This window comes from Macaca thibetana, chromosome 3 (genome assembly GCF_024542745.1).
Source record: "Macaca thibetana thibetana isolate TM-01 chromosome 3, ASM2454274v1, whole genome shotgun sequence".
Taxonomy (NCBI): domain Eukaryota; kingdom Metazoa; phylum Chordata; class Mammalia; order Primates; family Cercopithecidae; genus Macaca; species Macaca thibetana.
The window spans coordinates 13,058,530-13,130,618 of NC_065580.1; the positions used below are offsets into that span (position 1 = coordinate 13,058,530).

Sequence of the window (72,089 nt, forward strand, 5' to 3'; positions counted from 1 at the left end):
TCCTAACAAACTAGGTATTAAAGAAACATACCTCAACAAAATAAAGGTGACAAACCCTCATCACCCTTTCCCCCCAAAAATGGACTAAGACAAGGATGCCGGCTGCCACCACTTTTATTCAACACTCTATTTAGAAGTCCCAGCCAGAGCAAGGAGTTAACAGAAAGAAAGAAATAGCATCTAAACTGTTATAAAGGAAGGCAAAATATCCCTCTTTGCAGGAGACATGATTTTAAATCTAGAAAAATGAAAGGACTTCAAAATGTTTAGGTACAATAACTACTTTCAGATATAGAATATCCATTAAACATACGGAAGATAAAATCAACATGCAAAAAGCAGTAGTTTTTCTAAACACCAACAATGAATGAGTTGATAAAGATGTAAAAAAAAAACTATTTATAAAAACTATAAAAAAGATACCTAGAAATAGATTAGACAAAAGAAGTAAAAGACCTCTCTACAGGGAAAACAACAAAACAATGGTGAGAAAAATTGAAGGGGACATAAGCAAATGGAAAGACATCCCATGCACATGGATCAGAAGAATTAATGTTAGAATGATGATAGTGGTTAAAGTACTTAAAAGATTCATTGCAACCCCTATCAAAATAGCAAGACCATTTTCATTGATATAGAAAAAATGACCCAAAATGTATATGGAACTAACAAGAATCTTAGAGAACTAAAACAACCCTGAGCAAGAAAATACAAAGTTGGTTGCATCATACTACAGGACTTCAAAATATATTCTAAGGCCATAGTAATGAAAATAGCATGGTTTTGATATAGAAACAGACACATAGACCAATGGATCACCATAGAGAACACAGAAATAAATTCATGTATTTACAGCCAACTGATTTTGACAAAGGCACCAGCAACATACATTGGGAAAGGACAGTCTCCTCAATAAATGGTGCTAAAAATTTGATATCCACTTGCAGAATAATGAAACTGGAACCCTAGCTCTCATCATATTATAAAATCTCAAGATAGGCTGGGCACGGTGGCTCATACCTGTAATCCCAGCACTTTGGGAGGCCAAGGCAGGCAGATCATGAGGTCAGGAGTTCAAGACCAGCCTCAGCAACATGGTGAAACCCTGTCTCTATTAAAAATACAAAAAAAATTATCTGGACATGGTGGCACCTGCCCATAGTCCCAGCTTCTTGGGAGGCTGAGGCAGAAGAATCGCTTGAACCTGGGAGGTGGAGGTTGCAGTGAGCTGAGACTGCACCACTGCACTCAAGCCTGGGCAATCAAACAAGACTCTGTCTCAATAAACAACAACAACAACAACAACAAACTCAAGATATATAAAATACTTAACTTCAGACTTAAAAATATGAAACAACTAGAAGAAAACACAGAAGAAACACTTCATGACATTGGGGTAGGCAAGGATTTTATAGTTAAGAAATCAAAAGCATACACTACCAAAACAGAAAGTGACAAATGGGATTATATTAAACTAAAACAAATTCTGCACAGCAAAGGAAACCATAAACAGAGGGAGTAGACAACCTGTTGAATGAAATAAATATTTGCAAACTATTCAGTCAGCAAGGGTCTAATTTCCAGAATATACAAAGAACTTAAACAACTCAACAGTAAACAAACAAATTTAAAAAGTGGGTGAAGGACATGAATAGACATTTCTTAAAAGAAAACATACGAACGGCCCACAGACATATGAAAACATATATAACATCATTACTCATTGAAGAAATGCAAATTAAAATGACAGTAACATTTATAATTTTACCTTAGAATATCTGTTATTAAAAAGACAAAAAAAAAAAAAAAAAAAAAAACAGATGCTGGCAAGGGTCTTAATTTACTCTTGGTGGAAATGTAAATTAGTACAACCACTATGAAAAACATTATAGAGATTTCTCAAAAACAAAAAATAGAAGTATCGTATGATCCAGCAATCCCATTACTGAGTATTTATTTAAAGGAAAAGTAAGTATGTCAGAGGAGTAGCTGCATTCCTGTTTGTTTGTTTGTTTGTTTGTTTGTTTGAGGCAGAGTCTTGCTCTGTCACCCAGGCTGGGGTGCAGTGGCGCCATCTTGGCTCACCACAACCTCTGCCTCCGAGGTTCAAGTTATTCTCCTGCTTCAGTCTCCCCTGGTAGCTGGGACAATAAGCATGCGCCACCACACCTAGGCCTTCCAAATTGCTGGGATTACAGATGTGAGCCACCGCGCCCAGTGAGACTAGAGTTTTTTAGGGATATTTTGGTAAGCAAGGGGTTTGAGAACGAGGAATGCTGATGGCTTGCGTCAGAGATAAAACCATAGAGAGTCAAAGCTGTCTTTTTGCACTGAGTTCTTGAATGGGGCCTGTAAGACCAGATGAACCAGTTTACCAACCTGGGTGGAACCAACTAGTCCATCAGAGTACAGGGTCTTCAAACACCACTCTTAGGTTTACAATGGTATTGTTATTTATAGGAAATATTGGGGTGGTTAGGAGCCTTGTAGCCTTTGCCTGCATGACTCCTGAGTCATACATTCTAATCTTATGGGTAATGTGTTAGTTTTACAAAGGAGGTCTGATCCCTTAGCAAGGAGGGGGTTTGTTTCAGGAAGGGGTTGTTACCATCTTTGTTTCTAAGTTAAACAATAAACTAAATTTCCCCAGAGTTAGCTTGGCCAATGCCCAGGAATGAGCAAGGGCAGCTTGGAGGTTAGAAGCTTGGATGGTTAGGTCAGATTTTTTTACTGTCATAATCTTTGTCAAGGCAGTTTCAACATTGCTTCACAATTAGGCAAGTATCTTGAAAAATCAGAGGGAATTTTGTGATCAGTTCTGAGGGCTGCTCAATTCCCTGATCTTATTATTTGATCAAAGCCAAAATCTATGCTGGTTTGCCTGTCTTATAGTAGCTACCTTCCCCTAGGGACTTACAGTGGATTTAGCAGCCTCCTTCTGAGCCCTGATTCAGTACCCATGCATAACAATTGGAGACTCAATGTGATTTCCTCACTCGTTCTAGTATCTTCAGCACTTGTCTATTTTGTTTCCATTTATATCCAACTTATTTTTGGTGAAAGCAGGTCTTTAACTCCCAAGCAGTGAAAGTTTGTGAGAGATTTTACTTTCCTTTTCAGAACTTTCTCCGTAAATCCATAGACGAGTATACTGAATCTGACAATTCAGCCACGGTCATGCAAGGGAAACCAGTATTATATGTGAGTTTTCAAATATTTTCAAATTTTGTCATTCCATTTCCTCACATTAATTAAAAGCTTTGGTGATTTCCTTTTCTCTAGCAGCAGTTCATTCTCTGATTCTAAACTTATGCCCCAAATTGGTAAGTTTCTTCACTCTTAAAAGCAGCTGCTTATCCATCAGCTCACTTCTAAATTCTTCTCCCTGTTGAAATTTTAGTGATCTAATGTTAGCTTCTACAGATTTCTGATGTCTTTAAAAGTATCATTTGTAATATGTCTGTCATTTTTATTTTCATCAGTATCTTAAAAAATGTAAAACTTGCGGAAAAGTAACTGTACAACACACAAGAAATGCAAATAGCATACTCAAATGAGAAAATGATGAATCTCACTATAAAAAGGAAATGCAAATAAATCTAGAAGGCATCATCTTTCATGTATTAAACTAGCAGAATAAAATAAAAGGGAAAGATTGTTTCCTTATGTTATGTGAGAAAATTGGTATTTTTTAAAAAAAATAAAGCAATATATTTAAAAGGCTAAATAGATTCATATTCTTTAAGTCACTTATTCTCTCTAAAATTCTTGGAGAGTAATGAGATAAGTATAAAATATTTCTTTATGGGGATTATAATTTTATAGCTATGTTAAATAAAAAAATTAACAAGAACTGTACAAAATAACTATAAAAATAAAGGAATGTTTAAGTAAATTATGGGCATTTATAAAAGGATTATTCTACTATCATATGGTGTTTTCAAGACATTTATAATGTCATAGGAAAACATATGTTGCATGTTCATTTTAAAATGGGGAGTCTATTTCTATAATAATTTCATTAATAAAATAAGAGCATATTAAATATAAAATCTGTCTATAAAATATAATGAGCTGAAAATATGCTAATATATTAATACATTTTCTTCCTCATCATGACATTATGCATTATTCTGTGTACTTTTCTATTTTCTGAGTGTTCTACAGTCAGAATGCATTATTATCAAAATTACAAAGACAGTGAGATATTACATTAAAATAATTTGGAAGACTTCAATAAACTCACGTTTAGGATGTAAAGAAAAGGTCAATTACATTTACTTAAGTCTAACACCTTTTGTGGGGACCTTAGGGCTAAAAAATATGCCAATGATAGGCAGGGAAATGAGGTAGAGCTGATGTATTTTTAACTAGTATACAGTTTTTCATGGCTATAAAGCTATTAAATTGAATCTGGTCAAATTTACTATGAAAACTTCCTTTCAAAAGAAACCATATATTCTAGTACAGTATATAAAATATATAAATAATTAATGCTGTTCTGTTTATGAACTTTGAATCATACCAACTTAGTTCTCTCTTACCTGCTTCAGGCAGTTTCTGAGGAACCTCCAAGGCAAGTGTATGATCTGTGAGGATAAAAATAATAAAACAATTAGAGTAACATTTTTACAGAGAAAAGTTTATCAAACTTTTTATTATTTATAATCTAGGTCTACTAATTTATATTACTCTGACTTTTCAAAATAATATTGTATGGAGATAGAAAGCCAGAAATTACAGGTTACATTTAGATAATTTAAAAGTCAATGATTTTTAATCCAATAAATCAGAGCATATTGTATTTTATAAAGGAGTTATAACTTGAAATTATTTGTAAATACACACACTTAGTTTTTTTTCCCATAGGGTTTACCAATATGATGGTAATAAAAAACTAATTTAAGTGTTGCAATTAGATACATGTTTAATTATTAGAAATTAATGTTTGCAATATATCAGATTCAGGTTATAAAAGTAGAAGCTACTCTTCATTGAAAGTTCCCACAATGCCACTCACTGTGTCAAACGATTTATGTATTTTTAAAAAATATATGATCCCAACTTCAATAACATGTGATAGATTTAATGTACCTTCTACCATTAACCAATGGTGAGGAAATTGAATTTTAGATAAATAAAGTAAACAACAAGCAATAAGTCACCAAATCAGAATTTAGCTATAAATAGTCTGTCTGTATTTTTAACACCATTTTTCCTGTGTCCCTATAAAACTTAAAAGTACAATTTTTCATTTTTGTTAAAAAAGTTTGTTTTAATCAAAATGATGCTTTAAAAAAACCCTAATTATTTGCTTTATTCTTTATATCACCTATTTTTATTGTAATTTTAGCATGAAATAGATGGTTTATAGTAAGATAATTTAAAGAGAATTTTAAAATAATATTTTCTTCGTGCATTCCAGATGCTAAAACAAAAACATTTTCTCTCACAGTTCTGCAGGCTGAGAAGTCTAAGATCAAGGCAATTGTAGACCTGATGTCTGATGAAAGCTGGTTCTCTGATTCATAGATGGCCTCACATGGTGGAAGGGCCAAGGCAGCTGTCTATAGCTTCTTTATAAGGGAACTAATTCTATTCATGAGGGTTTCACCCTCATGTCATAATAACCTCTGAAAGGACTTGCCTGCTAATATGATCACATTGGAAGTTAGGATGTCAACATATGAATTTTGGGAAGACACAAATATTCAGTTTACTTGTGGGCAGATAAAGATTGTTTCTGAAGTATGGGCAGAATTTAGTGAGACCTCAGCAGGCAGTGCAGTATCACAGAACTAACAGCAAAGGTGCTCTTACCATCTAAGAAATGAAGGAATGGGGAAAGAGAGTCCTTGGTTACCCATAGTTGCTAGGAGATAGTGACGGAAATACAGTCAGATTGAGAGGAGGGGTGACTTTTAACCCAGAAACACACCACATTGAGGCAACCTTTCAAAGAAGGAGTCAGGGACTAAAAACCATCCTGATCTTCTTCTCAGAGTCTCCATTGGCTGAATACAAGCTGAAGCTGGCAGCCAGAGTCTACTGATGAAGTCTAATATGGAGAATAATGGAGATCAGATTGAAGAGACTAGCAGAAGATATGTGGCACAATCACACAACAAAATTTAAACTAGGTCTTTAGTACATTCTAACTTGTGAAATATAGTATATAACATATAACATTACAAATGCTAAGGACACCAAAAATAAATATTGCCCTGTACAGTTTTTTCAATTAACACTTTATAATTTTAACACCTTAAAATTACTTTAAGTTACTTTATTTCAAGTGAAATTTTATGTTCATATAGAGCTAAATTTATTATAGAAAATCGTAAGATGATAATCTAGCTACAATTTATTAATATGAAACTAAATTAGTGTATACAGTATTTTCTGATGATAGTTTGTATTTCTGTGGAGTCAATGGTGATATCCCCTTTATCATTTTTTATTGTGTGTATTTGATTCTTCTCTCTTTTCTTCTTTATTAGTCTAGCTAGTGGTCTATTTTGTTAATTTTTTCAAAAAATCAGCTCCTGGATTCATTGATTTTTTAAGGCTTTTTGGGTCTCTTAGTTATTTCTTGCCTTCTGCTAGCTTTTGGATTAGTTTGCTCTTGCCTCTCTAGCTCTTTTAATTGTGATATTAGGGTGTCAATTTGAGATATTTCTAGCTTTCTGATATGGGCATTTAGTGCTATAAATTCCCCTGTTACCACTGCTTTAGCTGTGTCCCAGAGATTCTGGTACATTGTCTCTTTGTTCTCATTGGTTTCAAAAAAAATTCTTGATTTCCTTCTTAATTTCATTACTTACCCAGTCATTCAGGAGCATGTTGTTCAGTTTCCATGTAATTGTTTGGTTTTGAGAGAGCTTCTAAATCCTGAGTTCTAAATTGATTGCACTGTGGTCTGAGAGACTGTTATGGTTTCCATTCTTTTGCATTTGCTGAGGAGTGTTTTATTTCCAATTATTTGGTCAATTTTAGAATAAGTGCCATGTGGCACTGAGAAGAATGAATATTCTGCTGATTTGGGGTGGAGAGTTCTGTAGATGACTCCAGAGCTCAATTCCAGCCCTGAATATCCTTGTCAATGTTGTCTCAATGATCTTGACAGCGGGGTGTTAAATGTTTCCTACTATTATTGTGTGGGAGTCTAAGTCTCTAAGAACTTGGAAGTCTCTAAGGACTTGTTTTATGAGTCTGGGTGCTCCTGTATTTGGTGCTTATATATTTAGAATAGTTAGTTCTTCTTACTGAATTGTTCCCTTTACCATTATGCAATGTCCTTCTTTGTCCTTTTTGATCTTTGTTGGTTTAAAGTCTGTTTTGTCAGATACCAGGATTGAAGACCCTGCTTTTTTTTTTTTTTTTTTTTTTTTTTTTGCTTTTCATTTGCTTCGTGAATTTTCCTCCATCTTTTTATCGTGAGCCTACGTGTGTCTTTGTATGTGAGATGGGTCTCCTGAAGACAGCACACTGATGGGTCTTGACTCTATGCAATTTGCCAGTCTGTGTCTTTTAACTAGGGGCATTTAACCCATTTACATTTAAGGTTAGTATTGTTATGTGGGAATTTGATCCTGCCATCATGATGCTATTTGGTTATTTTGCACACTACTTGATATAATTTCCTCATGAAGTCATTGGTCTTTATATTTTGGTGCATTTTTGTGGTGGCTGATACCAGTTTTTCCTTTCCATATTTAGTGCTTCTTTTAGGAGCTCTTGCAAGACAGGCCTGGTGTAACAAAATCCCTCAGCATTTGCTTGTCCGGAAAGAATTTTATTTCTCCTTAGCTTATGAAGCTTAGTTTGGCTGGATATGAAATTATGGGCTGAAAATTCTTTTTTTAAAGAATGTTGAATATTGGCCCCCAATCTCTTCTGGCTTGTAGAGTTTCTGCTGAGAGATCCGCTGTTAGTCTGATGTGCTTCCCTTTGTAGGTGATGTGACCTTTCTCTCTGGCTACTCTTAATATTTTTTCTTTCATTTCAACCTTGGAGAATTTGATGATTATGTGTCTTGGGATTGATCTTCTCATGAAATATCTTAGTGGTGTTCTCTATGTTTCCTGAATTTGCATGTTGGCCTATCTTGCTAGGTTGGGGAAGTTCTCCTGGATAATATCCTGAAGTGTGTTTTCCAGCTTTTTTCCATTCTCCCTGTCTCCTTCAGTTACTCCAATCAATCGTAGGTTTGGTCTTTTTATGAAGTCCCATATTTCTTGGAGGGTTTGTTCATACCTTTTCATTATTTTTTATCTAGTCTTATCTGCATGCCTTATTTCAGCAAGTTGGTGTTCAGACTCTGATAGCCTTTCTTCCACTTGGTTGATTCAGCTATTGATATTTGTGTATGCTTCACAGAGTTCTCGTGCTGTGTTTTTCAGCTCCATCAGGTCACTTATGTTCCCTCTAAACTGATTATTCTAGTTAGCATCTCCTGTAATACCTTATCAAGATTCTTAACTTCTTTGCATTGGGTTAGAACATGCTCTTTTAGCTCAGTGTAGTTTTTAGTACCCGTCTTCTGAAACCTACTTCCATCAATTCCTGTGTCTCATCCTCTCTCCAGTTCTGTGCCCTTGCTGGAGAGATGGAGAAGAGGCGTTCTGGCCTTTGGGGTTTTCAGCGTTGTTTTAGTTGATTCTTTCTCATGTTTGTGAGTTTGTCTAGTTTTGACTTTGAGGATGCTAACCCTTGGATGGGGTTTTTGTGGGGGCTTTATTGTTGTTGATGATGCTGTTATTGTTTTCTGTTTGTTTTTCTTTCAATGGTCAGGACCCTCTTCTGTAGGGCTGCTGCTGTTTGCTAGTCCACTTCAGGCCCTGTTCATCTGGTTCACTCCCGCGCCTGGAGATGTCACTCAGGGAGGCTGGAGAACAGCAAAGATGGGTGCTTGCTCCTTCTTCTGGGATCTCTGACCTCAAGGGGAACAAACCTGATGCCAGTAGGATTGCTCCTGTATAGGTGTCTGACCACCCCTGTTAGAGGGTCTCACCCAGTTGGGTGGCACGGGGAACAGGACCCGTTTAATGAAGCACTTTGTCTGTTCCTTGGTGGAGGGGGTGTGCTTTCACTTGTCTGAGCTGCCCAGATTCCTCAGAACTACCGGGGGAAAGGCTAAGTCTGCTGGTCTGCAGAGGCTGTGACCACGCTTCCCCCTAGAGGTTCAGAATTTAGGTAAAATAGACCATTTTTTTGGCCTAGATATTGTGGCCCGGCTACATTACTTTACATATGCATATTTTGAAAATCAGACTCCAAAATAATATACATTAAAATGTCATTTTAAAACTTTGTAATTGTCACTATTTTCATTATATAAAAAATTAAAGTAAATTAAGAGTGTGCTACTTGTTAAATAGAACAAAATATAATTATGTACTAGAACTGTCTGGAACATTTATATTCATCAAGCAAATGCATAATTATTATAAAGATTGTCTGAATTTAAAAAGAGATATTTATTGAGTTACACACACTGTAAGTGATGCTAGGCCTACATTGGTGAGCAAAATAGGTATCTCCTTTGTCCTCATGAAGCATCTACTATCATGGAGAACATAGAAATTATTATATAATAACAGAAATGATTTCCTAATTAAACACTATTATAAATGACATGAATAAAAATAACAGGATTCCGTGAAGGGGCATATCAGGATTTATTTAAACTGCAAGATACAAGACAATATCTACAAGAAGGTGACGTTTACCATACTTCCTAGGACTAAGCAGACCTTAACCAGGAAACAGTGAGTGAAAGAATAATCCCTGGTGATGGGATAGCATCAGTGAGGCCACTTGAGGTGAGAGAAACTCCAATATTTTTACAGATACTGAAAGACATCCAATGTGGCTATCATGATGAGGGAAACTGGCATAAGCGGAGCTGGAGCCGGATGAGCAGAAGAAGGCAGGTGTAGTGGATTGAATGGTGGGTCCTGAAGATATCAGGTCCTAATCCCTAGAGCCTGGGAATGTGATTAAGCTGAGGGTCATGAGATAAGATGTTAACCCTGGATTAACCCTACAGAAGATTAATCCTAAATGTCATCACAGTATGTTTGTAAGAGAGAGGTAGAGGAACATCAGAAACATATAAAATAAGGCAATGTGAAGATGGAACAAGAGACATTTAATGATGATGGAATTGACAACTGGAAAGACAAGGCCTCAAACCAAGGAGTCTTGGTAGTTACCAGAAACCGGAGAAGGCAAGGAACACATTATGCTCTAGACTCACTGGAGAGAAAATGGCTCTGCCAGCACCTGGATTTGAACTTCTGGCCTCTGGAACTGTTGTTAGAGAATACATTTCTGTAGTTTTAAACCACCTACTTTGTGGTAATGTTTTAGATCATTCACAAGAAACTAATATGAAAGATAGATATTTTTAAGACTGTAAGTGCAATAGGAAGGAATGGTAAGTTCTTCTACAGGGTTTGGTATTGTCTATTTAAGGGATAAAAATAAGTCACTATAATTTCCTTGTGGATAATGGACTATAAAAGTCACTAGGGGAAGCTGGGAGACCAGTTAGAGGAGGTTACTTCAGAAGTTCCATCAAAACATGAGTAAATGATAAGCCTGAAATTCAAACCAATAAACTTAAAGCAGCAAAGCAGTTGAGCAAATATTAATAAGTAATAGGTCATTTGGCTTAATATATTCTCCTGAGGCTTTATTTAAGGGAGACTTAAATCTCCAATGATTTCTATGTATTTATCTTCTTGGCAACTATAAGGAAAGTAATAGATAAGTTTCCCAAAATACAGCAACCACATTTAATATTTGTTTGCCTATACACTTGAAACTTTTAGATTACCGACCCAACTTTAATATATTTACTTTCTTCCTTTTTATTAATCACATACACAAGTATTAATTAGATGTGTTGATCAGGAGGAGATAAACTACTACTATGTGAATTTAATATAATTCTCGAAATAAAGAAACTTAGCTTCATTGCCACTCATCCTCTTATCACATCTCCCAAAGCTGCCTATGGAGATCACAGTGTTTAGTTTATGTGGAAAGAAGTCTACTAATTCAATAGGGATATATGACACAGTTGTGAACAGGTGTTTTCTCCAGATTAGAGATGTACAATTTAAAGTTTAAAGTATATATATGTAAAGTATAGATTAACATGTGATATGGTATGACCAGTATTAGGGACTAGTGGGGTACCATATAAAAGAGTGATTCATGTACATGTAATACTATGAGAGGATTATCAGATTCTAATGATTTGCCAGACACTCTTCTAGGATCTTAATATGAATTAACAAATTTGATCATCTCAGTACTCTTATGAGGCAGGTATTTTCATTATCACTTTCTCTTAAAGGTAAAGTCACTGAGGGACGAATTACTTGACTAGGAGTAGCCAACAAGATGCTGGGACAACTGAGATTTGAATGTCAGCAGACTCACTCCAGACCTGCAAAACATTGTATTACAATATGATTTTGATTATTTTATATTATTTATATTAGCACATTCAAATAATAAAAAGAATGATTTCCATAAGATATTAGAATCTTTGAAACAACTGTCAGTCCCTTAAAGAAAACAGCCAAGCTGTCTGCTAATATCTGCCACTTTATCACCGCTCACATTTTTGACTGTACTGTGTTCTTTTGAACAAACAACTGATTGAATGAGTAAATACGTAAACTAAACAATTTTAAGGCTGATTGATAAACTCAAGGCCAACCAAATTGTTGCCCAACTATAAGATTAATTATTAGAAGAAAATAAAATGTTGAAAAAAAACACCAGTCATGTTTTAGGGGAATTATGACAGTTCCTCATGCCAATTATTTCAGGGAGTTTTAGGCATTTTACAATTCATATGTCCTTGTTTGTATGGAAATAGTAGTACCTGACCTATCTCATAGGGTTGAATATCCAGGCACTATTATATGTCAAATATGACTTAGATTCTAAAATACAGTCCTGTAAGTGGGGGTGGAGGGTGGGGAGAGATGGTTTGGGGACAAAACTCTTCCATCTCAGATCACCAGGCATTAGAGTCTCCTAAGGGGCAGTCAACCTAGATTTCTGACATGCACAGTTCACAACAGGGTTCCTGTTCTTATGAAAATCTAATGCCACTGCTGATCTGCCAGGAGGCAGAGCTCGGGAAGTAACGCTCACCACCCGCTGTGAGGCCCTTTCCTTGACAGGCAATGGACCAGTACAGATCTCCAGCCTGGGGTTTGGGACCCTGTTCTAAGTTACCAAGAATTCAACACTGAATATTTGAAAAATTATTTTCTGAATTTACATGATAGATTCTACACAATTTTCAATAAGCAAAAGAGATGGGTAGATAGAGATAGGTAGATAGATAATAGATGTATAAATAGAATATGATAGATAAATGAGAAACAAGAGATCTATAGAATATCCCTAAAATTAATCTAGTTATTAGAAGCCTGTATACTGTTAATTAACATCTCCCCCTTTTCATTTCCCAAACTTCAAGTGCAAAAATTCCCTCTTTCCTCACTACACAATAAATCTTATTCAAACAAAAGAACTCTAACATAATCCTCTTTGTTATTTATTATTTAAAAGCCTTTCTTGCCCAGACCTCTATTTACATGACGTCTTCCCTGGGTCTTTACTGAGAGCTCAGAGTCCATTATCCTGTCAGCATTGTTTAGAATGCAGTGCAAACCTGTCCACTCGTTCTCACTAACCCTCATTTTGTCCTGGAGATGATCACCCTTGTTAGCCCTGCATTTGGGTACTGAGAAGTACATGGATCAGCTAGAGCATTTCCTATACTCCCTTTTCCAATACATATGACAAAAGATGAGACATCGCTATTTATGTCTCTCTCTCTCTCTCTCTCTCTTTCCAAATCATGTTTATTTATTCTGGTCTGTTTATTTTAATTTACAGGCTAGTTTTAAAAATAGGGAAAATGTTTTCTTTTTTTCTCAATTATGTGGTAAATTATCATGCATTGCAGTCTTCTGTGTGGAAACCTATCAAGACTTTTAAAAAGTAAAATACATTTTTATAATATTTTCTTTATTCATGCACTTACTTCATCCTCTCATATAACTTCAACTTAAAAAGCTGGTTTTCCCACACAAAAAAGTGAGCTTTAAACATGTAAAGTTGAAGAAGCTAGCTAGTTTATGCATTTGGTTTTGTGTGAAACAATACAAAAAAACACTATGCATTTTTTACTTAAAAGTTGCTAAGTTGAAAGTTCTGATATTTCTTATTAAGTGAATTAGTGGGGAAAAGTTTCCTCACAACTATTTTGTATGATAAAGAGGTTGATGTTTCAAAAACATGAAAATGAATACTTTTAGCCTCAACTGTAAATTGAGAAATTTTGTTAACTATTAAATGATTATTTTTCTTCTTTTGCAGAGAGAAAAAATGTACCAGGATTTATTGCAGTCATTAAACAACGCATTTAAGTAACATTAAGGAACCCATTTTGTCTTTATCTAGTTTAAGATATTTTAGACCATAAAACTTCCCTCATGATATTTTAAACTAAACACTCATTTCTTCGTGGAATCAGCAACATGATTTTCAAAAATTATTGTGCTTAAACAAGAGCATGAAAATTAACAAACAGAAAAACCTGAATGAACTTGAGGCAACAAAAACAGCAAAAAGGATGATCAACCAGATAGTAATTCTAAAATACAGTTTTTTAAATCAATTTCCACAACTGTCAACACGTATGATACAGTATTAATAAAGTAAGCCTAATGTCTTAGATTTAAAGATACAAAATACGTTTTATGCAGAGTATTTCCTTAAAAGTTCATGCAAAACCCCTATTTGGTAAATCAAATCAAAATGTTGCCTTGGTCTACATTCTACTTCAAGTGACACTCTCACAGAGAGTCTTTTAGTTGCAGGATAAAATAAAATAAAAAATATGGAGCAAATCAGTTTTTAAAAATATATATATTTAAAATAAAAATAACTTTTTTCATAAGGCATTACTAAGAATGTTCAAATTAAAGAGCACTCTTGAAGGGTTAGACAGAACGTCTTTGGTCTGGGCTGACCAAGACAGTGCTGACTTGCTTCATGTTGGCCATGAAGCAACCGACAGGTGGCGCCAAATCCCTCCCATAAAGACCAGCACACCAGACCCCATGAGTGGCCCTCTAGGTGTGTCACACAACTCCAAAGAGAAATCTTGGCAAGGAATAGCTCATATTTTTGTGACCACCTATTGACCATCTGTTGACTATTTTCTACGACAACAACCAAAATGTTTTTCTTTTAAGCATTAAAAGTTTAACTTATTTTAAAATACAGCAAAATGAAACAAAGAAATGACCCTTTAGGAAAGTGAGCGCAGGAGACGGGAGAACATGTGCTTTGTGCTCTAGGCTTAGCTTATTCAACCATTCGAACAATACTAAGGATTCCAGGCACAGTGGCTCACCCTTATAATCCCAGCACTTTGGGAGGCCAAGGTGGGAGGATCACTTGAGGTCAAGAGCTCAAGACCAGACTGGGCAAAATGATGAAGCCCCGTCTCTACTAAAATTGCAAAAATTAGCCTGGCGTGGTGGCGGGCACCTGTAGTCCCAGCTACTTGGGAGGCTGAGGCAAGAGAATCGCTTGAACCCAGGAGATGGAGGTTGCAGTGAGCTGAGATCTCGCCACTGTACTCCAGCCTGGCAACAGAGCAAGACTCCATCTGGAAAAAAAAAAAAAAAAGATTTCAGAAACCATAAGAAATATCAGTCAATATATTCCTAATGACATGTTGATAATATGAAATAAATTACAAAGTGTGAGATGCATCTCCCCAGAGATTACATATAACGACCTCATATAGATCTACTTTTGTTACCATTTTCATCTCCACATGTCTTACCAGCATGAGGGTGCTCTAGGGTAAGGAAGGTGAGGTGAGAACAGGGTACAAGAGCAGAAAACAAGCAATGCTTACCTGTACATGAAGATAAGAACAAAGGCAATAGTTGCTGTTTCTTTGAATAATGGACTTTAGAAAGATGATGTTTCTAATTTCTGCAACCATGACACATTTATTTCTTCATTTCTTCCAGTTTTCGCACCACTCTTTCTCCACAAACCATACATTTAAAAATTCTTAAAAAGTAGGCACAGCCAGGCATGGTGGCTTACGCCTGTAATCTCAGCACTTTGGGAGGCCAAAGTGTGTGGATCACAGGTCACGAGTTCGAGACCATCCTGGCCAACATGGTGAAATCCCGTCTCTACTAAAAATACAAAAATTAACCGGACATGGTGGCACGCACTTCTAGTCCCAGCTGCTCAGGAGGCTGAGGCAGAAGAATTGCTTGAACCAGGGAGGCAGAGGTTGCAATGAGCCGAGATCATGCCACTGCACTCCAGCCTGGGCAATAGAGTGAGACTCCGTTTCAAAAAAAAAAAAAAAAAAAAGTAGGCACGAAGCTTCTAACAAAATAACAATATATTCCTCTCTTCCTTCTGAATACACATGCTCTTCTACCCTGGTAACCACTGCAGTCTAGGTTCCTTCTTCCATTCTGTCGCTTTGCACGCACGCACACACACACACACACACACACACACACACACACAGAGAGAGAGAGAAAAGAGAGAAAGCTACACAGCAATAATGTGTATTAGCACATATATGTTGAATTACTTTCAATAGTGCTTTATATATACCATCTAGTGCTCCCAAAGTGCTGGAATTACAGGCATGAGCCACTGCTTCCGACTTATTTTGCAATTTTTTTTTTTTTTTTTTGAGATGGAGTCTCGCTCTGTCGCCCAGGCTGGAGTGCAGTGGCCGGATCTCAGCTCACTGCAAGCTCCGCCTCCCGGGTTCACGCCATTCTCCTGCCTCAGCCTCCCGAGTAGCTGGGACTACAGGTGCCCGCCACCTCGCTCAGCTAATCTTTTGTATTTTTTTTTTTTTTTTTTTTTTTTTTTTTGAGACGGAGTCTCGCTCTGTCACCCAGGCTGGAGTGCTGTGGCCGGATCTCAGCTCACTGCAAGCTCCGCCTCCCGGGTTCACGCCATTCTCCTGCCTCAGCCTCCTGAGTAGCTGGGACTACAGGCGCCCGCCACCTCACCCGGCTAGTTTTTTTGTATTTTTTAGTAGAGACAGGGTTTCACCGTGTTAGCCAGGATGGTCTCGATCTCCTGACCTCGTGATCCGCCCCTCGGCCTCCCAAAGTGCTGGGATTACAGGCTTGAGCCACCGCGGCCGGCCCTTTTGTATTTTTTTTAGTAGAGACAGGGTTTCACCATGTTAGCCAGGATGGTCTCGATCTCCTGACCTCGTGATCCGCCCGTCTCGGCCTCCCAAAGTGCTGGGATTACAGGCTTGAGCCACCGCGCCCGGCCCTTTTGTATTTTTTTTAGTAGAGACAGGGTTTCACCATGTTAGCCAGGATGGTCTCAATCTCCTGACCTCGTGATCCGCCGGCCTCAGCCTCCCAAAGTGCTGAGATTACAGGCGTGAGCCACCGCGCCCGGCCTAATTTGCAATTTTTTATGATAACGTTCAACATTTCAAATTCTTATTTGTAACATATATTTCTTCCTTAATAAGCAGAAAACTATTCTCTGCTCAAATCTTTGGCCTGTTTTTAATTGAGTTGCTGAGTTGTCTTGAGTCTTGTTTCTTTATCAGTTTTGATGATCATTGCCTATTAATTAAACAGTGTAGATAATTTAATATAATTATTGTTATGGTTGGTTATTAATTTGCCATTTGCTGTTTTCTATTTGTCTTATTTGTTCCTGGTCTACATTTTTACATTTTTAATGCATTATTTTAGATTTAGTGTATTTTATGGTTCTGTTTTTTCTATGTTGTTTGACTTATTCGCTATAATTCCTTGTTTGCTTGTGTTTTTGTCTGCTTTCGATATTTTCTTTTTTACATTATAAATTTTAACTTATTATAATCTATTTTCAAATGATATGATACCACTTTGTGCATAGTACAAGAATCTTACAGAAGTATATTTTCATTATTTTTACTGTCCATTTAGTCATTAACGTCATATATATTATAAAACTTGCAATTGAATATTACTGTTTTTTATTTAAACAGTCACTTATCATTAGGAAATTTTTACATAATTTATCCACATAATTACCCCTTTAAATTCTTTAATCCATTTTGTATAACCAGATTTCAATTTGGTGTCATTTTACTTCTCCTTGAAAATGTTCCTTTAAATTTTTCTTCCTTTATTTTAGACATATTGGTTCACTAACTTTTGACTTACCTTATTTCCTCTGAGAAATCTGCCTTACTCATATCTATGTATGCACTGTTTGGATTTTCTCTATTTATTTATTTATTTATTTACCCCTGGTTTTAAGCACCTTGACTATAATGTGTCTTCAAATAATTTTTGTCATCACTGTATTTAGGATTCACTTAGCTTTTTGGATCTGTGGATTTAGCTTTCATCAAATTTGGAAAAATTTTTTACTATTATTTTTTCTAATAGTATCATTTCTAACTTTTGTCCTGCCCCTTCTCTCTTTCTGAGATTCCAGTTATATTTATAGTAAACTGCTCAAATTTGTTTCACAGCTCAATGATGCACTATTTATTTTAAAGTCCTTTTTCTTTTCTTAATTTGGATAATTTCTATGTCTGTTGTCAAGTCTCTTAATCTTTTATTCTGCAATTTCTAATCTTCTGCTAATTTCACCAGTTCTATTACGTATCAGATACTGTAGTTTTTATCTCTCGAATTCAATTTGCATCTTTTTATATTTCCATGTTTTATTTAACAGACTCTCATTTCCTCTAGCTTCTTGTGCATATGGAATACAGTCAAAATAACTGTTTCAGTGTTATTGTTACTAATTCTGCAGTCTCTGTTTTGGGACTAGTTTTGATTGGGTGATTTTTTCTCCTTTATCATGGGGCATATTTACATGCTTTTTTGCATACCCGGTCCTGTTTGAATAGACACAAACAGGCGATACTTATCTTGCCATGTGTGTACCTTTGCATTTCTGTAAATACTGTTGAGCTTTGTTATTGGAACAGTCAAATTACCTAAAACAGTGTGATTTCCTGTCTCACTTTTAGGTTTTGTTAAGCAGGATCAGAAGAGCACGTGTTCTGGGTCTACCTTTCCCCAGTGGTTGGGCAAATCCCCTCTGAGAACTCTACCAAATAACCTGTGAGTTAGGAGGTTTTCCACTCTGCCTGTGGAGTTAGGGACTGTACTTAGCTCCGTGTGCGTTCTGAAACCTGTTAGGTAGTTTCCTCATAAATAGGCACCGATCAGGACTCAGCTGAAAACTCAAGGGGACCGCTGCGCATCTGCAGACTGCTTTTTCTGTGCAGCTTCCTCCTCTGAGCATGCTGGCTGTGAACTCTACCCTCTTGTCCTATCCACTCTCAACTCCCTCTCCTCAACTCATTGGGAGTGCTGTGCTTGCCTGGGTTTCTTCCCACTGCCAGACAGGCAGGAAATTCTTCTTCTTCTTTTTTTTTCCTTGAGATGGAGTTTCACTCTTGTCGCCCAGGCTGGAGGGCAATGGCACTATTTCGGCTCACTGCAACCTCGGACTCCTGGGTTCAGGTGATTCCCCTGTCTCAGCCTCCCCAGTAGCTGGGATTACAGGCACCCAGGCAGGAAATTCTTTACAGACAGGATCCTGTGTCAGTAGTAAAGCTCAGCTTGTTTGTTTCCATCTATAGGAAGAACGGCCCTTAACTGGATATCTTCAATGCCTTGAAAAATGTTGTTTGATATATTATGTCATGATTTTGGGTTGTTTGCGCCTGGAGTGTACATTAGAATGTTATTTTTCTAGAAGTTTTGTTGCGAGCTTAAAATATAATAAATTTTAAGAATCATCTCTATTGGAATAGACTACTCCTACTGTCAAATAGGCATGTACGACATGGTAAGGAATGCTAACCAGTATATTTAATGCAACTCCTGTGTAGTTGCTGTGCAATTTTCTTGTATGCCAGTTATTAAAGAAAATAGCAATCAATATTTTAGTGTAACACAGATATAAATGCACATCTTAGTAAATGGAACAGGTTTGGACTGGACATTTTAAAATTATATAAATTGAAAGATTAAAAAATGTTTCTATTAAAACATTTTGTGGAGGAGACTAAAATAAATGAAAAAGTTAATCATGAATTAAAAAATAGATAAGCCATTAAAAAAAGAAAAACTCTTAATTTGAAAGATTTTTCTAAATATGCCTATTCCCACCCCTGAAATCTCAATTTGTTTTTAGTTCATCTCATTAATAAATAAGTTCTTAACCAAAAGCAAACTCCCAATTCCACTATACATTGTGTATTTTTTATTTATTTTACTGTTTTATTTGTCTTTTTATATCCTAAATTTATATTCCATAAAATTTATAGAAAAGGATGCAATTGCTATTAAGCATGGGGCTATATTGCTTGTTACCAAATCATATATACATATAAAAACAATTTGGAATACTGCTTGGCATTTTAATATTTTTATTTGCTTGGTAATTTAATTACAGTACTGTATGGTTAGTGCTCTACGTTTTTCTTCAGTAAACAATCCATTTATCTTTATTAACTACCTTATATGGAATATGTTTTCATGGAGAGGAGTAAGAAAATAAGGCCCCTCAATTTAATAAGGTTTAGTTATTAAGTGTTTAAACCTTCTAAAATCAAAATACTTGATGTCTCTTATTTGGTTTAAATGTATTGAAAATATTAAATCAGGAAATGAAAACTCCAAAGAAGACATACTCTTTGATTTGGGATACATTTATTAGCTTCAATAATTAAAACTAGTTTTAAATTTTTGCACAGAATGGCACATTCCTAACTGCCCAGAAAGAAACATTTCCCAGTTTTCCCATCATGCATTATGACAAAACAAAACTAGAGAAGCAAACACAAATAACCTCAGACACTGAGATTCTCAGATAATATAATGCCAGGATTTCAAAAAAGGTAACAATTTAAAAAAAATTAGATGTTGAATGAGGAGGCAGAGCAACGTGGCCAAAGAGAAGCTTCCAGCAACTGTCCCGTGCCACAGGAACACCAAATTAAAACACACAAAAACATCCCCATAAGGAGCAAAAAGCAGGTGAGTGATCATTACATATGTTTAAAATTGTATCAAGGAAAGAGGAACTGGAAAGGGTGGGAAAGACAGTCCTGAATTACTGACACTACCTTTTCTCCATCCCCTGTCAATGGCTACATGAATTTATGTGCTTGGGGGAGGGAGAGTGCAGTGATTGTGGCACTTTGCATTGAAACTCAGTGCTGCCCTTTCACAGGGGAAAGCAACATGCGACAGGATTCCTCTTGTGCCCATGGAGGGAGCATTTAAACCAGCTTGATCCAGAGGCAAATTGTCCATTCCAGTGGTCAGAATCTGAGTTTCTGCCAGCCTCACCATTGTGGGCAAAAGTGCTCTCAGGTCCTACATAAACTTGAAAACTTGAAATGCAGTCTAGGCCATAAGGACTGCAATTCCCTTGCATGTCCTCGTGCTATGATATGCTGAGAGCTGGTGGATTGAGGGCACGTGACCCAGTGAGACATCAGCCAGGGTGACCAAGGGAATGCTTATGCTCCGCCCTTCCCCATCTGCAGGCAGCGCAGCTCGCAGCTCCAGGAGAGACTTCGCCTTTCTGCTTGAGGGAAGGAGAGAGAAGGGTAGAGAGGTCTTTGTCTTGCAGGTTGGATACCAGCTCAGTCATTGTAAGGTAGGGTGCCAGGCACAGTCCCGAGGCTTCTATCTCAGGCCCTAGTTCCTGTTCAACATCTCCAAATGTAACCTGGGCCAGAAGGGAACCCATTGCTTTTTAGGGAAAGATCCAGTGCTGACAGAAATCATCACCTGCCTTGAATAATCAGCCATGGTAGCCAGGCAGTATGTGGCCCTTGGGTGAGATTCAGAGCCATGCTGGCTTCAGGTGTGACCCAGAATATTCCCAGCTGTGGTGTCCATGGGGAGAGAGCTTCTCTGCCTGAGGAAAGGAGAGAGAAGAGAAAACTTTGTTTTGCAGCTTGGGTATCAACTCAGTCACAGTGGGGTAGAGCACCAAGTAGGCTCCTGGGGTCCCTGATTGCAGGCCTTGGCTCCTGGACATTTATGGACCTGCCCTGAGCCAGAGGGGAGTTCACTGCCCTAAAAGAAGAGTCTTATAACTGGCAGCATTTACCACAAGTTAACTAAAGAGAACTTGGGCCTTAAGCAAACATTGGACATAGCCAGGCAGTACTCTCTGTGGGCCTGGTAACCACAGGGAGAGACTCCTGTGCTTGAGAAAGAGGAAAGGAATAGTGGGAAGCACTTTGTCTTGCCACTTGGGTGCCAGCTCAGCTGCAGTAGAAGAAAGCACCAAATAGATCTCTAAGGATTCTGACTCCAGGCCTTGGCTCCCAGGCAGCACCCCCAGGTGCACCAGGGGCTGGGTGGGGACTAGCTGCCTTGAAAGGAAGGACACAAGCCTGACTAGATTCACCATCTGATGGCTACGAGCCTTAGGGCTCTGAGTGAGTATAGGCAAGCCAGGCTGTATTCATTGCAGGCCTTGGGTGAGAACCAGTGTTCTGCTTACTTTGGGTCTGACCCAACGCAGTCTCAGTGGTGCTGGCCACAGGAGTGCTTGTGTTACCCCTCTTCAAGATCCAAGCAGCTCAGCACAGAAAGAGAGAGACTCCATTTGTTTGAGGGAATGTAAGGGGAAAGTACAAGAGTCTGTCTGGGAATCTACAGAATTTTTACAGACCTTCCTCAAGACCACTAAGGTGGTAGCTCTATGAGTCTACAAGAGCTATATCATTCCTGGGCTTGGAGTGGTCACTAAAGTAGATATGGGTGCAGCGACAAAAGGTGTAGATCAAAAGACCCATGTCCCCTGGAATACTTGGAAAGCCTTCCCAAGAAGAACAAGTACAAACAAGCCCAGGCTGTGAAGACTAAAATAAATGCCTAAATTCAATTTCCAGACGCTTATTAACATCCACCAGAATCATGACCATCTGAGAAAACATGACCTCACCATACCAACTAAATAGAGTAGCAGTCACAAATTGTGGAGAGAAGAGATATGTGAGCATTCAGATAGAGAAATCAACATAGCTATTTTGAGGAAGCTCAACAAAATTCAAGACAACACAGAGAAGGAACTCAGAATCATATCAGATAAATTCAACAAAGAAATTAAAATAATTAAAAAGAACTAAGTGGAAATTCTGGAGCTAAACAACTTAATTGACACTGAAGAATGTGTCAGAATCTCTTAACAGCACACTTGATCAAGCAGAATAAGTAATTAGTAAGCTGAAAGACAGGTCATTTGAAAATAGCCAGAGGAGGCCGGGCGCGGTGGCTCAAGCCTGTAATCCCAGCACTTTGGGAGGCCGAGGCGGGCGGATCACGAGGTCAGGAGATCGAGACCATCCTGGCTAACACAATGAAACCCCGTCTCCACTAAAAATACAAAAAAAATTAGCCGGGCTTGGTGGCAGCACCTGTAGTCCCAGCTACTCGGGAGGCTGAGGCAGGAGAATGGCGTGAACTTGGGAGGCAGAGCTTGCAGTGAGCTGAGATCCGGCCACTGCACTCCAGCCTGGGCGACAGAGCGAGACTCCGCCTCAAAAAAAAAAAAAAAAAAAAAAAAAAAAGAAAATAGCCAGAGGAGACAAAAGAAAAAAAAAAAACAATGAAGGACAATTACAGTATCTAGAAAATTGCCTCAAATTGACAAATCTAAGAGTTATTAGCCTTAAAGAGTGGGTAGAGAGACAGATCAGGGTAGAAAGTTTATTAAAAGGGGTAATAACAGAGAACTTCCTAAATCTAGGAAAGATATCAATATTTAAGTACAAAAAGGTTATGGAACACCAAGTATTTCTTATTTTTAACACAAATAAGAATACCTCAAGACATTCAATAATCAAACTCTCAAAGGTCAGGGATAAAGAAAGAATCCTAAAAGCAGCAAGAGAAAAGAAACAAATAACATACAAAGGCCCTCCAATACATCTGATAGTAGACTTCTCAGTGGAAATCTTACAGACCAGGAGAGATTCGCATAATGCACTTAAAGTGCTGAAGGGAAAAACTTTTATCCTAGAATAATGTATCTAGAGAAAATGTCCTTCAAACTTGTAGGAGAAATAAAGACTTTTCCAGACAAACAAAAGTTGAGGGATTTTATCAACGCCAGATTTGTCCTTCAAAAAATCCTAAAGGGAGCTCTTTGACCTGAAACACAGGACATTAGTGAGTAATAAGAAATAATCTGAAGGTACAAATCTCACTGGAAACAGTAAACACAAAGAAAAACACAGAATATCACAAATTTATTATTGTGGTATGTGAACTACTTATGTATTGAATAGAAAGACTAAAGGACAAACCTACCAAAAATAATAACTACAACAACTTTTTGAGACATAGACAGTATAAGAAAATACACAAAGTGACCACAAAATGTTAAAGAGTTAAAAAGTGAGGGGATCAAATTAAAGTGTAGAGTTGTTAATAGTTTTTTTTTTTTAGCTTGTATGTAGTTTGCTTGTTTATGCAATCAGTGTTAAGCTGAAAAAAGTTAAAAAACACAGTAACATGAAATTGAAAAACTTACAACAGATACACAAAAAAATAAAAAGCAAACAAACCATACTACCTGAGGAAGTCACCTTCACTAAAAAGAAGACAGGAAGGAAGGAAAGAAGGAAGAGAAGACAACAAAACATCTAGAAAGTAAATAACAAAATGGCAGTCATAAGTCTTTACTTATCAGTAATAACATTAAATGTAAAAGGACTAAACTCACCAATCAAAAGACATAGAGTGGGTAAACAAATAAAATAAAAAGACCAAATGATCTGCTGCCTATGCAAAACATATTTCACCTATAAAGACATTCATAGACTGAAAATAGTGTATGGAAAAATATATTCTATGTAAATAGAAACCCAAAAGAGCAAGAGTAGCTATACTTATATTAGAAAGAGTAGATTTCAGGACAAACCCTGTAAAATGAGGCAAAGCAGATCATTATAGAATGATAAAAGGGTCAATTCAGGAAGAGGATTTAACAATTCTAAATATATATGCACCCGACACTGAGCACCTACATATACAAAGCAAATATTTTTAGAACTAAATAGAGAGACTCTAACACAATAATAGCTGGAGACCTCAACATCTCCTTTCAGCATAGGTCAGATGTCTCAGACACAAAATCGATGAAGAAATGCTGGACTTAATCTGCACTATAGAACAAATGGACCTAATAGATATTTACAGAACTTTTCATCCAACAGCTATAGAATACACATTCTTCTCCTTAGCACATAAATTCTTCTCAAGTATAGTCCAATGTTACATCCCAAAACAAGTCTTAAAATATTCAAAAAATTGAAATAAAATCAAGCATCTTCTCTGACCACAATGGAATATAACTAGAAATCAATAACAATAGGAATTTGGAAAACTATACAAATATGTGGCTATTTGCTCCTGAATGACAATATGCTTCTGAATGACCAGTGGGTCAATGAAGAAATTGAGAAGAGAGTTTAAAATGTCTTGCTGCAAACGGAAATGGCTACACAACATACAAAGACCTATGGATATAGTGAAAGCAGTACTAAGGGAGGAAAATTACAGCAATAAGTGTCTACACCACAAAAACAAAAAAACTTCAAATAAACAACCTAATGATGCATCTCAAAGACCTAGAAAACGAAGAGCGAACCAAACTCCGAATTAGTATAAGAAAAGAAATAATACATATTGGAGCAAAAATAAATGAAATTGAAATAAAAATAATTAAATATCAACAAAATAAAAATTGTTTTTTAAAGAGAAGCAAAATAAATAAATCTTTAGTCTGATTCAATGAGAAAGAAAGGGTGAAGACCCAAATAAATCAGTGATGAAAAAGCTGACGTTACAACTGATACTGCTGAAATTCAAAGGATCTTTAGAGGCTACTATGAGAAACTATACGCCTAATGAATTGGAAAGCCTGGAAGAAATGAATAAATTCTTAGACACATGCAATCTATCAAGATTTTTTTCTTTCTAACTTTTAGGTTCAGGGGAGAAATATGCATGTGTGTTACATGAGTAAATTGCATTTTGTGGATGCTTTATGTACAGGTTGTTTCATCATCCAGATGATAAGCATGGTACTTGATACTTTTGCAATCCTTACCCTCTTCTCATCTTACACTCTCAAGTAGGCCGTGGTGTCTATTATTCTCTTCCTTGTATCCATGTGAACTGAATGTTTCCCTATTTATATGTTGAGAACAGTGGTATTTGGTTTTCTGTTTCTGTGTTAGTTTGCTTAGGATAATGGCCTTCACTGAAAGTGCATCCATGTTGCTGCAGAAGACATGAATTTATTCTTTTTATGGCTGTGTAGTATTCCATGGTGTATATGTACCACATTTTCTTTATTCAGTCCACAATTGATGGGCATCTAGGTTGATTCCATGTTTTTGCTATTGTGATAGTGCTGGAATGAACATCCGAAGTTATATATATTTTAGTGGAATAATTTATTTTCCTTTGGAGACACACCTAGTAATGGGATTGTTGGGTCAAATAGTAGCTCTGTTTTAAGTTATTCAAGAAATCTCCGAACTGCTTTTCACAATAGCTGAACTAATTTATATTCCCACCGACAGTGTATAAGCATTCCTTTTTATATGCAACCTCGTAGCATGTGTTATTTATTTACTTTTTAATAATAGCCATTCTGAATGGTGTGAGATGGTATCTCATTGTGGTTTTAATTTGCATTTCTCCAATAGTTTGAGATCTAGAGCATTTTTTCATATACTTGACTGTGTGTATGTCTTCTTTTAAGAAGTGTCTATTCATGTCCTTCACTTATTTTTAATGGGGTTACTTGTTTTTGCATATGAAAGTTTCTTATAGGTTCTAGATATCAGACTTTTGTCAGATGCATAGTTAACAAATATTGTCTCCCATTCTATAGGTTGTCTGTTTACTCTGTTGATAGTTTCTTTTACTGTGCAGAAGCTCTTTAATTAGGTTCCACTTGCCAATATTTGCTTTTGTTGCAATTGCTTTTGGCATCTTTGTCATAAAATCTTTACCAGGGCCCATGTCTAGAATGATATTTCTTAGATTTTCTTGTATAGTTTTTATAGTTTTAGGTTTTACATTTAAGTCTTTAATCCATCTTGAGTTTATTTTTGTGTATGGCAAAAAGAAGGGGTTCACACTCAATCTTCTGCATATGGCTGGCCAGTTATCCCAGCACCATTTATTGAATAGAAGTTTCTTTCCTTTTTGCTTGTTTTTGTCAACTTTGTTGAAGATCAGATGGTTGTATATCTGTGGTTTTAGTTCTGAGTTCTCTAACCTGTTTCATTGGTCTATGCATCTGTTCTTTTTTTACCAGTATCACATTGTTTTGGTTACTGTAGTCTTGTATTGTAGTTTGAAATTGGGAAACCTACCAAGATTGAATCATAAAGAAATTAAAAACCTGAACAAACTAATAACAAGTTATGAGATCAAAGTCAAAATAAAAAGACTCCTAGCAAAGAAAACCCAGAATCATATGGCTTCACTGCTGAATTTAACCAAATAATGAATACTAATCCTACTTAAACTATTCCAAAAAAATAGAGGAGGAGGAAATATTTCCAAATTCATTCTATGAGGACATTATCACCCTCATACCAAATCCAGGCAAAGATCCATCAAACCAAGACAACTACAGGCCTATATCCCTGATAAGGATTTAAGGAAAAAATTTCAACAAAATACTAGCAAATTGAATTCAACAACACATTAAGAAGATCACTCATTACAACTTAGTGAGATTTATCCCTGGAATGCTAGGATGATTCAGCGTATACAAAGCAATCAGTGTGACATATCATATCAACAGAATAAAGGACAAATACCATATGATCATTTCAACTGATGCTGAAAAAGCATCTGATAAAATTCAACATCTCATCACAACAAAAATCCTCAAAAAAAAAAAAAAAAAAAGAGTACAAAAAAACTAAACACAATAAAAGCCATATGTGACAGACCCACAGCTAGTATCATACCACTACTGAATAGTAGTGGTAGAAGTAGTATTCAGTAGTGGCAGAAATATTCAGTAGTGGTAGTAGTATTCAGTAGTGGTAGAAATAGTATTCCAGTACTACCAGTCCTGGAAGTCCTAACTAGAGCAATCAGATAAGAGAAAGAAATAAAGGGCATCCAAATTAGAAAGGAAGAAGTCAAATTATCCTTGTTCACAGATTACATAATCTTATATTTGGAAAAAGCTAGGCTCCACCAAAAAATATTAGAACTGATAACAAATTCTGTAAAGTCTCAGCATACAAATTCAACATACAAAAATCAGTAACATTTTATATGCCAATAAAGAACAATCTGAAAAAAAATTAAGAAAGTAATCTCATTTGCAATAGTTGCTAATAAAATAAAATACCTAGGAATAAACTTAAGAAATGAAAGATGTCTACAATGAAAACAATAAAGCATTGATTCAAAAATTGATGAAGACACAATAAAATAGAAAGGTATTCCACATTCATGCATTGGAAGAATCAATATTGTTAAAATGTCTATTCTACCCAAAACAATCTAAAGATATAATGCAATCCTTATCACAATACCAGTGACATTCTTTACAGAAATAGAAAAAATATTGTAAAATTTATGTGAAATCACAAAACACCCAGAATAACAAAAGCTTTCCTAAACAAAAATAATAAAACTGCAGGAATCACATTATCTGATTGTAAATTATACTACAGAGCTATAGTAAACAAAATGGCATGTTACTGGCATAGACACATACACATATATCAGTGGAACAGCATAGAGAACCTAGAGACAAATCCATACTTGTAAAATGAACTCATTTTCAATAAAGTTGCCAGGAATATACATTGAGGAAAGAATGGTTTTTTCAATAAATGCTGCTGGAAAATCGGGATATCCATATGCAGAAGAATGAAACTAGGCCATTATCTCTGACTATATACAAATATCCAATCACAATGGATTAAAACTAATGGGTTGAAACAAATGGATTAAAATGGACTGATAGTGAAGACCTCACACTATAAAACCCCTAAAAGAAAACATTGGAGAAACTTGCTAGGACATTGCACTGGGCAAAGATTTCTTGATTAATACCTCACAGGCACAGGCAACCAAAGCAAAAATAGACAAATGAGATAATATCAAGTTTAAAAACTTCTTCGTAACAAAGCAAACAATCAACAAAATGAAAAGGTACCTCACAGAATGAAAGAAATTTGCAAACTACCACCTGACAAGGTATTATTAATCAGAATATAGAAGGAGCCAAATAACTCTATAGGAAAAAAATCTAATAATCCAATTTAAAAATGGACAAAAGATCTGAATAGACATTTCTCAAAAGAAGACATGCAAATGGAAAACAGGCAAATGAAAATATGCCCAACGTCACTGATAATCAGAGAAATAGAAATCACAACTACAATGTGATATATTTCACATTTCATATTTTAACACGTAGTTAAAATGGCTAAGATCCAAAAGACAGGCAGTAATGAATACTGGTGAGAATGTGGAGAAAAAGGAATCTTTGTACACTCTTGGTAGGAATGTAAATTAGTGCAACCACTATGGAGAACAGTTTGGAGGTTCCTCAAAAAATTAAATATAGAACTACCAGATCATCTAGCAATCTCACTACTAGATACAAAAAAGAAAGGAAATCAATATATCAAGGAGATAACTTGCATTCCCATGTTTATTGCATTACTAGTCATCATAGCTAGGATTTGTAAACAGCCTAAGTTTTCATCAACAGATGAATAAAGACGATGTGGTCCATATACACAGTGGAGCACTATTCAGCCATAAAAAAGAATTAGATTCTGTCATTTGCAACAACATGAATGGAACAGGAGGTCATTAAATGGAATAAGCCAGGCACAGAAAGACAAATGTTGTATGTTCTCACTTATTTGTGGGAGCCAAAACAATGGAACTCGTGGACATAGACAGTATCATGATGGTTACCAGAGGCTGGAAGGGGTAGTGAGTTGGGGAATGAGGTTGGTTAATGGGCACAAAAATACAGTTAGACAGAATGAATAAGATCTAGTATTGGATAGCACAACAAGTTGACTAAAGTGAGCAATAATTTATTGTACATTTTTAAATAACTAAAAGTAAAATTGGATTGTTTGTATCACAAAGGATAAATGCTTGGAGAGAAGAAAACTCCGTTTACTCTGATGTGATTCAGACACATTGTTTGCCTGTATCAAAATATCTCATGTACCTCATATATATACACCTACTATGTGCATACAAACATTAAAATAAATACTTAAAAATGAGGCAGAGTAAAATTGAGTAAATTCTTATGGTTTCAATATGTAGTAAATTTTGCCTTTATTTTTTGAAAATAGGCTACATGAAAATGCAGAAGTTTCTAAATCCCTATAATTGGTCTTTTGATGCTCTGATGCTGAGATTTACAGCCTACACCAGGGATTCTCCATGGAAAGAGAATGCCCTGGGTTCTGCCAGAATTAATAGAGAGGTTTTGTTTTTCTAACTTTACTTACCTGCCCATGAGGCAGTTCAACTGTGAGAGTTACTTTAGGAGCCTAATTATGTACCATTGAATCCTGACTCTTCCACCACGTTTATAGCACTAGTCAAACTGCTTATTTTCTGTAACTTGGGATCTTCAACTGTAAATATTAATCCAAACTAAATCACTGGATTGTTTGGAGGATGAAATAATACAAACCACATAAACTGCTTACAGCAGTGCTCAACGTATTGTAAATCCGGAATAAATGTTAAACAGATATTAGTTACCATATTAATAATTAACTATTATATACACAGAGCTATACTTACTAATGGAAGTGTTTTATAACATTTAGAAGCACTGAGACAGAAAGAGTTGAAAATTTTAAGTATAAATAAGAAAACTGGGCATGCACTCTCCACAACTCATCAGAGGATGAGTAGGCAAATATGCAAAGCGTGAATTCTTCTCATCCTTACTTGATCCTGCCCTATTGCACCTCCATGTATGTATATTCATGAAGTGATTGTCAATACCATGAAATAGCTAAATGAAGTGGCTGGAAGTCTTTTAGGCAATTCTCTGTAAAGTAAAGTGATATAAATGGCAGAACATTCAGAAGGAATTTTGACTAGAGTAACAGGAAGCCAGGAATTAGCAGTGGGAGGAAGAAAACCCACAAGTGCATGGAGTTACTCTAAATAAAAGTCTGTATTTGGACTGTTAATTTTATACATCAACCTGCTGGTTAACATTTCATTTCAGAGGCAGATTTGACCACCACATAAGTAGGCATAAAATGAGAACATAGACATCTCTTTTTAAGTTGAACAAATCTTACTTTAAACATAAGAAAAGAGAAAGCAGCTAACGTGTGGCCTTAGACAAATACTAAACAGCAAAGGAAAGGGAATTACCCACCAATGTGTTTCTAGAATTGTGGCATTAACTCAGAAGGCCCAGAAAAACATCTTGAAATAATCTACTGCTAACCAAAAGGTTATCTGAAGAAAGTTCTAATATTTTTTAAAAGTCGAAAGCTGCTGTAGAAACAGGAGTAGAACAAAACAGGTATAGATAAAGTGGCAAAGAGGTGCATGAACAGGAGACATATTTTTAAATATCATAGAAAAATATATTCATTTGTAATCTGATCGAAGTACTCACTGCAGTTTAAAGAAAATTCATTAAAATTAAAATTTTCAGGGTAAACTGAGCACATTAGTAAAATCCATGCAGAATAATGAGATAAGCTAAAAATCTTAATCAGAAATCAGATTTCTCTGTTGTATACTACAATCTAAGGGACAGAGGAACATTATCTGTAGACTTGTGGTATAAAAAAAGAATTGTAATTTTTATATGCACCTAATTAATACTTCACTTGTGAAGGTAACACCCAAATTTGTAATAGGCATGAACTCCAATAATATGGCATTACAGTGCTTTTTATTAAAAGCAAGTAAGCAAACAGACAAAACTATTGAACTCCAACCAACCAAATGGTAAAATGTCAAACTTCATTTGAAGCTATTTGTAACAACAACGTCCAATTTCTGAAAGTCAATTTATTTCTCTGAAAGTACATTTAGAATAGTGTTCTAAATTTTTAAAATAATATGTACAAACGTAAAATGTATCTAGAAGTATAAAAACAATCTAATACGCTTTGTTGCCCCAGAGGTGGTGTGGCAGTGATGTTGTAGTTGTGACTTCTTGGCAAAGATGAATTATATTTCCCGGAATTCCTTTTTCTGCATGTTTCTTGTTAGGATGGGACACCACAGACATTTTAGTGTGAAATTTGGAGGGTAGAAGTAGAGCAGCAGTCATTTTATAATGCTTGGAAGGTTGGGGTGCAGTCATCAGTGACTCTTGTCATTCTTCCCCATTGTCCCCCATTTGCTGGCTCGCTTTTTGTGGATGTGAGGCAGCAGCCAGGACTGTCACTGCTACGCCTTTCCCTGGATCCCCAGTCAGCCTCTCTGACGCTTGGGTCAGGTGCGTGTTCAGCCCCTTGATGAAGGAAAGGTTCCAGCTTCTTCTGCAGATCATTCACATCATCAAAGTTAGAGGTTTGAAAACTGAGAGGAGTTTCAGTTTCCCCTTGTGAGTTTCAGCTTCTGCAGGTGGCTTCCACGTTGACCTTGCTGATGGCCACTTGACATTTGTTTTCCTTTCTGTCTCACAGACTTAAAACTCTACTGTCAGTCACAAAGTCAACAGCATCACAAGGACTCTTTGACCTTATCCTAAAATTGTGTTGGTCAGACCCCCGCAACAAATATATATTTAGCCATATCCCATTGGTTTTGCTTCTTTGATCGAAAAACGCCTAATACAGAAGGCAACTAGATGACAGAAGATACAGTTAAGATGTGCCTTTTAAAAATTATAACCTTGAGTACCTTTTGATTTTGAAACGCATATAAGGTATATAGCCAACTTTTATTGAGTGTTTGCCATGTGTTTGGCATTGTTCTAAGTTCTCTATATGCCTTTATTCTACTAACAGTAAGACACAGTTATTTAGATTCACTGTTTTAAGTGAGGAAACTGTATTTCAGAGAGGCTAAGTAACTTGTTAAGGTTTAGACAGCAAGAAACTACCAGGTTAAACTTCCAACTCAGGTAATTTAGATCACGAAGCTAAACCTTTAACTCATTTGCATCTTTCTTAATCACCTCACCTGTTCTTTGTCATCTATTTTATAATAGTAACACAGGTTATTTTTACCTAGCAGTCATTATACACTTTGAAATTCAAAGTTATCAAAAATATTTCCTTGTGTGTACAAAATTACTAAAAAATTGATAAATCGTTTTTGATGTTTCCTTCTTTTTCAACAATATCTAAATTTTAAGATCAGATCTGTTCAGATCTTTTGCCTATTTTAAAATTGGAAGTTGTACTTTTTGTTTCCTTACTGTTGAGTTTTAATCATTATTTGTATATTTTGGATACAAGTCTTTTATCAGACAGGTGACTTTCAAATATTTTCCTCATTCTTTGGCTTTTGTTTTGATTATCTTAACAGTGTCTTTCACAAAGCAAATTTTACTTTTAACATAGTTCAACTTATGACTTTTCTCTTTCATGAAAAATGTTTGGTCTTTTATTTTAAAATACGTAGCTAAACCCAGTATCACCTTTCTTCTATATTTTCTTGCAGAAATTTTCTGATTTTTAAGTTTACATTTGGATCTATAATGCATTTAAAATAATGTTTTGTCTATAATGCACTTAGAATGTTATATCTGTGTTTAGGTTCAATTATTGCATAGACGTGTCTAATTTTTCGAGCACATTTTCTTGAAAAAACTTTGCCCATTGAATTGCCTTTGATTCTTTGCCAAAAATCAGTCGACTGTTTGTAAGGGTGTATTTTTGAACTTTTTTTTTTTTTGGACAGGAAGTAGAATTTATTGGTGGGTATTAAGTGGGGGCAGCATATTGGAAGCCCTCATGAGTGCAGGGCCCGCCATCTCTCCAGAGGACCACGATTGGGGATGTACTTGACCCCACAGCCATCTGGGATGAGCCGCTTTTCAGCCTCCATGTCTTCAAATTCATCAGCATTGAACTTGGTGAAGCCCCACTTCTTTGAGATGTGGATCTTCTGGCGGCCAGGAAACTTGAACTTGGCCCTGCGCAGGGCCTCAATCACATGCTCCTTGTTCTGCAGCTTGGTGCGGATGGACATGATAACTTGGCCAATGTGAACCCTGGCCACAGTGCCCTGGGGCTTTCCAAAAGCACCTCGCATGCCTGTTTGGAGCCTGTCAGCCCCAGCACAGGACAACATCTTGTTGATGCGGATGACGTGGAAGGAGTGCAGCCGCACCCGGATATGGAAGCCATCCTTGCCACAACTTTTTACCATGTACTTATTGGCACAAATTCGGGCAGCCTCCAGGGCTTCAGAGGACAGCTGCTCATATTCATCTGACACCATGTGGCCACAGAGCGGAAACTCATCCACTTTTGCTTTCTTCCGCCCCAGGTCAAAGATGCGAATCTTGGCATCAGGGACACCTCCGCAGAAGCGAGACTTTGGGTGCGGCTTGTTCTTACAATACCGGTAACAACGGGCGGGGCGGCGGCCCATGGCGACACCAGGATCTTCAGTGGCGCGCCGAAGGGAAAGAGCTTGAGCTTTATGTTCTATTCCGTTGATCTATGTGTCTATTCTTTGACCAATACCATGCATTCTTGATTACTGTATCTTTATTGCAAGTCTTACAATTGGGCAGTGTGAGCCTCCAAATTCGTTCTTTTCCTTCAAAATGTTCTCGGCTATTGTAGGTTTTCCCCCTTTCAGTGCATATTTTAGAATTAGTTTTTGATATACACAAAATATCTTCTTATGATTTTGACTGTAACTGTGTTGAATAAATAGAATGATTTGGAAAAAATTGACATATTAGCAGTATTGAGTCTTCCATTCCATGACACAGAATATCTTTACATTTATTTAGATCTTTGATTTCTGTCATCAGAGTTTGTGCATGTAGATATATCCTACATATAGATCCTATATATATAGTGTTAGATTTATCCTGGAGTATTTCATATTTCTGATACATTTATATTTTGTATTATTGTCTTTAATTTAAATTACTTCATTGTTGGTATATCAAAAAGTAACTGACTTTGTATATTTATCTTGATTCCTATGACATTGCTTTACTTGAACATTAGTTTCACTTCTTTTGTTGGTCTTTGGAGTTTCTGCACAGGAAATCTTGTCATCTCTGGACAATTAAAGTTCGATTTCTTTTTCAATATCTATATGTTTTCATTCCTTTTCTTGTATTTTATCATTAAATAGACTTTCAGTATGAGTTTTGAATAGAAGTAAACAAGGTATTTTTGCCCTGTTCCTGAACATGAGGAAAATGTCCAGATTCTTAATACTACATATGCTATTAACTGTATGTTTTTTGTAGATATTCTTTATCAGGTTTAGGAAATTCTCCTCCTTTGTTGAAAGTTTTATCTTGCATGAATACTGGCTTTTGTCAAAGGATTCTTTCACATGAATTGATCTGATAATATTGTTATCATATTTCTTATTAGCCTGTTGATGTGGTGGATTATTTTAATTTACTTTTGGATGATGAACCAGTCCTATATATCTGAAACAAATTTCACTTGGTGATAAAATTATTTTTATGAATTATACCATTACATTTGCTAATATTTTGGGGAAGTATGTTGCATCTGTGTTGATGAGAGATATTGGTGTTTAATTTTTCTTTCTTGTAATGTCTTTAATCTGGTTTTGTTATTCAGATAGTGCTGACCTAATAAAATGAGTTAAAAAGTGTTCACGGGCCGGGCGCGGTGGCTCAAGCCTGTAATCCCAGCACTTTGGGAGGCCGAGCGGGTGGATCACGAGGTCAGGAGATCGAGACCATCCTGGCTAACACGGTGAAACCCCGTCTCTACTAAAAAATACAAAAAACTAGCCGGGCGCAGTGGTGGGCGCCTGTAGTCCCAGCTACTCGGGAGGCTGAGGCAGGAGAATGGCGGGAACCCGGGAGGCGGAGCTTGCAGTGAGCTGAGATCCGGCCACAGCACTCCAGCCTGGGCGACAGAGTGTGACTCCGTCTCAAAAAAAAAAAAAAAAAAAAAAAAAAAAGTGTTCTCTCTGCTTCCATTTTTTGTTGAGATTTTGGAGGGTTAGTATCATTTTTTTCCTTAAATGGTGGAATTCAAAGGTCATGATGTAATATGGGCCTATTGCTTTCTATTTTGCAAGGCCACTACTTGTGGATTCACTTATGTTCTCAGAGTATACTTTGTATGATTTCTGCTCTTTTAAATTTGATAAAGTTTGTATTCTGGCATTATGGGGTAGAGTATTCTTTAAATGTAAATTAGATCAAGGTGATTGATAGTGCTTTTCAGATCAATCATATCCTTAGTGGTTTTCTGCCTGTGTGGTCTATCAATTATTAAAAAGAGGTGCTAAAATACAGAATTATAAGAGTGGATTTGTCTATTTGTCTTATTTCAGTTCTGTCTGTACCGATCCTTGTATTTTGATGTTCCATTGTTAGGTGCATAAAGGTTTAAGATTTTTATATTTTCCTGGATAATAGACCTTTCTCTCATTATTTTATGGATCTCCTTATTTCTGATAAAACTTATTCTAAGTCCTTCTTTATCTGAAAATGGTATAGATTTTACCTTTAATTAGCATTCTGATGTATTTTTCTCCATCCTTTTACTTTTAACCTATTTTAACTTTTACATTTAAAGTAGACTGTGCTATTTTCATAGTGTTGTGGATTAAATATTTTGTTTAAGTAAACTGATTTAACTGAAGTAAATATAAACACAAGAAATTTCTGTATGAAATGACAAAAGAGAATTGAGCCTATATTTGGTGGTTTTGTTGATTACTGTGGAAATTAATTTCTTCTGACAACCAATCTAGAAAAAATAATATTCTTCAATTGAAGACTTTTTCCTATTTTAGCAATCTAATTTTCTTCATGTAACTCTTAATTCAAAATTATATTTCCCCATGCTGATGTTAATCCCTTATTCTTACTTTATTATTATTCATATTGCACATTTGACACTAATGTTCAATTCTGTTTTCTTTTGTGATTCTGAATTATATTTTTTATTAATTTAAAACTTAATATCTTTTCTTATAATTTTTGTGAGTTTCTGAGCTCATTAATTTGTTGCTTAAAAATGCTACTCTAAAGACTATTCAAGCATTTTTATTAGTATGAAACATAGTTCAATGTATTAAAACTACAAATTTGAATATAGAACATCTAATCTATATATATGATCAAATTTATTGAACTTATTAATTAAACTTATACACATTCAACATGCAGACTTACCATTACAATTAAGCTTTTATAAGATCATTTTATTTTCACACAAGTGTAGGAGAAAAATGCAGTTTTTATTTTAATTTTTTTCTTACTGTTCATTTTCTTCCTGAGGAATCCTGCTTTCCCATGTTAGTTTATAATTACCTTTCATATTCCATCTTTTAGTTCTGAGCAAATATTTCTGATGCAAAGTGTCTAAGTGTCTTCATTGTGTACTAGAAACTGAGTTATTGACATTAAGGTGTATTTTCCAATGGGTTTTTCATTATTTGAACTCAAGCTATGTCTTATACAAACCATCAGGGGAGGAAAGTTATTCGTGTTCTTGTCCTTACATGTATTTTTCTCTTAGTTAATTTTTTTTTTTTTGGATAGGGTCTCACAGCTGCCCAGACTGAAATGCAGTGGCATGATCTTGGCTCACTGCAACCTCCACCTCTGGGGCTCAAGTGATCCCCCCACCTCATCTGGGACCGCCGGCACATGCCACCACACTGGGCTAATGTTTGTACTTTCCTGTGTGTGTGTAGAGATGAGGTTTCACCAGGTTGCTCAGGCTGCTCTGGAAATCCTGACCACTGATTCACGTGCCTTGGCCTCCCAAAGTGCAGGGATTACGAGTGTGAGCCACATGCACAGCGTTTTTTAGTTAAAATGTTGACAAGACATTTTATCCAGATGAATGTTTAAAAAGTTATCACATGATCTGCAGACATTACTAACCCATTGTAACAGTCAAAGTATCATTGATCATGATACTTTCCAAAGGGAATTCCACTACCAATAATTTGATGTCAGTATGTGAGATGACTTTTTTGCCTAAACAAAGTGTTTGTTCACTCCCTAATTTAAAAAGTGTAATAATGTTGTAAGCCTACATATCTTTGTGCTTATCCTTCAAAATAGTTATTTTTGTAGTTATTTAAATATCTGTTTTTTTCTCCTTCTGATTAAAAACTTTTAGTCTAATACAGAATATGTTAAAAATATTCACTCCATTGTAACTGCGGTAAAAACTTCATTCCAGATTCAATGAATGAACCATGTATTTGACGGTTACAATGTGTTGGCCATTCTGGTTAACTGCGGGGCTTTAATGATGAAATAAGCATGAGATTTATCCTCAAGGATTTCAAAGTCTCCAAATTAGAACCACATAAAAAATGGAAAACTGACCTGGGATGGTATGAGAGCAGGGATCCTGGACAGTAAGTTGCTGTAAAACATAAGAAAGTGCATTCCTGAAGCAGAGAATAAGACTTATTCAAACATATGACCAGTGAGCCTAGCTTAATGCTAACAGCATTAGCATATGGTAACTGAAAGTGCAGGACAGAAAGTCACAGTTTAAATTCCTTCTCGCCTAGCCACTAGTTATATATACCTTGGGAAAGTTACTTAGCTTTTCTAAGGTAACTGCAGGATTTAAACCTTCATATATGTGTGTGTGTGTGTATATATATATATAGCCAACTGGGTACATATATACATATATGTACATATATATATGTTATTTAAATATCTGTTTACATATACGTATATATACATATATATACATATGTATATATGTATCCAGTTGGCTATATATACACACACACACACACACACACACACACACACGAAGGTTTAAATCCTGCAGTTACCTTAGAAAAGCTAACTAACTTTCCCAACATATATATAACTACTGTTTTATAGTTATATATAGTGTTCCCAAGGTACATATAACTAATATATATATCTATATATAGTGACAACATGTTTGTTGTCATGATACTTTCCAAAAGTGAATTCCACTACCAATAATTTGATGTCAGTATGTGAGATGACTTTTTTGCCTAAACAAAATGTTTGTTCACTCCCTAATTTAAAAAGTGTAATAATGTTGTAAGCCTACGTATCTTAGTGCTTATCATATATATAATCATATATATACACACACACATATATATAGTGACAACATATATATATATATAGTGATAAAATGTTTGCCTAACTATATTCTGCTTTTCCTGTAGCAAATAATAAGAGAGTTATTGAAATGGAGAAGATTAAAATGGCTATGAAAACCATGATAAAAGTCGGGCAGAGGTGTCAATGGAAGCAGTAATAGATGAGATCTATAAACATATGAATAACTTCAAAAAAGATAAACGTTTTTATTTTGAAGTAGCAGAAGAGAATAAAGAGAAAGAACAAAACTAATGTGCAGTTTGCATGATTCATTAAGGGAGAAATAGAGCCTCCTTTAAAGGGCATGATTACTGGTTTCACCTGTGCAATCTCACAGGCTCCAATTGAGAAGTTTCTGATCCTGCTTTATTGCTCTGCTGTCACCATTTAAAAATTCTTAATTTATAAACAATAAAACCTATGTTTTCTTATTTTGCAGTAGCCCTGGAAATTATGTTGCTAGTCCTGAGTGCATCTGCGTTCTTCAAGAAGGTATACGGGGTGCTATCTTTTAAAGAGAGAAGCACAGAGTTGAAGGATTTTAACAAATATTGTGGATAATAGGTTATTATGTCTCCAATAAAATATAAATGACTGATTAATGGCAAAGAATTGTTTGGACTTTGAGAAAATGAATCTATGGGTATCTTATTCTTGGCTTCAGAGAATACGGAGATTCTGGGAGAATGGGAGTGGAAGGGAGTTTGAGGGGATAAGACAAGGAGAGAGATTTGATTCAACTATCAAGAATGAAAACAGGAAGTATTTATCCCAAGGCTTCCATCCCCAGTTGGTCAAATACTTATTCTGCAGGGCATTAACTTCTCTGAACTTATTCCTGTGCAGCATAGACACAAAGCTCTGGGGTAGAAACAGATTATCAATGATTGGGGCATTAAGTGAGGATCTCCTATGTTGTGAAGCTGTCAAGAGCCAGCAAAAGTTGTTCTTTCCAGCAGTGGCTGAAATAAAAAAGAGATGAGGCTGAGAGGATCTGAAAGAGAGATGAAGATCATCTGAGGTAGCTCAATGACTGCTTTCCATAAATTTTCTGTGAGCCAAGGACCAGAATAGAGAAATTGTGTTGTAAAGATGGCAGTGGTGTGAAACATTGCCACTGTGAAAGATTGAGTAGTGCTAGGAAGTTCAGAAATTAAGTTTCCAGGAAGGGTTGTGTGAGTGTACGAAGTGGACAATGGAGTAGGGGAGAACAAGCATTTGCTTAGTCATGCATTTAAAGAGATTTTGGAGGGAATTCAATACTGAGCTTAAAAACAGACCAGTGATATCTGAAGTGTACAGGAGATGAGAGTGAGAAAATTCATGGAAAGGAAGACAAAGAGGGATCTGCCTGGTCCCTCAATATGGAGATTGAAGGTACAGAGAAGGTGACTGGGGAAAACATGGGTTGAATTGTGTCCCATTGTTGAATAATTATGTGATATAAATGTCAAATCAGGAGACACAGATGATGATGGTGCATTAATGAACTATCTTTACATGGTTAAGAAACTAGAAACAGGAGAATCGCTTCCTCTTCCATTGCATTGGAGAAAAATATGGCACTTCCACAGAAAGAACTCTTTAAGATTTGGGGTCTTAAGGTTAGCATTAGAATTAGCTTTAAAATGATTGTATAAATGATCAAAATTAAATAACTAGGATACATTTTCAGACAAATCATAAGACTAATCAGAACAATAAACAGAATGAGATGTAATATTCATGATATTATAGGAACACGAAAGCTGTACCGTTAGGCAGTTAGTATCCAGGAGAAAGACCTGTAGTTCTTATTGAAGCTGTTTCCAGGAAATTCCTGCCAAAGATTCTAGGAATTTATTAACAAGAAGTTTTCAGTTAAGTTTACTTTCCTTAATGCTGAATTTCACTGTGGGTGAAAAGAGGATAAAGGGAGCTGGGGATGGACTACAGGAATTCTCAGCAATATAGGTCTTTCCCTCATCATGGCGCCTCTTTAAAGGAATTGGCACACCTTGCCTTACCCTCCCATCTAATATTATCCCTCCTCTTTCTATTTTAATTACCTAACCATATTTAAATGAACCTTCAAAAGTTAAATTATGTTTCTTTTATACACACGAGTTATAATAGTGTGGCAGGCGTGGTATTACTAACTCAGGCCTCCAAAACAACTGTTTCAGCATTGACTGAATGGTTAAGCTAAACATTAAAAGTTGAAAGAACCAGTGCCCTTATACAAGGGCTGGAATGCAACAAAAGTCCACCAAGAGTTTGCCTAGGCCTTTCCTGGGCCTTGAAACATACAAGATAATGAAGGAATTCTTAACAGAACCCATTTAGGATTAAATATCTTTTATTGGGGTCCTGAAGAAACTCCCCAGGCCTCCACAAACAAGTTTATTGGGGGTCTGAAGGAACTCCCCAAACTTCCAGGATTTAGCGGGAGATAAGATAAGGGTAATCATTCCAGCACCTGTCCCCATTTAGATTAAGTCAATTTACTGAGGCTCCGGTAGGTCTTCCAGTGGGTCCAGGAAGGTCTTCAGGACTATGATCCTAGTTATAAATTAAAATAAGTTAATCACTTACGTCTTTAGATGAATGCACACTTGCACGTAGACACATAGTTTAGAAAGTATATAAGCTCTAGAAAAAAGCTTTGTAATTTTGAGTTGGTCTGGTGATAATTTCCAGGACTTCTCCCTATAACTGGTTACTGAAATAAAAATTCTATTGAATAGGACACCATATTTAATAAATGGTCCTGGGAATATTAGCTAGCCATATGCAGAAGAATAAAACTGGACTCATACTTCTCACCATATATAAAAATTTACTCAAGATGGATTAAAGACCTAAAGGTAAGACATGAAACTATAAAAATATTAGAAAAAAACAAACAAAAAAACTCTTCTGAATGTTGGCCTAGGTAAAGAATTTGTGACCAACCCCTTAAAAGCAAATGCAACAAAAACAAAAATAGACAAATGAGACTTAATTAAATTTAAAAGCTTCTGCACAGCAAAACAATCAACAAAATGAACAGATAACTTACAGAATGGGGAAAATACTTGCAAACTATGGGATTCAACAAAGGGCTAATATCCAGAATCTACTAAAAGAGCTCAGATAGTTTAACAAGAAAACAAACAAATAACCACATTACAAACTGGCAAAGGACGTGAACAGAAATTTTTTCAAAAGAAGAAATAGAAGCAGCCAACAAACACATGAAAAAAGGCTGAACATACCTAATCACCAGATAAATGCGAATTAAAACCACACTGAGATACTGTCCTACACCAGTGAGAATGACAATTATTAATAAGTCAAAAAACAACAGATATTGGCAAGGATGCAGAGAAAAGGGAACATTTATATACTGTTGGTGAGAATGCAAATTAGTACAATTTGTAAGGAAAACAGTTTGGAGATTTCTCAAAGAACTAATGGTAGAACTATCATTCCATCCAGCAATCACACCGTGGCATATATACTCAAAGGGAAATCAATTATTTTGTCAAAAAGACACCTGCATCCATATGTTTATCACAGTACTATTCACGACAGCAGTCGTGGAATCAAACTAACTGCCCATCAGTGGATGATTGGATTTTTAAAATGTGGTATCTGTATACTATAGAAAGTATTCTATCGATAAGCCATAAAAATAAATGAAATCAGGTCTTTTTCAGCAACATGGATGGAAATGGAAGCCATTATTCTTAGTAAAATGACTCAGAAACAGAAAACATTTTAAAAAAAGCTATTCTCACTTATAAGTGAGAGCTAAACAATGGGTACACAGACATAAATAGTAGAATAATAGATAATTGAGTCTACAAAGGCGGTTGGGTGGAATGGGGGTAATGGCTGAAAAGTTACCTATTGGCTACAATGTTCACTATTCAAGTGATGGGTACACGAAAAGCCCAGGCTTCTCCATTACACAATATATGCATGTAATAAATCTACGTTTTTACCCCCAAAATATATAAAAATTTAAAAAATGAAATAATCACAATAAATAAATAAAAATAAGGGAATACATTAATGAATCAGGAAACAGATAAAGCAATCGAGAAAAAAATATGTCAAAAATTGTTCTTTGGAATTTTAGTAAAGTTTATAAATATTTAGTAAGACTGATCAGGAATTAAAGAGAGTAATAGAGATAGATATACAATTTCTCAAAAGCTTGAACAAAGAATAGAACATTACAACAAATCCACCCATCACTAAAAGATAAGTAAGGAGCAGCAATGAAGTGTTTTATTCCAATTAACATGTCACCTTGAATGAAAGACTAATTACCTAAATTACAAAACTGAACAAACTGAAAATAGGAATAAATATAAAATTGGAATATTCTTATATCTGTTAAAGACACTGACCTTTTAATTAAAGCTTTTCCACCAGCAAACTTACAGCCCAGTTGGCTATAAGGCAAACTCTATCAATATTTAAAGGAAGAAATCATACCAATTTCACACAAACTCTTTCAGAAAACAGAAGAGGCCAGATCCCTTTCCAAGTCATTCTACATGCCTCATTATTCTGATACTAAAGGCTGACAAAAACATTAAAAAATAAGAAAAATTATAGAATCATTATCTTTTTGAACATAGGTACACATATCCTGTACATACTGGCAAATCAAATTCAACATCATTTAAATGCCATATATAAAAACCCTACCTAGAATGCAACGTTGGTTCAGCAGTTGAAAATTAACAGCATAACAGGACAATGTAGAAATATCATATACTCCTTGCAATACATGAAGAATAGGCATTTGAAGATTCTGACACAAATCGTTAAAAAGATCTTAGCAAATAAAGAATAGAAGGACATTTCCTTAATCTGTTATAGGGTATATGTTAAAAACCCACAACTGAAGTACAACATAATGTGAAAACATTGAATGTCTTCCTCTAAGACAGGGAAGAAGGCAACTAAATGCACTTTCACCATTTCTATTCCAGATTGTACTGGAAATTATAGCCAGGCACAATACAATGAGAAAAAGAAATACAAGACGTAAATTATAAAGTAAAATGAAAAACTCATTATTTGAAAATTGCATATTTATATGAGAGACAATCTTTTAAAATCTATATGAAATATTGTTATCAGTTGAATTATGTCTCCTAAAATTATGTTGAAGACTTAATTCCCAGTACCACGAAATGTGAACTTATTGGAGAATAGACTCATTGCAGATTAATTAGATAAGATGAAGCTGTATTTTGTGGAAGGAAGCTGAGCCCCTAATGCAATATGATTGGTATCCTTATAAAAACAGAAAATTTGGACACAGTGAGAATATCATGTGAAGTTTTAGTTACACAGCCACAACCCAAAAAGCTACCAGATACTAAGAGAAAGGCCTGGAACAGATCCTTCCCTAATGATATTGGAGGGATCACAGCCCTGCCAACACCTTTTAATATCAGACTTCTTCTACCCCCAAAACTGTGAGACAATAAATTTTTCTTGTTGAAGTCACTCAGTTTGTAGTATGTTGTTATAGCAGCCCTAAAAAACTACACAAATTATAGCTCCTAGAGCCGATAAGTGACTTTAGGTTACGGGAAACAAAGACAATATAAACAGTTTTCTATATAGTAACAATAAATAATTGCAAAATAAATTTAAAATATTGATAATAGCATCAACAAACATCAATTGCCTATAAATAAATCTTACAAAAGATGCAGAACTGTTCACTGAAACCAATGAAACAGGTTGAGATGAATTTTAAAAGACCTGGAGTGGTAAAGACTTACACCACATACAAATTTTTGTAAATACAATGTTGTTAAGATACTGATTTTTCCCTAAATTGATACATACATTAAGTATCATCACAACGAAAATCTCAGGAGCTTTTTGAATAAATTGTCAAGCTGCTTCTAACATTTTTATGAAAATGCAAAGATATCAAATATCTAAAATAATATCTTATGAGAGCAACAAATGTTTAAGGCTAGCCGTCTTTCATCCTAAAAATTTATGTAATGCTACAGTCCTTGAGACAGTGTGGAATGAATGAAAAGACAGGAAAATATCCAGAATGAAGGATCCCAAAATAGAGTCATTACAATGAAAACAAACAAACAAACAAACAAAAAGCAAACCCACTCAGTTGCTAGTAATCTTGGCTTAAATCAATGTTTGCCCCAAAATGCTTCACAGAACACTACTCTGTGGGATGCTGTTACATTCTAATAGTATTTTTAAATCTGTGAGCAAATGACTTTGGGGAACTGGGATTATAAACAAGCAAAAGCCATAGGTTTTCTTGCTGCAGGGGTTCAGAGGCACTTTAATATGTAAATGAACGATGAAAATTTCTAAAGAATATGCACTTTCCCAAAGTTGTTTGACTTTAAAACTGTTCCTGTCAGCATATCCCACCGAAGACTACTTCAAGGAAAATACTTTGAGAAACAATGAACTGGAGTTATTAAATATATGTAAACTACTAAAAAATTATAAAACAAGGTATAACATTTAAGATAAAACTTATTATAAAGATACCATAATCCACTTACAGAAACAGAAATGATTGATACATTTTGAATAACTGAGATTGTACTTAGGAGCCTTTCCAAATATCCAAAAAGAAAAAAAATATGGTATGGGTGAGAATTTTCTATTGTAGACATTGTGCCTAAAACGTGTTATTACTTACCCTTTCTTATTTCTATAGGTTAAATACTAAAATAAAATGGAACTTGTTGATAGTATTGATGTTTGGTGTTGGATGAGGCAAAAAAGTAGGCACTATCTTACATTTGACAATTATATTAGAGATGACTTTTTAATTAACATAGTAATTGTTTGTCTATCTAAATTTTAATATAATTGATTGAAAGATTATTTAAATCATAAACTATTTTTGGATGCGTTAATTTAACAGTGTTCACTACCTTATGCTATAAGATATTTGATTAAGAAATATTGTTTAATGTAATGTGAACAAAATGTGCTTGATCAAGTGTGTTTATTTGGTAAATACCAAATCATATTTTTTGTCCAGAAGATGAACCAATTGCATATCATTTTCATTCAGATGGTTGAAAAGAAATATTACTGAAAATTCATGGTATATTTAATACCTCTTACTTTCAAAATTAGGAATAATAAAATTACTAAAATTATTTTAATACCTATGCTAGTAAATATTTTGTACCCATTATGAATTTCAGAGTTTTACAAACCATCTATTCTCTTTTAGAAGAACTTTTAGACATGTATTGTAAGCATTTCCCATTCATGCCCATTATTAGAAGTTCAAGAATGACAGACTAATAACTAATCAGGCTAATAAGATCTTTTTAGTGTGATTAGTGCAATGTTCTAAAATTGCATTGTGGTAATTGAGTGTAGAATTATAAACAGAAATATACAAAACAAGCTTTAAATTGAATAAATAAAATGGAAGATTTTATGGCATGCGTAGATTGTAGCCCATGTAGTTGTTTTTAAAAAGTAAACCAGGCCAGGCATGGCGCCTCATGCCTGTAATCCCAGCACTTTGGGAAGCCAAGGTGGGTGGATCACCTGAGGGCAGGAGTTCGAGACCAGCCTGGCCAACATGGTGAAACCCCGTCTCTACTAAAAATACAAAAAATTAGCCAGGTGTGATGGCAGGTGCCTGTAATCCCAGCCACTTGGGAGGCTGGGTCAGGAGAATCACTTGAACCCAGGAGGATGAGGTTCTGTGAATTGAGATCATGCCAGCATACTCCTATCTGGAGGACAAGGGCAAGACTTTGCCTCAAAAACAACAACAAAAAGCAGAAGAAGAAAGAAGACGAAGAAGAAGGAGAAGGAGAAGGAGAAAAGGAAGGAAGGAAGGAAGAAGGAAGAAGGAAGAAGAAACAGTAAACCAATCAGGCATCATCTGACTGGAAATAAATCCTAACCCCCAAAGTGATGGTATTAGGACATGGGGACTTTGAGTGGTAATCAAGTCATAACGGTGAAACCTTCATGGGTAGGTTAGAGCCATTATAAAAAGACACCAGACAGATTGCTTCTTCCCTGTCTTCTCCCCAACATATGAAGACACAGCAAGAAGACATTTATTTGCAACCAAGGAAGATTACCCTCACTGGACACCAGATCTGGTGGTGCCTTGATCTAACTTGATACTCAAAAACTATGAGAAATAAATGTTTCTATGTCTACGGACTATAGTATTATTACAGCAGCCAGACCTGATGAAAACAAATATGTTCTTAAGATGCTTTTAAGGAACAAATCTGGGGGTGATGTCAGCAAGATGGCCAACTAGAAGCTCTTAGCACTTTTTCTCCTGGCAAAACAAAACAAAACTACACACACATACCCACATAAAATGAATAAACAACTACATTTTTGCCAAAATAACTGGAGGAGAGCTCTGGAGACTAGCAAAGAAGCAACAGAAATTTGTAGAGCACAGAAACTCAGGATGGCTCCATAGGGAGGGGACAGAAACAGGTTGCTTTTGCCACCCTAACCCCCAGTTGGGATCAGCTCAGAACAAGGAGACACTTCTTTCTACAGTGAAAAGGTAAGCAACAGAACACTGGCAGCCCCCATCACTACTGTGGACTGCTACAGTAGTCACCAGTGAAGACTCCTACAGTCCTTGCAGGCTCCGAGCCCAATTGAGGGAGCACCTCAGAGTTCACATGCTGAGCTGTGAAAAAAGAAAAGCCTATGCTGTGCCATCTTGCCATTCCTGGGCACTTGCTGCTGCTGCATCTGGCCTCAGAGCCTTGGCTACTGCCATGTTCCACCATCCCAGGACCCAGAGTCACCATTAAATGGTAACCTCACTTCCCTCCCCCATCCCCTAGAACCTGAGCTGCCACTGTGCTCTGTTGACTCTGAGTCCTGAATTGCAGCTGTGCCCTCTTCTTGAGGCCCAACCCTTTAGAGCACCTGTTCTTTCCCAGAGCTATGCTAGTGCTGTTCCATGACCCCCATATAAGAATCACAGCTACATTTCAACCTCCTTGTACTTAAGCTGCTGGGGTATGTTCCAGAGCAACACACTCTAGGTTAGGGGAGAAATTGCATCCACTCAGACTTTGAAAAGTGAACTCACCCTCAAGTCCCAGACACCACAATAGTTTCACAAGCCTGTAAACCCAGAAACCTGGCTCTACAGCTGCTCCAAACATGTGTGCCCTGGAATCCAGTGCCGTTGCAGCTGCCTGTGGGCTGTAGACCCGAGGGAGATTCCCTCAGCTGAAGGAATTCAATACCACTAGACATTTCCCATACCAAAATCTTAAGAAGGTTCTTTGAGCAGAATTGAAAAAATGATAATTACTATTGTAAACACATATGAAAGTACAAAACTGATTGGTGCAGGTAAAAACATAGTCAAGACAAGAATACTACAATACTGTAATGGTGGTGTATAAATCGCCACATTTCTATTATGAAAGATAAATTTAAAATGGTCAAAAATTACTAAAACTACAATAAGCTGTTAAGGAACACAAAATGTAAAATATGTAAATTATGACATCAAAAGTATAAATTGTGAGGGGGAGGGTGCGAATCTAAAAATTTTGTGTTCAGCAGAAGTTATTATCAGTTTAAAATAGTTGACTGTAACTATAAGATATTTAATGTAGGTCTCATGGTAACTACAAAACAAAAAACTACAGCAGATATACAAATGAAAAAGAAGAAGGAATCAAAGCTTAGCACTACAAAAAAAAAAAAAAAAAAAAAAAAAAAAAAGCCCAATAACAAAGGTAGGCAAGAGAGGACAAAAGAAACAAAGGAGCTATAAAATTCTCATAAAACAAATAACAAAATGGTAGCAGTAAGTCCTATTCATCAACAATAACCGTAGATAGATTAAAAAACTAAATGGATAAAACCTAATGAGTTAAACCTATTTAACCTAAATAGATTAAATTCACCAATCAGAAGACATAGAATGGCTAAATGGATTACAAAACAAGAGTCACCTATATGCTGCTTACAAGAGGTCTGCTTAAGCTTTAAGGGCATACATAGGTTGAAAGTAAAGGCATGGTAGAAGACATCCTATGCAAACAGTAACCAAAAGAGACCAAGGGTCGCTATGCTATAAGCATGTGCTAAAACAAATCTCAAGACAAAAAACTGTCACAGGAGACAAATAAGGTTAATATTTAATAATGAAGGAGTCAATTAATCAAGAGGAAATAACTATTATAAACATATCTGCACCTGACATAGGAGCACCTAAGTATGTAAAGCAAATATTAATGAACATGAAGAGAGAAGTGAATGGCAATACAATAACAGTAGAGGACTTCAATATCCCACTTTCAGCAAGAAATAGATCGACTATGCAAAATAATTAACGAGGAAAATTTGGACTTGAGTTACATTTTTGACTAAAGGGACCAAAAGACATACGCAGAACTTACCATCCAATAGAAGCAGAATACACATTTTTCTCTAATGCATATGAAACATTCTCCAAGATAGACCTTATATTAGGTTACAAAACAAGTCAAAACTTTAAAGAAGGTTGAAATCATATCTAGTATTATTTTAAACCACAATGGTATGAAACTAGAAATCAATAATAGGAGAAATTTTGAAGAATGTAGAAATATGTGAAATTTAAAGAACATGCTCCTAAATAACCAATGAGTAAAAAAAATCGAAAGGGATATTAAAACAATACTTTGCGGCAAAATGGCAATGGAAACACAACACATCAAAACCAATTCAACACAGCAAAATCAGTTCTAAAATGAAAGTTTAGAGTGAAAAATTTGTACTTGAAAAGTGAAAAAAGATCTCAAATAAACAGTCTAACTTACAACTAAAAAAAGAAGAAAAAGAACAGCAAACAGAACCTAAAATTAGCAGAAGGAAGAAAATAATACAAATCACAATGGAAATAAATTGTATAGAAAACAGAAAAATCCAAAGGAAGCAATAAAACTGTTTGTGTTTTGAAAAAAAAAAAAAATTAAAATGACAAACCCTTAGCTAGTCTGAGAAAAAAGAAAGAGTCCAATAAATAAAATAAAGAATGAAAGTGAGAAAATTATTTATTGATTCATTGCACTGGGAAGAAGTAGGCTGAACAGACCAATAAATACAGAGATTGAAAAGAACAACCAAAAACCTCCCAACAAGAAAAGCTCAGAAACAGATGGCTTTACAGCTGAATTCTGCCAAACATTTAAGGACAATTGATGCCAATGTTTCTTAAACTCTTCCGAAAAATAGAGATAGAGGGAACACTTCCAAACATTTTATGAGGCCAGCATCACCTTGATACCTAGGTTAGACATATATCACAAGAAAAGATGTGTCATACAGGCCAATCTCTTCAATGGACATTGATGCAAAAATTCTCAAAAAAGTATTAGCAAATCGAATCGAAGAACATATCAAAAAGATTATACATCATGATGAAGTGGGATTTATTTTGGCATGCAAGGCTGGTTTAACATATGCAAATCAATTAATGTTACGCATCACGTTAGCAGAATGAAAAGATAAAAACCACATGATTATCTCAATTGGCATGGAAAAAGCATTTGAAAAAGTCCAACATTCCTTCTTGATAAAATCTCTAAACAGTTTTGGAATAGAAAGAAAGCTTCTTTACAAAACAAGGGTCACTTAGGAGAAACTCACAGCTAATTTTATAATCAAAAGGGAAAAGCTGACAGCTTTTTCACTAAGATCTGGTACAAGGCAAGGATGTTCATTTTTGCCACTTCTGTTCAGCATAGTACCAGAAATTATAGCAAGAGCAGTCAGAAAAGAAAAAAAAAAAAAGAAAATAAATAACAGGTATACGGAACAGAAAAGAAGCAGTAAAATTATCTCTATTTTCAGATGACAATTTCCTATATGTAAACAAACCCAAAGCATACACACACACACACACACACACAGTTAGAACTAATAAATAAATTTAGTGACGTTGCAGTGTGCAAAATCAAAATTAAACAATCCGTATCATTATTATACATTAATAACAAGCTTACTAACAAAGAAATCAGGCCAAAAAATACTCTTTGTTGTAGCATAAAAATACAATTATTAGTGGCAGAGGCATTTGAACCAAAGCATCTCTATCTTGAATAAGAGCTGGGTAAAATAAGACCTACTGGGTTGCATTCCCAGACAGTTAAGACATTCTAAGTCACAAGATGATATAGGAGGTTAGCACAGGATACATGTCATAAAGACGTTACTGATAAAACAGGTTAAATACAGAAGCTGACCAAAATCCACCAAAACCAAGATAGCAACAAGAATGACTGCTGGTTGTCCTCACTGCTACACTCCCACCAGTGCCATGACAGTTTACAAATGCCATGACAATGTCAAGAAATTATCCCATATGGTCTAAAAAGCAGAGGCATAAATAATACACCCCTTGTTTAACATATAATTAAAGAATAACTATATAAATGGGAAAACAGCAGCCCTTTGGGGCTGCTCTGTCTATGGAGTAGCCATTTTTTATTTCTTTACTTTCTTAATAGACTTGCTTTCACTTTACTCTATGGACTCACCTTGAATTCTTTCTTATACGAGATCCAAGAACCCTCTCTTGGGTTCTGGATTAAGACCGCTTCCTGGTAACATCTTTCTGGCTACCACAAAGGGATGATAGAGAGAAAACCCCCAACCCAAAGGCTGACTTTGGGTAAGTGGTGGTGTCTGGTAACATCTTTCTGGCCAACCCCAAAGTGACAACACTGAAGAAACACCCTGATTCAAAGGAAATAGACTGCAGGGGCGATTGGCCGACTTTGGGTAAGTGGTTGTGTACCTGGGTAAAGAATGGGATTGAGTTAGAGGCCCAACTTAGGAGAATTAAGAGTCTATCCGAAGGCAGAGAGGGTTCAAGGCCCCCTCTTAATGAAAGGCAAGGACACTTGAATGGCCTTGGGTTCGAGACCCAACTTAGGAGGGTTAGAGTCCCTTCTAATATTTAGGGGCATAGAGGGTTCTCTCAGCAAAATTCCTCTTGGTAAAGTCCCTTTCAGCTAAGAAGAGGTTTGGTACTATGGGATTGTAACTGCTATTTTTTTAAATCTACCTTGCACTCTTTACTGGCAGCTGTGGGTGACAAGAGTAGGCATGTATAGGACCGTGGGACATGGGGAGCTTTTTCCTCCCTGAAAAATTAAACTTGAGAACCAATGGGACGGATGGAAAAGATCCCTTATCAACTGCAAAGCAGCTGTCTGAACTTTTGATTGCTGGCTACAACAGGTGGGTCTTTCTCTGGCCCATGTAAGTGCCTTGCTTTCCCCACCTTGCCACAAGCAATGCTTTCTTCCCTTCCCTTTCCTTTCTCTCTCTATGCAAACTGGTTGAATAAATGGTAAAAATCACTATTTATCTCCTCTTTTAAATTTTGATTAATAGGAGAGAGTGTTTGTGAGACTAGTCTTAAACTGTAGCGAATCTGGTGTGCTTTGTGTGTATTTGTATATTGTTCTGTCATAAAGAGAGGTACCTTAGGATAGAACATGGGCTTGGGACACCTGTAAGCCCACTGTTCAAGATGGCCCAGCAAACTGGTCAGTTACAAACTTTGCTGCAGGTCCCTAAGAAAACCTGGATGAGGTTTCCTTCTTGTCTTGTACGTCCTTGGGATTTTGACTTTGTACCCATGTGGCTGTGCTTTCTCTTTTCACAATGATGACCCAGGTTCAGGGTTCAATTTCTGGCTTAGGAAATGAGTTCTTTGTCTTTTCTCTGTCTGTATATGTGTTGTGTGTGTGATGTTTATATATATGAAAGAGTTTTGATTAATTGGTTTAATAATAAGAAAAATGTAAATCAAATATTTTGTCAGAAATGTAATGGCTTTTAGTTCAGGTGATTTAGGTAATATTTGGGAAATAAAGAGAGTTTTAAAAATTATTGGCAAAATAAAAATATTTTCAAAAATGTAAATATTTGGTCCAAATTATACGGATTTGGATACATATACATATTAGGTTTGCTAAATGCTTTAAGGTCATAAACTTCTTTCACTTTTAAAAATTGTTCAATTTGTTTTTGGAGCATTAGATTCGAGGTAAGGCCTGGGGACATGTGTAATTAGCCATGCCCCCTAACTATGCAAATAAGATTACAAATAAAAATAATGTTTTATAAGAAAAGATCTCGTATGGTAAATTACTGTCCTAAAATAAAATAACTGTTTTTTTGTTTGTTTGTTTGTTTTTAAAAAGGTGTTTAGGACAAGTCAGAAACTCCAAACATGTCATAGATGATCTGTGTAAGTCATGAAATAATTTATAAAAGAGAATTCGTGCAAGAAATGTTGTACAATTTAAAAGTGATTAAGCCTCATAAAAGCTTTATAAAATGCCACTATGACTCTTAACTGTATAACGTACTTGCTTTACTGCTAGGTAAGGCCTGGGACATATGAAATTAAACACTGGAAAGAGTCACACCCTATGTACCTGGGTCCTAGCCTCCACGTTAGTACATAATTAAAATACCAAATTTACCAAAGTTTTCACCAAAGATAAAGTCATGAAGAATTAACATTGTAAAATATAATTAAGACTAATAAAGAAACAGTTTTATGGATAAGGTGTGTAAGAAAAGCAAAATGTGTTTTTGGTAAAAGATTATAAAAAGACATGGGAATGTGTAATTTTTTGGTTTAAAATGTTAGAATAAAGCTGAATGTTTAAACAAATTATGGAAGATTTATGAAAAGTTAATTGTAAAAGAGATTTTGTGTATGAACATATTAACTAAAATTAAAGGGGTATTATTCAGTTTTTCTATAAAACAAACATTGAGATAAAACCACAACAGGTTTTCCTTAGAACAGTGATCTGCTTGTTAACAAAAACTGTAAAGGGTTATAAAAGGTTTATGAGAATTCTACCTTTTAGTCAAACTGATTAAGATTGGATAATTTTATCTATAAGGTTTTATTAAAAATTGAGTTTGACACCAATAATTAATACAACAGTGACATTTGGCTTATTTGTTATAAAAATCATGCAGGAAATATTGTCAAATATAACATGGTGTTTGGTTTTTTTGGGACTGTATTTGTCCATAGAAGTAACCAAAATTCCTAATCAATTGTGGCTTTAATAGAGGTTGCCCTAAGACATTTTTTCATTCATGGACAATTATTGTCTTATACCAGTCCTCTTTAGAAGACAGTTTTGTAATCAATTGTAGGACTTTGACAGGAGCAGATTTCTGATAACTTTGGAAATTGTGACATTAAATTAGAGGAAATAACTTTCAGAACTCTCATGGAGAACTGGTATGTTCATGAATATCAAAATAGAACAGGAATTAACTACATGGACTGAACTAGTAGAACACTAAAGTAATCTTTCTAACTTTGTTTAAAATGCCGCTGATCCTTTGTTTTGTTTTTCAGAGGCAAGAAACTTTTCTTTTAAACTATTTACAACTTTTAACAATTAGGTAAAGTATAATCGTATGAACAAAATTTGGAGCATATTTCTTTCTCTCTTTTTGATTCCTCCAGAATTTGGAAATCATTTCTGAGTATTCTCAATTTATAACAATGTACTTATTTGAATAAGTACAATGAGAATATGTTTTCTTTTTAACAGGACACAATTAGAAAACCTGGTTATTTTACTGAGACTTTGCCTGGAATGACATGCTTTCCTTTAAAGAATCAAACTTGACTTGCAAAGCCAATAAAAGCCCTTTGAGAAAACTAGCCTCCTACCTTGTTTATACAGTCCCTGTACAAGGTTTCTGATCTGTGGTAAGCAAAAAATGTCACTTTCTAACAGGTCCGGGAATCCTAATTTATCTTGGAGCCTCAAGAGGAGAGGAATTTACTGACCTCATAGATATTTGAGGGTACAAATCCATGACACGACTTGACTTTTAAAAAGTCTTATCTAAGATTCCTTCTATGGAACAGAATTCCACCAAAGTCAATTTTTAAAAAGTTTATGTGAAAAATAATTATTGTTACTGCACTTTTTACAAGTAATCAGGCCAAGTATAATAAAACAAATTAGTCTTACCGTGATTTGTCTTTAGTAAAAATGGGAAATTAGAGAGAGAAAAAAAGGAAAAATTATGTTTCAATGACTATAATACACCTGTTATTAGATTCTAGTCTTAGCTGTTTTTGTTTTCTTTTCTACAATTTAGGCTAACCCTGCTTATTCCTGTGAGCCAATCGGTAATCTCTTACTGCAACTCAGAAGAAATAAGAGGGATAGGTAATATAAAAATCTGGACCAGTATTCTAATTCTGGGCACATTGGAATCAGCTAATCACATATCAGCTTGAATCCAGCAGCTACGCAGTTCATGGACAGCCTTCTAATTTAATTTACTTGGGATAATTTTGCTTATTTTGTTATATTACTATTGTACTCTTTATGTAGGAATGCAGAGTAAACTTACTCAACGTTTTCTTAAACTGAATACTTATAAATCTTCCAGATGTCACCTTTTGTCAGAACTCAAGAGTTATTAATGGTGCTTGCCATACCAACGCTTTGTGACTGAACACTTCTCTACCCTGAATAAAAGAAATGCTCATTGTTAAACAGGAATGTCATCACCCCTATTCCACCTGAAAAAGTTACAGAAAATGGATCATTGTCTCTCTACAAACCTTAGGATTAAACGTTCTCTTATAAAAGAAAGGAGGAAAATGTCAGAGACATTTGAACTCGAGAAACTCTATCTTCAATAGGTGCTGGGTAAACTAAGACCTACTGACCTACTAGGCTATGTTCCCAGAGAGTTAAGACATTCTAAGTCACAGGATGACAAAGGAGGTCAGCCTAATATACATGTCATAAGGACATTACTGATAAAACAGGTTACAATAAAGAAGCAAACTAGAACCCACCAAAACCAAGATAACGACAAGAGTGACCTCTGGTTGTCCTCACTGCTATATTCCCGTCAGTGCCATGACAATTTACAAATGCCATGACAGTATGAAGCAATTACCCTTTGTGGCCTAAAAAGGGAGGTATGAATAATCCACCCCTTGTTTAACATATAATCAAAAAATAACCATAAAAATGGGCAACCAGCAGCTCCTGGGTCTGCTCCATTTATGGAGTAGCCATTCTTTATTACTTTACTTCCTTAATAAAATTGCTTTCACTTTATTCTATGGACTCACCCTGAATTCTGTCTTACATGAGATCCAAGAACCCTCTCTTGGGGTCTGGATTGGGATCCCTTTCTTGTAACACTAAGGAATACATTTAACCAAGGAGTCAGAAGGTCTGTACACTAAAAACTACAAAACACTGATGAAAAAAATTGAATAAGACACATACAAATGGAAAAATTTCCCATGTTAACAGATCATAAAAGTTAATATTACTAAAATACATATTACCCCAAACAACAGATTTAACACAATCCCAATCAAAATCCCAATTTACATTCTTCCAGAGATGGTAAAATAATACTAAAATTTGTATGAAAACATAAAAAATAGGCAAAACAATTCTGAGAGAAAAAAAACACAGTCAAAGGCATCACACTTCCTGATTTCTAATTTACAAAGCTGTAGTAATCAATACAGGATGGTACTGACATAAATGCAGACACATAGACTAGTAGAATAGAATAGAAAACCCAGAAATAAATCCAAACATAAAATCAGTTTATTTCTGACAAGGGTGCAAAGAAGACACAATGAGGATAGAATAATGTAAATAAATGGTGCTGGGAAAGCTGAATTTCAACATACAAAAGAACAAAATCTGAACTTACAGCATACACAAAAATCTATTCTAAATGGATTAAAAGCCTAAATGTGTGACCAGAAACTGCAATATTCTCCGAAGACAACATAGGGAAAAAGCTCCTGGATGCTGGCCTTGGCATTGATTTTTGGGTATCACACCAAAAGTTCATGCCACAAAAGTAAAAATAAATAATTGGCACTAGATCAAACTAAAAAAGCCCTTGCACAGCAAAGGAAACAACAAAATGAAATGGCAGCCTATGCATTAGAAAAAAGTATTTGCAAACCATGTATCTGATAAGCAGTTAATATCCAAAATTTATGAAGAACTCATGTAACTCAATAGTAGAAAAATAAATAACTGAATTAAAAAATGGCTAAAATACATAAATAGACATTTCTCCAAAGAAGACTTAAAATGTCCAGCATGCATATGAAAAGGTGCTCAACATCACTAATCATCAGAGAAATGTCAATGAAAACCACTATGAAATACAACTTCACACCCATTAGGATACCTATTACCAAAAAGTTAAAAGATAACAATGTAGGTAAGAATATGTAGAAAAAAACACTTTTTTACATGTTTATAGGATGTAGATTGGTGTCGCTATTAAGGAAAAGAATATGGATATTTCTAAAGAACTTAAAAATGGCACTACCATATGACCTAGCAGTCCTGTATCTGGGCATATACCAAAAGGAAATGAAATCATCACTTTGTCAAGATACCTGAACTCCTATGTTTATTGCAGTACTATTGACAATAGCCAAGAAATGAAACACTAAATTATCCATCAACAGACAAATGGATACGGAAACTGTGAGATTATATATATAATATATATGTGTGTCTCTATCTATCTATCTATCTATCTATCTATCTACCTACCTACCTATACAAGAATATTATTCAGCCATGAGAAAGAACAAGATCTTAACCATTTGCAGCAAGGTGAATGAGTCTGGTGGAAATAAATTATAATAAGTGAAATAAGTCAGACAGAAAGAAAACTATTTCATGATCTCCCTCATATGTGGAATTCGAAAGAAAATTCAGATATACAGAGATAGAGAACAAAACAGCAGCTACCGGGGTGGTGGTGTGGATGGGGAGGAAATTGGGAGATACAGGTCAGAGAATACAAAGTAGCAGATATGTACGATGAACAAGTCAAAGATCTAATATACAATATTAAGACTACATATAATAAAATTGTACTGTTTTGAAGTTAATGTTAAATGAGTAATTCTTAGCTGCTTTTGCTACGTGAAGGGTGAAATAATGAATTATGTCAATTTACTTCACTATAGTAACCTTTTTACTATTTGTATGTTTCCCATACTTTCATACTGTATGCTTTCAATATATACAATAAAATAATTTTATAATAAAAATAAATTAATAAACCCAAATATGAAATCAAAAAATAAAGAAAATCTGTATGAGTATTTACACTATTATTGCTTGCATTGGGATTCACAATTTTTCCCTTGTCAATTTCCCCATTATTTTGGATGTTCTTGCTGTTGTTGCTCCAATTGTTTCTGTTGGTATTAGTGTGGGTGCTCTGCTGACAGAGAGGTGCTGAGAAACAAGCAGTCTGTCCCCTGCTATATCTTGGTGAATAGAACAAAATCAGTATTAAGTACTGAAAATTATTGCATAAGCATTCATGCAGATACACGGACATATAAGAATATTTTCTTCCTTTTTCATTACAATTTTACTTGAATTTTCCATGTTTCTATTTAGATAACAGATAACATAATAGCAAAAATGTCAGTGTAAAATTACCCCTCTCATCTGTGGATATCACATTATTCATCTATAATTATTTTTAATCTTAGGGTACCTCTAATTTGTATTATATTATCTTACATATTCAGCTTACTTCCACCATGATATGTGAGTTCTCAGGGGCAAATAAATACACTGTGTTTACCTTGTATAGTTTTGAAGAGCCTAGAACATTTAGCAAATGAAATAACGAGTAAACATACACTGAATTAATTTCAACAGTGCTGTAAAAAAAAAGTGTATGGACCAAAACCCCTAAAATATGCTCAGACTTTTAAAACAGTAAAAACAAGAAAAATTCCAAGTAAATTAACAATGCTTAGCATGTTTACTATTAAATTATATTTTTTGAGACATCTATAAATGATGAAGTGATTAGCATTTATTATGGTTAGGCTTTGAATTTCAGAATACTAAATATTTACATGGTCAATTTCATGATTTTCCTGAATTATTAAAAAAAATGTTATTTGTTATTAGGGCAGCGTAAAGGTTTTGTTCTTTAGAAAGGACTTAACACAAAAAATAGTATTAGAAATCACATTTAGGCTAAGTTAATTGTCTTACAGATTTAAATGATGAGGCACACTGTCTCTCTACTCCAATTCTGGCATTACGTTATATACTGTGTAAGAGCTAACATTTTACGTTAATTCAATAATTTTCATTTGCACGTATCAAATTGATTAATGAAGTGCTTCATGTCAGAAAAGTCATGTCAGCAAATAGAAAATAACCTTTCTATTTAACAAATCTTATAAATTATATTTTGAACATAGATTTCTATATATTTTAGATATGTCAAGGAAGATATTTCACTGCTGACATGTTTGATTTTGTAAAGTACGTTTTTTTAAAAAATTGTAAATATTTGGTGAAAATTAGATTTAATTATATCAGAACACTGCAGAGGTGAAAAGTAATAAACTATAGACACCCAAATACCTAGTCCTTTTGAGTTAACATTCTACTGATTTTAAGAGCAATAAAGTTTATATGGTGTTCTGCACTAAAGACAATATCCTGGAGGTATATTTTTAAAGTCTGTGAAAACATTTTGTATACAATCTGTATATTAATTAGTGTAATTAGATATTTTGCGGCATATTTGTGTGGAGAGTGAATTCAGTAATTAACCTTGTGTCACATAATACATTTTACTTTCTTTACCTCAAAATAGAAAACAATTTAAATTATAGCACATATTAATGTATTCACAACCAAATAAAATTTTAAATTCTGACTCTAAAGCACATTATAAATGTATAATAATAGGACCTTTAGATTTAATAAAATGGTATTAAGTTTCTTATCCATAGCTATGAAAATGATTTTAAAAATCAGTTTTCAATTGTGGTTTTAAAACAAAACATTGGTGGTTATTATTTTTTAATTGTAATGACTCATTGTAACGAAAGCAAATCATATTGACCTAAATTTTTACAATTTCATCTTGTTAATTTAATGGAGTTGCCATAGAGTTATAGTCCACTGAACTTTTGACCTTTACTCTGCTTGAATATCCCATTATGCAATTATTTATTTGCTCCTGATATTTATAGATTAATTCTGTTATATGGTATTGTGTCACAAATTTCAAGTTTGATTTTACATATGCATTTGATAAAAATTACTTAAATATACTATTAAAAGTCTTTGCATATATTTCACTTAGAAGTTTAAATGATTTGTTTAACCAAATAATATGCTGAAATATTATTAAAACAAAATTATTAAGCAGTTGTTCTGTTTCCAAAAACTCAGTAAATCATGAATAAACCCTTTATTAAAGGTTAAATTAAAAAAACATTCAATATTTTCTTGGCAGTTAGTAATATTAACAATAAAATTAGTCTCTGATTCAGAATCAGAACTTTTTAAATGTCATATATGATATAAAAATAGATGAATTTATGTATAATATCTCTCTCTCCTTATACCTATACATATGTAGATATCTCTCTGTATACAATTTTATAATAAAAATATATATAGAGAGAGATTTACCTAGAATACAGGACGGTTAAAATAGGCAGGAAGAAACATAGTTCTTGTTTATCTATGACCACAATGACATGCTCAATTTTCTGAGAAAGAGAGCAAGGTTGACTTCACTGGCAAGTATACACATTTTATTTATGGAACACACTTGTGTCTCCTTTCATATGATCGTAAGTTAGGCCTGAAAACCCAAGTAGGAAACTTGACCCTCTTTACCTTTCCATTAAGTATGCAGTAAAATGGGGGAAAGAAAGGGGAAACTGTCTTAAGTCCTTCTTTCTGGATCTCATCTTAGTACTTCTTGTCTTTTCAGTAACGAAAGCCGACCCCAAAGAAGATGACCCCTCTATCTTCAAATGAATCCCCCTGGAAAAATGGCTCTCTAATGCATAGTTCTATTGATCTTTCCTAGGTTAAAAATCATTTTATATCTGAAGTCAAAAAGACTTACCTAATGATTGTGATACCTTCATCTGCACAGAGTAGAAAGGGTATGCAACAGAAAGGAAAGGATGTGTAGCATCAGCTCATTACTAGGTTGGTTTATTATTATATTTCTTTCCAAGCTTTCACTTTTAGAGGGCCTCTTAATTATTGTTACTTTGTCATATGAACTTGGTAACTTTCTGGATCCAACCTTGGCAAGGATTTTTTAAAGCAACATTTTAGCTATAATTATTTATTTCATATTTACATATTTTATATGAAAGGTTGTATCTTCACATATTACAAAACTACCTGGAAAATAGAAGAGACAAATACTAGCTTTCTCATTCCTATCACCCAGAAGCAGCAGTTGCTTTAGTATATTTTTTACTCCAGTGTATTGTTCACATGCATCATGTGTTTCATATTTCTGTTATAATAAGTATATATGGAGTTATGCTTTTATTTCATATTCTAATACTTAAAACATCTTTTATTATCATCACTTCATATACTTCATTTTTATTTATATATAACATTTCATCATGGAAGCATATAAACTCATCCCTATTATTGGATATTTACATTCTTCCTGTTGAATTGCTATCATAAATAATGCTGCTGAGAATGCCTTCTATGACCATATCTAAATGCTTCTATTTGGCTTTTAAGGGGTTGTAATCTGATATTGTTACTGATTTGTAAAACCTACCTGTTGCTCTGGATTACATAAATGGACTCAAATGTTCTCTTGTCTTCACTCCCTTTCTCTGGCTATAGCGAGGCACACACTGACCCTTGTTTCACTGGTATCATTCCAATGTGTCACTTTTCATGTCGTTGATTATCAAGACAAAGATGTTTTCTTTGATTATTTCATTCTTGATGATTTCATTTCATTCAGTGTTAGTCCTCCATCTTTATTCTTTTACAAAATCATTTGGCTATTGTAGGGCCTTTACATGTTTGTGTAAATTTTATAATCTGCTTGTCAGTTTTGCTTAAAATAGTTCTGTTGGAATTATTATATGAATTACATTAAATTTATAAGTCAATTTGAAGAGGATTAACATTTTAACAATGTTGAGTCTTCTGATACATGAACTCTTTATTCATTGTATTTGTATATATATGCATGCGTGTATATATATGTATGTGTGTATATATATGTGTGTGTATATACATATGTATATACACATATTTTCTTAAGTCTTTTTTATTGTTTTAAGTGTGTAGGTCTTAAAGTCCTTTTATAAAATGTATCCCTAACAATACTATACTTTTGATGCTAGTCATTGGCATAAGTCTTTTGATTTCAGTTTCTGTTTACTTGTCAAGATGAAGAAATAGCATTGATATTTGTACTTTGATTTTGGTTTTTTTTTTTAATTTATTTATTATTATTATACTTTAAGTTGTAGGGTACATGTGCATAACGTGCAGGTTTGTTACATATGTATACTTGTGCCATGTTGGTGTGCTGCACCCATCAACTCGTCATTTACATCAGGTATAACTCCCAATGCAATCCCTCCCCCCTCCCCCCTCCCCATGATAGGCCCCGGTGTGTGATGTTCCACTTCCTGAGTCCAAGTGATCTCATTGTTCAGTTCCCACCTATGAGTGAGAACATGAGGTGTTTGGTTTTCTGTTCTTGTGATAGTTTGCTAAGAATGATGGTTTCCAGCTGCATCCATGTCCCTACAAAGGACACAAACTCATCCTTTTTGATGGCTGCGTAGTATTCCATGGTGTATATGTGCCACATTTTCTTAATCCAGTCTGTCACTGATGGACATTTGGGTTGATTCCAAGTCTTTGCTATTGTGAATAGTGCTGCAATAAACATACGTGTGCATGTGTCTTTATAGCAGCATAATTTATAATCCTTTGGGTATATACCCAGTAATGGGATGGCTGGGTCATATGGTACATCTAGTTCTAGATCCTTGAGGAATCACCATACTGTTTTCCATAATGGTTGAACTAGTTTACAATCCCACCAACAGTGTAAAAGTGTTCCTATTTCTCCACATCCTCTCCAGCACCTGTTGTTTCCTGACTTTTTAATGATCGCCATTCTAACTGGTGTGAGATGGTATCTCATTGTGGTTTTGATATGCATTTCTCTGATGGCCAGTGATGATGAGCATTTTTTCATGTGTCTGTTGGCTGTATGAATGTCTTCTTTTGAGAAATGTCTGTTCATATCCTTTGCCCACTTTTCGATGGGGTTGTTTGTTTTTTTCTTGTAAATTTGTTTGAGTTCTTTGTAGGTTCTGGATATTAGCCCTTTGTCAGATGAGTAGATTGCAAAAATTTTCTCCCATTGTGTAGGTTGCCTGTTCACTCTGATGGTAGTTTCTTTTGCTGTGCAGAAGCTCTTTAGTTTAATGAGATCCCATTTGTCAATTTTGGCTTTTGCTGCCGTTGCTTTTTGTGTTTTAGACATGAAGTCTTTGCCCATGCCTATGTCCTGAATGGTACTACCTAGGTTTTCCTCTAGGATTTTTATGGTATTAGGTCTAACATTTAAGTCTCTAATCCATCTTGAATTAATTTTCGTATAAAGAGTAAGGAAAGGATCCAGTTTCAGCTTTCTACTTATGGCTAGCCAATTTTCCCAGCACCATTTATTAAATAGGGAATCCATTCCCCATTTCTTGTTTCTCTCAGGTTTGTCAAAGATCAGATGGCTGTAGATGTGTGGTATTATTTCTGAGGACTCTGTTCTGTTCCATTGGTCTATGTCTCTGTTTTGGTACCAGTACCATGCTGTTTTGGTTACTGTAGCCTTGTAGTATAGTTTGAAGTCAGGTGATGACTCCAGCTTTGTTCTTTTGACTTAGGATTGTCTTGGAGATGTGGGCTCTTTTTTGGTTCCATATGAACTTTAAAGCAGTTTTTCCAATTCTGTGAAGAAACTCATTGGTAGCTTGATGGGGATGGCATTGAATCTATAAATTACCTTGGGCAGTATGGCCATTTTCACGATATTGATTCTTCCTATCCATGAGCATAGTATGTTCTTCCCTTTGTTTGTGTCCTCTTTGATTTCACTGAGCAGTGGTTTGTAGTTCTCCTTGAAGAGGTCCTTTACATCCCTTGTAAGTTGGATTCCTAGGTATTTGATTCTCTTTGAAGCAATTGTGAATGGAAGTTCATTCATGATTTGGCTCTCTGTTTGTCTGTTACTGGTGTATAAGAATGCTTGTGATTTTTGCACATTAATTATGTATCCTGAGACTTTGCTGAAGTTGCTTATCAGCTTAAGGAGATTTTGGGCTGAGACAATGGGGTTTTCTAAATATATAATCATGTCATCTGCAAACAGGGACAGTTTGACTTCTTCTTTTCCTAACTGAATACCCTTGATTTCTTTCTCTTGCCTAATTGCCCTAGCCAGAACTTCCAACACTATGTTGAATAGGAGTGGTGAGAGAGGGCATCCCTGTCTTGTGCCAGTTTTCAAAGGGAATTTTTCCAGTTTTTGCCCATTCAGTATGATATTGGCTGTGGGTTTGTCATAAATAGCTCTTATTATTTTGAGGTACGTTCCATCAATACCGAATTTATTGAGCGTTTTTAGCATGAAGGGCTGTTGAATTTTGTCAAAAGCCTTTTCTGCATCTATTGAGATAATCATGTGGTTCTTGTCTTTGGTTCTGTTTATATGCTGGATTATGTTTATTGATTTGCGAATGTTGAACCAGCCTTGCATCCCAGGGATGAAGCCCACTTGATCATGGTGGATAAGCTTTTTGATGTGTTGCTGAATCCGGTTTGCCAGTATTTTATTGAGGATTTTTGCATCGATGTTCATCAGGGATATTGGTCTAAAATTCTCTTTTTTTGTTGTGTCTCTGCCAGGCTTTGGTATCCGGATGATGTTGGCCTCATAAAATGAGTTAGGGAGGATTCCCTCTTTTTCTATTGATTGGAATAGTTTCAGAAGGAATGGTACCAACTCCTCCTTGTACCTCTGGTAGAATTCGGCTGTGAATCCATCTGGTCCTGGACTTTTTTTGGTTGGTAGGCTATTAATTATTGCCTCAATTTCAGAGCCTGCTATTGGTCTATTCAGGGATTCAACTTCTTCCTGGTTTAGTCTTGGAAGAGTGTAAGTGTCCAGGAAATTATCCATTTCTTCTAGATTTTCCAGTTTACTTGCGTAGAGGTGTTTATAGTATTCTCTGATGGTAGTTCGTATTTCTGTGGGGTCGGTGGTCATATCCCCTTTATCATTTTTAATTGCGTCGATTTGATTCTTCTCTCTTTTCTTCTTTATTAGTCTTGCTAGTGGTCTGTCAATTTTGTTGATCTTTTCAAAAAACCAACTCCTGGATTCATTGATTTTTTGGAGAGTTTTTTGTGTCTCTATCTCCTTCAGTTCTGCTCTGATCTTAGTTATTTCTTGCCTTCTGCTAGCTTTCGAATGTGTTTGCTCTTGCTTCTCTAGTTCTTTTAATTGCGATGTTAGAGTGTCAATTTTAGATCTTTCCTGCTTTCTCTTGTGGGCATTTAGTGCTATAAATTTCCCTCTACACACTGCTTTAAATGTGTCCCAGAGATTCTGGTATGTTGTATCTTTGTTCTCATTGGTTTCAAAGAACATCTTTATTTCTGCCTTCATTTCGTTATGTACCCAGTAGTCATTCAGGAGCAGGTTGTTCAGTTTCCATGTAGTTGAGCGGTTTTGATTGAGTTTCTTAGTCCTGAGTTCTAGTTTGATTGCACTGTGGTCTGAGAGACAGTTTGTTATAATTTCTGTTCTTGTACATTTGCTGAGGAGTGCTTTACTTCCAATTATGTGGTCAATTTTGGAGCAAGTGCGATGTGGTGCTGAGAAGAATGTATATTCTGTTGATTTGGGGTGGAGAGTTCTATAGATGTCTATTAGGTCTGCTTGCTGCAGAGATGAGTTCAATTCCTGGATATCCTTGTTAATTTTCTGTCTCGTTGATCTGTCTAATGTTGACAGTGGAGTGTTGAAGTCTCCCATTATTATTGTATGGGAGTCTAAGTCTCTTTGTAAGTCTCTAAGGACTTGCTTTATGAATCTGGGTGCTCCTGTATTGGGTGCATATATATTTAGGATAGTTAGCTCTTCCTGTTGAATTGATCCCTTTACCATTATGTAATGGCCTTCTTTGTCTCTTTTGATCTTTGATGGTTTAAAGTCTGTTTTATCAGAGACCTGTATTGCAACCCCTGCTTTTTTTTGTTCTCCATTTGCTTGGTAAATCTTCCTCCATCCCTTTATTTTGAGCCTATGTATGTCTCTGCGTGTGAGATGGGTCTCCTGAATACAGCAGACTGATGGGTCTTGACTCTTTATCCAGTTTGCCAGTCTGTGTCTTTTAATTGGAGCATTTAGTCCATTTACATTTAAGGTTAAGATTGTTATGTGTGAACTTGATCCTGCCATTATGATATTAACTGGTTATTTTGCTCGTTAGTTAATGCAGTTTCTTCCTAGCCTCGATGGACTTTACATTTTGGCATGTTTTTGCAATGGCTGGTACCGGTTGTTCCTTTCCATGTTGAGTGCTTCCTTCAGGGTCTCTTGTAAGGCAGGCCTAGTGGTGACAAAATCTCTAAGCATTTGCTTATCTGTAAAGGATTTTATTTCTCCTTCACTTATGAAACTTAGTTTGGCTGGATATGAAATTCTGGGTTGAAAATTCTTTTCTTTAAGAATGTTGAATATTGGCCCCCACTCTCTTCTGGCTTGGAGAGTTTCTGCCGAGAGATCTGCTGTTAGTCTGATGGGCTTCCCTTTGTGGGTAACCCGACCTTTCTCTCTGGCTGCCCTTAAGATTTTTTCCTTCATTTCAACTTTGATGAATCTGGCAATTATGTGTCTTGGAGTTGCTCTTCTCGAGGAGTATCTTTGTGGCGTTCTCTGTATTTCCTGGATTTGAATGTTGGCCTGCCCTACTAGGTTGGGGAAGTTCTCCTGGATGATATCCTGAAGAGTGTTTTCCAACTTGGTTCCATTTTCCCCCTCACTTTCAGGCACCCCAATCAGACGTAGATTTGGTCTTTTTACATAATCCCATACTTCTTGCAGGCTTTGTTCGTTTCTTTTTCTTCTTTTTTCTTTTGGTTTCTCTTCTCGCTTCATTTCATTCATTTGATCCTCAATCGCTGATACTCTTTCTTCCAGTTGATCGAGTCGGTTACTGAAGCTTGTGCATTTGTCACGTATTTCTCGTGTCATGGTTTTCATCTCTTTCATTTCGTTTAGGACCTTCTCTGCATTAATTACTCTAGCCATCAATTCTTCCACCTTTTTTTCAAGATTTTTAGTTTCTTTGCGCTGGGTACGTAATTCCTCCTTTAGCTCTGAGAAATTTGATGGACTGAAGCCTTCTTCTCTCATCTCGTCAAAGTCATTCTCCGTCCAGCTTTGATCCGTTGCTGGCGATGAGCTGCGCTCCTTTGCCGGGGGAGATGCGCTCTTATTTTTTGAATTTCCAGCTTTTCTGCCCTGCTTTTTCCCCATCTTTGTGGTTTTATCTGCCTCTGGTCTTTGATGATGGTGATGTACTGATGGGGTTTTGGTGTAGGTGTCCTTCCTGTTTGATAGTTTTCCTTCTAACAGTCAGGACCCTCAGCTGTAGGTCTGTTGGAGATTGCTTGAGGTCCACTCCAGACCCTGTTTGCCTGGGTATCAGCAGCAGAGGCTGCAGAAGATACAATATTTCTGAACAGCGAGTGTACCTGTCTGATTCTTGCTTTGGAAGCTCCCACTCAGGGGTGTACTCCACCCTGTGAGGTGTGGGGTGTCAGACTGCCCCTAGTGGGGGATGTCTCCCAGTTAGGCTACTCAGGGGTCAGGGACCCACTTGAGCAGGGAGTCTGTCCCTTCTCAGATCTCAACCTCCATGTTGGGAGATCCACTGCTCTCTTCAAAGCTGTCAGACAGAGTCGCTTGTGTCTGCAGAGGTTTCTGTTGCGTTTGTTATTGTTTACTGTGCCCTGTCCCCAGAGGTGGAGTCTACAGAGACAGGCAGGTCCTTGAGCTGCTGTGAGCTCCACCCAGTTCGAGCTTCCCAGCAGCTTTGTTTACCTACTTAAGCCTCAGCAATGGCGGGCGCCCCTCCCCCAGCCTCGCTGCTGCCTTGCTGCGAGATCGCAGACTGCTGTGCTAGCAATGAGGGAGGCTCCGTGGGTGTGGGACCCTCCCGGCCAGGTGTGGGATATGATCTCCTGGTGTGCCTGTTTGCTTAAAGCGCAGTATTGGGGTGGGAGTTACCCGATTTTCCAGGTGTTGTGTGTCTCAGTTCCCCTGGCTAGGAAAAGGGATTCCCTTCCCCCTTGCGCTTCCTAGGTGAGGCAATGCCTCGCCCTGCTTCAGCTCTCGCTGGTCGCGCTGCAGCAGCTGACCAGCACCGATCGTCCGGCACTCCCCAGTGAGATGAACCCAGTACCTCAGTTGAAAATGCAGAAATCACCGGTCTTCTGTGTCGCTTGTGCTGAGAGTTGGAGACTGGAGCTGTTCCTATTCGGCCATCTTGCTCTGCCCCCTGTACTTTGATTTTGTGACCTGAAACCTTGCTATTCTCACTTATTAGATTTTTTTCTGTATTCAATTGTATCTTCTTGTATAATGTTGCTGCAAATAAAGATACCTTTTTTTTTTTCTATTCTGGACGACTTTTATTAGTATTTCTTACCTTACTGTACTCATTAGAACTTTGAATATAATGTCGAATGGAAGTGGTGAGAGCAGACATTTTAGCCATCCTCTTGATCTTTGGGGGAAAGCATTCAGCCTTTCCTTTTTAATTGTAAGGGGTATTTACCATACATGTCCTGAATCAGGATGAGCAAGTTCACACATATTCTTTAAGAGTTTTTGTGAAGAATGCATATTGGATTTTGTCAAATATTTTCTGTGCATCTATTGAAATAATCATATATATTTTTCTTGTTTAGTTTGTTAATATGGTGAGTACATTCACTGACTTTTGAATGTTAAGTAAGCCTTGCATATCTGAAATAACGGCCGATTGGTTATGAAGGGCTATCCTTTTGATATATTGTCAGATCCCATTTGGTAAAATTTTGCTGAAAATTTGCTAAAGTAGAAGAGTCATTTCTTCTCTGTGCATGGAGGATACTGGTCTGTAGCATTGTGCTTTTTTGTAGTTTTCTTTGCTTAGTTTTGCTTTGGTATCAGAGTAATGCTGGATGTATAGAGTGAATTCACAACTATGTTCCCGTTTATTTTCTGGAAGATGTTTTGTAGAATTTGTATTATTTCTTCCTTAAATATTTGGTAAAATTTACTAGAGATTCCATAGGTGTCTGGAGTTTCTTTGTGGGAAGTTTTTAACATGATATTCCATTTTATTAATATATAGAGTTAGTCAGTGCATCTCTTTGTTCTTGAGAGAGCATTGATAGTTTGTGTCTTTAATGGATTTTTTGGGCTGCCATAACAAAGTACCACAACCTGGGTAACCTAAACAAGACGAATGTATCGTCTTGCAGTTCTGGAGGCTAGAAGTCTAAAATCAAGGTTTTGCAAGGCCATGCTATCTCTGACTCTCATAGAGGAATCCTTTCTTGCCTCTTCCTAGCTCTGCTGGTTTGCAGACAATCCTTGACATTCCAGTCCCTGGTTTGTTGTTCTGACCCTCCATAGTTATTTATGTGGTATCTCTGCATGCCTTCGTAGAATTTTCTCTATGAGTGTATCTGTGTCCAAATTTCCCTTTTATAAGGATACCAGCTATACTGAATTAGGGCCCATCCTAATGGCCTAATTTTAACTTGATTTACTCTGTAAAAACTCTATTTCCAAAGAAGGTCATATTCTGGGGTACTGGGGATTAGAACTTCAATGTATCTTTTTCTGGAAGGTGCAAACAAAGTCGACTCAAAATAGTGTCTTTCAAGAAATATCTTCATTTTATCTAAGTTGTTCATTTATTGACCTACACTTATTTAAAAGATTCTCTTATTTTACTGTTAATATCTACTATTTCTAGTAATGTTAAGTCTATTATTCCTGATATTAATCATTTGTGTTCTCTGTCTTTTTCTTTATTCAGTATGGTTTGCCTCTTTTCTTTTTCATTGATTTCCTCTCTCATATTAGTTCCTTTTTTTCCAATTAATTTTCATTTATCTTGCTTTTCATTTTGTATTTACCTAAGATAGAAGCTTCCTCATCCATGAGTGGTGGATTTCAAGATCCCCACTGGAAACCTGAACCTGCAGATAGTACCAAAGCCTATATATACTATATTTTTTCCTATACATACATTGTGGCTGTAACCTTTGCAGTTGGAGATACAACAGCAAAACTAGGACAAACTTATTTTTCTTCTTCACAATTTCACGGATAAAAGATTCATTTGTACTGTAGATCTTAGTAACATCAGCATACAATTTTTTTTCTTTCCTTAAGTCAAGAACTTTAACCTTTTTACTTAAAGGAAACACTCTTTTGTTTTCTCTTTGGCATAGCGGAATTGCTAGCATCACTTTTCTTGCCCTTTGGGGCCATCGTTAAGTAAAATAAGAGGGACTTGAACACAAACACTGTGACACTGCCGCAGTTGATCTGATAACCACTTTCATTTTCCTTCTGCCTCAAGTTCTTTGAGATTTATTGTAGTGTGGGTCTGATTGTGATGATTTATTTCAGCTCTTGTATGTATGAAAAAAGCTTTCTTTTCCTTTCAGTACTCTAAAAATGTTGTTTAATTCTCTTCTCGCTTGCATCGTTTTTAACAAGAACTCTGCTTCTAGTCTTATGTTTATTCCTTTGTACCTGAATGCCCTTTTTCTGTGACTGATTTTAAGATTTTTCTCATGATTACTGTTTTCCCGTATTTTCACACACCATGGTGTACACTTTCCATGTTTCTTTTGCTTGAGTTTTGTTGAGACTCTTGGGTATGTGGACTATGGTACATTTCATCATCTTTGGAAAATGCTTGGTTATTATTTTTATTTTATTTCCGTGTTCCCTTCTCTTCTGTGTGAGCTCCACTCATACATATTAGTTTACCTGAATTTGTCCTAAAATTTACTATATGTTTTTTAAAAAATTATTTTTGTTCTATGTTTAATTTCAGACACTTTCTGTTGCAATGTCTTCAGGGTCACAAATATTTTCTTCTCTAGTGCCTAATCTTCCATTAACATATCATCCAGTGAATTTTTCATCTCATGTATTTTAATTTATATATCTAGAGAATTTATTTGGATCATTGTTTATACCTTCCATATGTCTCTTTACCTTTCTGAGCTTACTGAATATAGTCACAGTACTATTTTAATATCTTTATTAAGATCAAAATTCGTTTCAGTTCTGATTCACTTTCTATTGGCTTACCTTTCTTCTTGATAGGAGTATTTTCTTACCTCTCTGCATGGTTGGTAATCTTAATTGAATGCAGGCATTGTGGATTTTATTTTCTTTGGTGTTGGTTATTTTCATAATCCTATAAATATTCTTGATTTTGGTTCTGAGATGCAGTAACATTATGTGGGAATAACTTTACCCTTTGGATTTTGTTTTGAAGATTTATTAGCAAACCCAGGGACTGCTTAGCCTAACACAAGCTTTTGTCCCTTTGTGAGGCAAGATCCTTGTGCATATTCTAAATAGATCTCACTAAATCTTGAGGTTTTCTCTTCCGGCTTTTGAGAATAGACACTACTTCCGGCTCTGTGTATATTAGAGGCACTGTTATCTCTAATACTGTAAGGTGTTTCTTTCCTGGCGCCCAGCCATAGGTTTTCTGAGGTTTTTAAAATTTGTACGTTGAATATCTCCAGAGTGTTGTCTGTGTGAAGTTTTCATTCCAGTTATATGCCCTGGAAGTTCTAGCCACTTTTCTCTACCTGCACTCTCAGCTTCATTTTTCAACTTAGGAATGTGCAAGGCTTTGTCCAGCTTCTCCCTCTTTTGGTCATACCCTACAAATTCAGTCAAGGCAGTAAATGTGGGTAAACATGGGGTTCACTTTGTTTATTTACTTAATCTCAAGGATTGCTGTCTTTCCTTGCCTGATAGCTAGTGTCTTTAAAAGCATTTTTCAATTAATTTGGTCCATATTTTGGTTGTTTCAGTCAGTAGGGTAAGCCCAGCTCCAATCATTTTATTGTTACTTAGAGATATAGACTTTATTTAAAAAAAAAAAAAAAAAACTTGTTTTCTGTTACTTACAGATATAGACTTTATTTTAAAAAAACACCTTTTTGCTTCAAACTATATTGATTACTAGAGACAAAAATATTTAAATATAATCAATAAAAATCGATATTTAAATATTATCAATATAATCAGAAAATTGAAATATAATCAATATATTTCAATTTTTGAAATTCTGTATTTCAAAATATACTTTTGCATTCTGTATTTCAAAATATACTTTAATCAACAGGATGCATCATTCTTCAAAATAATAACTTTGAAAAAGAAAGTACTTCTCATGCTTTATTTTATTCTTTACATATTTTAATATTGTAGTCCAACCACAACAAAATATATAACTGAGTAAATTCAACTTACACCTGAAAAAATATCCTAAGTTTATATATGGATTTTGTTTTATTTTATATTATTGACTAGATTAAAAATAGACAGTACAATATTGTCCTTTGGTGAAAGTAAAGTCATTACAAAACTGAAGTGCACTTAATAATACATGACTTAATTTATCTATTTTTATCTTTATG

General features: G+C 35.5%; 1 protein-coding gene across 1 annotated transcript; it reads right to left on the bottom strand.

Annotated features, from left to right (window-relative positions):
• Positions 1-33,004: 33,004 nt before the first annotated feature.
• Positions 33,005-33,758, bottom strand: LOC126951011 (60S ribosomal protein L10-like). The gene has a single exon (XM_050784902.1). It carries the CDS (start codon positions 33,717-33,719, stop codon positions 33,075-33,077), a length of 645 nt encoding a protein of 214 aa, XP_050640859.1. The 5' UTR covers positions 33,720-33,758; the 3' UTR covers positions 33,005-33,074.
• Positions 33,759-72,089: the final 38,331 nt, after the last annotated feature.

Bases quoted from the DNA above. Each gene is read 5' to 3' on its own strand.
- LOC126951011 (XM_050784902.1), bottom strand. From the start codon at position 33,719: ATGGGCCGCCGCCCCGCCCGTTGTTACCGGTATTGTAAGAACAAGCCG.